The 72,089-nt window shown below is 36.1% G+C and overlaps 4 protein-coding genes across 7 annotated transcripts in view; 2 read left to right on the forward strand and 2 right to left on the reverse strand.

Annotated features, from left to right (window-relative positions):
- Positions 1-3,968: 3,968 nt before the first annotated feature.
- LOC18441943 (uncharacterized) lies at positions 3,969-15,100 on the reverse strand. Its single transcript, XM_006852168.4, has 2 exons — positions 12,394-15,100; positions 3,969-5,004 (listed from the first exon to the last, which is right to left on the reverse strand). The coding sequence occupies exon 1, from the start codon at positions 14,619-14,621 to the stop codon at positions 12,642-12,644; it is 1,980 nt and encodes a 659-aa protein (XP_006852230.1). The 5' UTR covers positions 14,622-15,100; the 3' UTR covers positions 3,969-5,004; positions 12,394-12,641.
- A 4,204-nt stretch (positions 15,101-19,304) lies between these two features.
- On the forward strand, positions 19,305-34,325 carry LOC18441942 (Ku70-binding family protein). Of its 3 annotated transcripts, none has more exons than XR_016057017.1 (5): positions 19,305-19,645; positions 19,727-19,848; positions 23,232-23,369; positions 23,587-23,660; positions 33,817-34,325. XR_016057017.1 is itself a non-coding variant. In XM_006852167.4 (5 exons), exons 1-5 carry the CDS (start codon positions 19,531-19,533, stop codon positions 33,949-33,951), a joined length of 594 nt encoding a protein of 197 aa, XP_006852229.3. In that variant the 5' UTR covers positions 19,305-19,530; the 3' UTR covers positions 33,952-34,325. The 3 variants fall into 3 exon arrangements, 2 of the variants coding, with proteins under 2 accessions (XP_006852229.3, XP_088725040.1); XM_006852167.4 differs by having other exon boundaries at positions 23,577-23,660; XM_088868914.1 differs by lacking the exon at positions 23,232-23,369 and having other exon boundaries at positions 23,577-23,660.
- Positions 34,326-37,704: 3,379 nt separating this feature from the next.
- On the reverse strand, positions 37,705-56,590 carry DIS1 (Actin-like ATPase superfamily protein). Its single transcript, XM_006852166.4, has 10 exons — positions 55,692-56,590; positions 53,466-53,700; positions 53,023-53,247; positions 52,228-52,374; positions 49,500-49,592; positions 45,895-46,014; positions 40,399-40,509; positions 40,142-40,267; positions 39,889-39,987; positions 37,705-38,342 (listed from the first exon to the last, which is right to left on the reverse strand). The coding sequence occupies exons 1-10, from the start codon at positions 55,736-55,738 to the stop codon at positions 38,262-38,264; spliced, it is 1,284 nt and encodes a 427-aa protein (XP_006852228.1). The 5' UTR covers positions 55,739-56,590; the 3' UTR covers positions 37,705-38,261.
- Positions 56,591-64,734: 8,144 nt separating this feature from the next.
- Positions 64,735-72,089, forward strand: part of LOC18441940 (nucleoporin protein Ndc1-Nup protein) — a 20,179-nt gene continuing 12,824 nt past the window's right edge. For both annotated transcript variants that reach the window (XM_020672110.2, XM_011627928.3), the window contains exon 1: positions 64,735-65,765. In XM_020672110.2, the coding sequence (XP_020527769.2) occupies positions 65,232-65,765 (534 nt within the window). In that variant the 5' untranslated portion in view covers positions 64,735-65,231. The remainder of the gene's footprint in view (positions 65,766-72,089) is intronic.

Below are 72,089 nucleotides of genomic sequence, written 5' to 3' on the forward strand. Positions count from 1 at the left end.
CTAAATTTACCCTTATCCTAATTATATCCCTCAAACTAACCCAATCCATACAAGATAAAACAATATAAACTCTAAAGTCTCCCTGCTAATTATCCATATACACTCCTTAAATAAAAGAATAATTAAAATAATCCTAATAAATAATCCTAATAATTTATCCTTATTATGTCATTATCTTTTATTTTCCTTTTGGGTTCTGCCACCCATCTTTGGCCCAGTCAAAGAACGTCAGTACTATTTCTTTCCCTCTTGGATTTTGCGACCCTTCTTTGGCCCAATCAAAAAAGGAGCGTGGCTTCATCAGGAACTAAACACAATGTCAATAGCCTAAAACTATCCACAATGTCGTCTATACAAATATCTGCAAGAACTATACACAATGTCAATAGCCTATAACTCTATTGACTATCGAAATCGTTTGACTTGCACCTAGGGCATCAGCCTTATCGTTGCTTTCACCGTAGCAATGTGTTAGGGGTGGCAATGGGTCGGCTCAGGTCAATCCCAACCCAGACCTGACGCATCCAGGCTCTGCTTGGACTTGAATCCAACCTGGATAGGATCGGGTCCTAATGATTTGAACTAAAACCCAAGCTGGACTGGGTTGGGCCCAAGTCATTTGGACCCAAACTTGACTCAAACCAAGGTCCACAAATTTTAAATTTTAAAATATTATTTTTATATTATAAAATATATATATTTTATGTATTATGTACCGGGTCGGGTCGGGTCAACCCCAACCTGGGCTGGACACCCAGATCAAGTTCAAATCATTTGAACCCAAACTCGGTTCGGGTCAACGGGTCGACCCAACCCATTTGGCCTACAATGTGTAACTCTGTGCCCCAATCATGTAATAAGTTAATGATTTGGTCCAAATTTGGCCAAAGTCTTCATTAACATCCATAAAAAATTTTTATATATTCTTATATCTCTATGTATAACGCACATATATCCACTAACGGTGGGACTGGAGTTGAGGTGATGATGGTAGTACCATTTAAGTGTTAGCTACCGGTCTAAATTTTCATTCTCACTAATATAGGAAATTTAGATACCCAAGAATCGGACTGGAGTTGAGGTGATGATGGTAGTACCATTTAAGTGTTAGCTACCGGTCTAAATTTTCATTCTCACTAATATAGGAAATTTAGATACCCAAGAATCTTCTTAAGTGTTAGCTACCGGTCTAAGTTTTCATTCCCACTAATATAGTACCCAGGAATCTTCTAATCGAGCTTTGAAGATATGCTCATTACCAGGCACACTACCAATGCCCTGAGGAGAGCCTAGTGACTACTCCTATAATAATATTTATACCTTGATATCGATTGAACCTTACCCAAACTACTGAACCTTACCCAAAAAAAAGACGTGGAGATATTTAATAGGATAATTTTCTAGCTTCAAAATACTCCTGTCTACAGTATGTTTGTGGTAAACCTTGCTTCTATAATACACGGTTGCAATCATATAAAAACCTTTTTGTTTTTTAGATTAGATGAAAAGTTTCTCTTAAATAAACTGTAAATCCATGAAAATGTGCACAACCTACTCGTTGATCAACAAATAACAGCTCGATCAAGAAATATATTGCCCCCACCTCATCCAAATATGGCATTTTGTCAAAAATCCGAAACATTTTCGTTGTCAAAAAATAAAAGATGATTTTCGAACATTGAAATCTATATATATTAAAAGCTAAATGATGAAATATCTATTTTAGATAGGGCCAAACCCTTTAAACCTAACAAAATCATGTATTAAAATTACAAAACATAGCATTATTTCAAAAGAAAATAATTTATATAGAGCCGAAGTACTAAACGAACAAATTAGAGCCCACTCAAATATTTCACTGGAATATTTCACTAGACGAGGTGGTTTGGATACTCAAATATTATCTCAACATCAAGATGCATGGGCATGAAAACAAAATGGATGGTACATCTTAAAATGCATTTTTGGACCATTAATTTTTAATACTTTCTAAATTTTATAGACCTACACGATCTACACTAGTTTTAAAGCTTTAAATTTTATAATTAAAGATGAAAATACATTTTAAGTCTATCACACAGATTTATGTATTGAAACCACATTTCTCGACACCATTTGAAGGTGTAATTCACTTTGATTGTTTAGAGCCTCAGCTATATACAAACCGCAACCTTTCAAAAAACCCCAACTATTTTGATTAAAAAAAAACCATGAAAAATCGAAATATATTATGTGAAACGATCTCAACATGTTTTAGATTGTGGCTAAAACAGGTCTCAGAAATCCCTAAAGAAATTGTGGGCCAAAATTCAAAAACATACAACAAAAACCATAATTCTGATTTCTTGATTTCATCAAACAAGTATTTCGATCCAAAATATATATATTTACAAAACTTATAGGAGGCCCAAAACAAATAATTCAGCACAAATTTGATAGAAAATAGATGAGTAAATGAGTGATAGGAACAAGTTTCATAGAAAATAGAGAGAGAAATTTCATAGAAATTCGAGGGAGTGAGTGAGCAAGTGACTTGGATAAGTGACCGAGTGTTAGGGATAAATTTCATAGAAAATGAGGGAGGGAGGAAAGATACCATGCACTACAAAATTAGATCAGGCACATTTTTGCATCTCTCTTCTTTTCTTTCTAGTCTACCTTAAAAGCCCAAATTCATGCCACAAAACCATCAACTTCAATCAAATCAGCCTCCGATGCGTAACAGTAAGAAGCAACAGAGCAATCTAATTGCAACGCATAACACCAATGTAGAGCAACAAATATCACGAGAACTTCACAAACCAATATACAAAACTTGTAAAGTAATTACATACTCAAATGGCTCTACTCAAGAAATCTAAGGAAAAACCAATACACTGCCCCCCCTCAGCACTTCAATTAACAAAAGACAGCAGCTTGCGTGAAACATCGCTTACATTAGCTTCATACAATCAAATGCATAATTCAAAACTAGTCCAAAAACAAATCCAGGCACAAATGACCGAAGTACACACTTGTAAAGTAATTACATACTCAAATGGCTCTACACAAGAAATCTAAGGAGAAACCAATACACTGCCCCTCATCACTTCAATTAACAAATGACAGCAGCTTGTGTGCAGCATCGCTTACATTAGCTTCGTACAATCATATGCGTCATTCAATACTCAAATCCAAAAACAAATCCAGGCTCAAATGACCGAAGAACACACTGGAATTTCTTGACAACATTGTAGAGGATACATGGTAAAACCAGCAGACTCAAACCCAATAAAAAGAATCAGACGCCCGTTACATCAAACTCAGGAAACCAATGATCAACACTGAACCCCAATCACAAGGCTATTCAGCGCTCAAAGCATCAGGATAACATGGATGATTGCATTAATAAATATCTTCCCATCTTGATAAATATCCTCACACTAGATGCATCCAGCATACAGTTGCTGATGATTACAAGTTCAACCCTAATTTAAATGTAGGATCCACATAACAAAAATGATTACATGGAGATTTTGCTTTCCATGATACATGTCAGAATACCACATATATGTTGTACAATTGACGATTACAACACAACCCTAATCTGGGATCAATATAACAAAGATGGATACATGGAGAAATCTCATCCCTCTACTCCTTAATACATGTTAGGATACAACATATCATTAACAAACAACCGCTTATGGTTGAGACTCTAACCCCAATCTAGGATGCACATCACAAAGACTTTCACATGAACAGATTCCCTTCCCTTTGATACATTCAGAATACCCGATACATCAGCATGCAATTGCATGTGGTTCAACTCAAAAAGCCCAATCCATGATATAAACAAACAAAAATGATTTACATAAAGAGATCACCTCCCATCCCCTTTATACATGTCTGAATACTGCATACATTAGCATACAACTGCATATGGTTTAAGTCTCAAATCCCAAATCTTGAATGTACACAACAAAGACTTTTGTTTGAATAGATCCCTTCCTCTTAATAAATGTCAGAATACCGGATACATCAAGCATGCAATTGCATGTGGCTTACACTCCAAAACCCCAATCAAGGATGCAAACAAACAAAAATGATACCACATAAAAGAGGTCCCCTCCATCTCCTTGATACATGTCAGAATGGTCCATTTATCAGGATACAACTACACATGGCCAAAACTAAAATCCCCAATCTAGGATCTTCATAACAAGGACTTTTTACATTAAAAGATTCACTTCTCCTATATACATATCAGAATACTGGATACATCAGCATGGAAGTGCATGTGATGTAACTCAAAATCCCAATCCAGGATGTAAACAAACAAAAATAATTTACATAACAAGATCCCCTTCCATCTCCATGATAAATGTCAGAATATTGCATACATTAGTATACATTTTTGCACATGGTTACAAGACTCAACTCATGACCCTAAATATTACAACTTGAACCCTAGTTTCCCACTGTAGATTACTACAACTTTAAAACCTAATTCTTCAAACATTGCTTGCAGGAATGTCTCCACGTGGAACAGTATCTCATACAATAGAAGGTTACAAAACTATTCTCTTAAAGAACAGAAGATTATAACCTTGTTACACAACTCATACTGGAATGGCTCCAGAAAAAATCAACCTAGATAAACTGAGACCTGCCCATACAGCTTTTCATGAATACACCGGCCAGTTAGAACAATTTGTTACAGCAACTAGAATCATAAGCCAAAAACTAAGGCCCTAGTTACACAGCTCAATAACCCAACAATACCACATCAACATCTTAACCCAAGTAACATTGAAGATACAAATCTTCCATGCAATGCAGACGGGAAACTGCTTCAATTGGCCATTTTCAAATAACCCAAATTCTGAAATGATACGATCTTTCCTTATGTTGGAAGATATGGAAAGGGAAGCTATAGCATCTGGCTAGAACAAAGCAACCTGCTTGATGAAAGCCCCCACTCCAACCAATGCTAGCAGGGCAAGCATGCACAAAGCTTGCATCCTAAAACGATAATGGGATGAGTTAGGCACATAGATAGGGCACACCACAAGAACCTATACCAAAGGACCTCAATAAACAGCAAGAAAGAAAAAATGAAGCACATTCCATCATTGAGGTTTCATGCAATAGGGACTCATTAGCTCAGATCCTTTTCTATAATCAAGTATAGTGTGACTTATTAAAAAAAAAAAAAAAAGGCACAAAAAGTGCCCATAAGAAAACAACAAAAAAGGATAAGCCAATTACATAAACAATCCAATGTTAATGTCATTATAAGAACATTAGAATCAGCATCTGGGCATCCAAGTACCACGTAGCATTAGATTCACAATAGAAAAGTAACTGACACAGATGTCTCAAAAGTCAACAGCAAATTTCTTGAGGGACATGGTTTCTATGCGGTAAGTCCACATATTGTAGAAATGCAGCCTTGGCAATAAATATATTTTTTAAATATAATTTGATCCTAATTTTTAGAGAATATATAATCTTTAACACGGAGATCATGAATATAAAAAAAAAAAAAAATTTGAAAACTAGAAATAATAATTATATTAAGAAAACAATTGGACTGTTAGTTACAATTGTTTTAAGATGGACCACCTATTTGCATCTATCTTTAAGATGGATGCTTTATAGCTTTGGACTGCATATTGTAGAAATGCGATCTAGCCTGCATGAAACAATTTTCCTTTCTTGAGATATAAAGTTTCAGAATCATAAGAACCATGGTTTACTACATCAAATAGAAGTCAGATAGCTATGATGAAAGTGACCCAATATTGTAGTAGAATCTTAAGCCTAAGATGGAATATTGTAATTTCCAGATGCAAAACTAGATAAGGAAACGCATTCCCTTCAAAACAAGGCAGAATTCCAACTCAGGATAGGTGGCAAATATATGGATCAAACTATGATGAAGAGAATCTCCACATATGGCATTTAAGTCTCACAAAATAAGGAACTGGAAAAAGGTATAAAGCCACACACGGTGTGGAAACACCAAAAAGAGTAAGAACTATGCTTAACTAGTTAGGGACAAAGTGGATGGAATTTGAAAACTGAGCATCCAAGAACCACAAGCTATGTCAAAGATAGGCGTTCAATATATGGTTAAAATATGATGATTAAAAGAACACCCACACAAGTACTTATGTCTCGCAAATAAGGAACTGGAAAAAACTACCAAGCCTCAAGAGGTTTGGAAACACCAAAAAGTGTAAGAACCATGCTTGAATTGATAGGCAATTGGTAGGTACAAGGTGCACAACAATTTGAAATTAAGCTTGTAAGAACCACAAGCCACATCTGAAATTTTGCCAATACTTTGAGAGAGAGTATGATAAAGATAATGCTTGTGAGACCAGACACGGCTCAGATTCAGAGTGTTTCATGCATCTTCACAAAAAAAAGAGGATTGCTAACAAACTTAATAAAATTAAGGTCCTAAACTATGAGAAAAAATAACAAAACCCTACGATAAGGTTATAGGAACCTTTTTAAAAAAAAGGAGAAAAGCTTCGCATCAAAAAAAAAAAAAAGAGGAGAAAACCCACTTTTGTTTTCAGCATGGTAAACCTAGAAGATTTATCTAACACGTTGAGCTTTTAAAGAGTTTGTGAGTTAACTGAAAACAATTTGTTTTGCTCAACATGAACCCTGAACGAACCAAGCTGAATCAACATGGGGAAGTCGTGAGTCCCAAAACTGATTCACAGATTGAGGTTACATAGTTTTTACATCTTACACCAAGCACTCATCATAACTTCATAAGCATTTCAATTAGCAACATGAGGGGAAAATATTAAGTGGATTTGAATTCCTACAGGTGATATTATATTCGCTTTGCTTCAGCCCAAAAAGCCTAAGACTTCAGCTTAGGCCTCCAAGCATAAGATGTAGCTATAAAGTCGAAGCATGGTAAAAAGTCATCAATTTTAAGAGGGGGGGAATTTATTAAAAAGTCACAAGCCTTCGAAAGCGTTAGAAATTTTTCAAAAGACTCTAGGAGTTTTTATGAGAACTTGCAAATTTTAAAGGATATCTATTGAGTTTTCTATGGTGCAGCCGTTCTTTGGGAGATTAGGATCTTTTTTTATTGGTCTTAGAGATTAACATCAATCTTTAGGATTCTGCGCAATTAGAGAAAACATTCTAGTTGAAAACAAATTTTAGGGTTTAAATCAACCTATTTACAAGATATGAACCAATTATTTTGGGGTTTCTTTAATTTATAAAATAAATTACAAGAATGGAGCTCTGAGCTTTCAATGCACATGTAGGTTACTTAAAAGAGAGAATTACTATTAGGGACAAGTCATAGATGACTATTGAAGATTCGAGGAAATTTCTGTTCATCCCTCCAATTTTGAGATTGACAATTTATATAAAAGGTTAAAATACATAATACATATTGATATTTAAAACCAAAATTACATAACTAATGTGTGTGCACTAATCTTGAGTCATGAGCATAACTGCATAGCATATACACACAGTTTCACAACCAATCGCCTCAATAGTGACTTTTTTAAATAATATTTCAGATTGCAATTACAAAAAAAAAATTTGAAGGAAAGGTTAACAGGATTGCAATTACAAAATTAACAACATAACACAAAGTTCAATGGAAAATAGCAAGCAGCCAACCTATTTAGGCCAGAAAACCTCCTTCTCTATAATTGACTTCCTATACTTCTATATTTTCTAACAAACTTTTCCGTTCTTGGCTTGACTAAGCTGATTTATTATGACCAACATTAAACGTGTATAAAGGCCACAAAAAAAATTTTCTAGTGAGATTAAATAGATTGAGGGGCTTATTTAAAGCATGGTTCAAGGCGGACTCTGAAGTGGCCGTAGACAAACACATTGTGGAATACTTTGCTGACTAGTTTGTTATAAAAAGTAGAATTAAATGCATTTGGTGTCCGGATAAACAGGCCCTAAAAGAATACCAAAAGACTTCCCTGGTTAGGACTAAGCAATAAACACTTCATTTCCAGCCAAACTGAAGAAGCCTCTGAAGTGATTCTAACACACTGACACCCCAATCAACTCCTCTAAGACCGCCCCCTCCATTTCTGAGGAACTAATGGACATATGGATGTCCCAGTGAACCATACTCTTTTTTTTTTAATGGGTCATCGTAGTACACATTACAAACTGATCCTGGCAATGACTCACGAGTATAGAGTAATAAAGATCATCAACAACTATTGAGTATTGTCTACAAACATTTTCTTTCCACCTATGGGCCTCAACTATTAGAGATCGAGATGAGTGTCACTAGAACACTCCCCAAGTAGTCAATAAGAGCTGCTTCTGCTTTGCAATAAATCCATGTTGCCTGGAATCTATGCATGTTGGTTTCAGACATTCACAAGATGTCATTCAACATGCCATAAGAAAAAATATTAGGTGACACAGACCTGCACACGTGTGTGCAAGCATGTCTGTGTGGACACACATAAGCACAGAAACACACATACGTACGTACATACAGACATGCAAACAAACATACATACATACACAATAGTCTTCTCTCTACCCCCTTTTTTTTTGGAAATTGTCTGCTGCCCACACATTGTGATGGCAATCCTAAGAGAAAAGCACATTTTGAGAGGAAATTCCTTTAAATTTGAAATTCTTTGAATGCATCCAATAGTTTGATACCCATAAATGCAGCAATAGATATTGCCAGAACTAGGTATCCTCCAAAATTCAAAATTCCTTAATAAATCTAAATCAGATCTATTTGTTCACATCTATGATGAACCTAATCAAGTAAAATCTGTCAAATACAAATAATAAATGGCTTTGATTAAATAAAAAAATATCATGAGGCCATAAATGCTAGATTACAACAAAAGAAAAGAACATCTTTGATAGGCTTAGATGCTTGGTACATATCAATAATATATTTTTTGAAATCTAGCATTCTTTTTTAAAACAACAATCATTCATAACTGAAAACTTCAAAATTTAGGAAAGTTTCATATTCATTGAGCATGTTGGGACAGACAACTTACTTCTAGAAACTATGCAGTAGAGATTAGCCTTTAAAAATTAAGGGTTGGTATTGCATGTGGACGCTTACAAAGTGCACAAGCACCTTTTAATAGTTCAGATTGCACTAGCCACATCCAAGGGTTCAAAATTGAATTTCGTTTTTTATTTTTATTTTTATTTAAAAATGATGTTAATATGAAATTTAGTCATTTTATATTTAAATTATTTTTAATCATTTTTATTTAGTTATATTAAAAAAAATACACCTACACCCCAAATATCTTGTTTAAAATAAAAAAATAAAATATGAGACTAATTTTGGGCCGTTGGATATGGCCTTGTGAAATCTCAACCATGTGGAAGGGTGCTAGTGCACCTGCCAGACGTCCACATGATGTGGACGGCTACCTTTCCAAAAAATAATCATACCTTAATTTCCATCAAAATATGAATACATGCTCGGTTTCATAGTAAATGTGTCCACTCAATCAAAAAGGAAGATTCATGTCTCTGACTGTGTCTATGTCTATGTCTATGACAAGGCAATTCCTCTACGAACCAAGACTCCATAAGATCCATGTCTAACACTAGCCTGGTGGCCATATAGAAGGACCCAAACAATATCGCATAATTGCCCTCGAATTTGAACCTTATCCAGTGCTAATGACGCTGCATATTCAAAAACAGCCAAGACTCTTGGAGATGCCATCGACTCACTCCATCAAACAGTATAATAAAAATACCTCAGCGAGTCCTTCATACGTTTATATGATAAGTTAAAATAGGTATGTTTGAATTATGGGAATGAACCAAGCTCGTCAACCAATTATACCACAATGATTCCAAATTAGATGCGATCAATTTTTTTTTTTTAGATGCAATCATTTATTGGTCAGGTAACAAGAAAAATTAGATACATGAAGTACTTTGGCACATTCATAGTATTTCATTTTAGAACTCACCCATTGGAAAAATCAAGTTGACTCAGTGGTTATCTTGAACCAAAACAAGTTCTACATATAGGAAAAGAACTTTGATGCAAGGAAATGTGCTTGGGTCAAGACGGTAGAGGCTAGGTTTTAAGTCCTGATTGGTGCAAGTAAACTCAGTGGTTATTCACTAGAATTTAGCTTCAAGTCCTGATTGGTGCCTTTCTCACCCACACCTTTGGTGTGGAGCGCATTATTCCACTAAATGACATCGTCCTCCACTATTGAACAAAATAATTGAACATGATTCCATATAAAAACCTCAACTAATTCCCATGATTGTGGAGGTCCCAATTGTTTGCTTGTGCAACCCATTGCTGATACTCACACTTTGAAGATTCTACTATTGCTCTACCAACAAGTCCCCCGAATGACTACTTGCAATCACATGTTCAAGACATTATGCCTTACCATGAAAGTTGCCGCCATTCTGTCAGCATGAACCCATAAATGCATGAATTACATCTACATAACGCTCCAGAATCCCAGATGTTTTTCCGAAGTTACAACATACAAGGCAATGATTGAATGCTTGGATCCCTGTGTTAGGGATGACCTCCAAACAATCTCTAGACTGTCAATATATCACAGGTGGTCAGAATCCTTGGCACCAGGAGAAAGGCCAAAAAAACCCACCCAAAAAGTATTAGGTAAATGATATGACTAAGAAAACCTCTATCCTGTTCCCAGATCCTCCTAACAAACCCAACCCTTGGAATAAAAAGGACAGAGTACAAACGCAAAGTGCCCCTCACAGAGGGAAAGGTTGTCCAGAGTGATGAACTCAATGACCCAACAAAAAACTCCAGGAAATAAACACTAACGATTTATCTATCAGGAATAAATTCATCCAAAGGCCAAATTATGAGATAAAACTGCGAATGAAAGGAACAAAAAAAGGTGCATAGCATTGAAGAAATTGAGCCGCTGCCCTCTAAGCCCTTTAAGAAAGGGAAGAACCTCCAATCAAAATGAAGAAACAAGTAACTTTAAACCTGACTATCAAATCGATTAACCAGTTAGCCCCTTGGAGAACATGAAAGAAAGGGACCAACATGGACTCACAAACTCAAATGCCTCCAGCCATTCCTCATTCTTTGATTAAACGTTTCCTTAAATAACATTATGAAACCCATAATAATTAAACCAACTTCTTTTTCAGCCGCATGGTTATATCTTTCAAACCCAACAGCGTAAATCAGGATTCTCTATTTCTCAATAAGCTATAGTGCCATTTGACAGCTATAACCCTTACTGAGTAAGGTTCTATGGAAAATAAAAACAAGCTTCATCCTATTGGATTAGTGGTTAGAACATAGGGGAAGTAAAACTACGGTCTCGGTTCAAATTCCAGCACACCCGCCCAAAATAATATAAATAAGAAAATAGTAATATAAGACAAAGGCCTAATTATGCAGCTCATAACCACAAAAGTATCTACTGATCAAAACCCAAAAAAGGTACTTCATAGGTGACAGTGACATATCATAAAGAGGAAGTACTGAGTTAACCAGAAAGGGAACATGTATGCTCCTCAACAAAAATACATTAGCTAATGCAAATCTAACACAATAAACAAATAGGAGTATTCAGGGAAAAAGGAAATAACAGCTCACTAGCAAGTTCCAAAAGAGACCTCTCAATAAGAAAAAGCTCAGGGTGAGTCCAGAGGAGAAAAGTGGGATTACACTTCAGAGCATTAACTCAATACTAGCCACAAATCCCCCTGGCTTTAGCAGGCAAAACGACACATATTATGGACGGTACAAAGGTACGTAATACTATGCCAAAATGCATCATATTTTATAGACTCACATAAGACATGGTGGTACTGGTTACTGTGCTTAAAAACAACCCTACGTGATAAAATCCTCCTAATGACACAATCAGGCATAGTCATATCATCTATGAGTTAACATAAGTCCCTATGCAAGGCAAGATGGTCAAAGAAACTTAAATGGCAACACCATAATCTATCAAACTCAGAATTATCTAACATAAACTTTCTATTAGAAACAAGATGTTAGTCATGCGGATTTGAACAATTTTTTAAAACAGAAGTCACCACAAATATATATAGCAATATACACACAACAATGCATCACAATAGACCTAGGATACAGTAATTAATTTAGTCAACAGTATGTCAAAACTATAACAAACCTCAGCAAATGTATTCTATGAAACAAAAAAGTAAAAAGAGAATGCATCCCCATGGATCATATCAGTTACTACTAAAAGCTAACAAGTTTCTTAACCAAAGTGTCAACGTCATAGTTAATGAAATTCAGAAAAGGAAAAAAAGGAAAAAAAAAGAAAGAAAGAAAATAAAAGCAAATATAGGGAGAGACGGCAACCATCTCTCTTATGCCACACAATAGAAACTTACTTCGGTGTCATGAAGCCAAACTCATGTCTGCACCCTAAAAGGATACCAACAAGAGAAATGGTTCTTATGGCAGCGACAGCAAGGCCATGCTATAAGACTGATTGATAATCAGTCAGCACGACACTCCAAAGATTGTCCAGCCATCTAATCCTGCCAAATCCAACACCATAAATCCTGATCAAATTATGATGGCACCATCGTTCTATGTCAAAACACTTGCTCGAAATCAAAACACCGAATTCATAATATCACTCTGATGGGACCCGCCGCCTCTTCCCATAATCCACATCCTTTGACCGTGACCTCTGATCCTCCTCCTGCATCATACGCGACTTGCTCCTAGACCTCGACGATGTCCTCCCCCTGTCCCAATCATCTTCATTATCCCAGTCTCTCTCCCTCTGCCTATGGTCTGAATACCCATCCTTTTCATCCTTGTAACGCGGATCCCTATCCCAATCTGAATCCCTATCATCCCTATGCCTCCTCTCAGGACCACTGGACCAATCACGCTCTGACCCCCTATCCTTCTCTCTCCCTGGATTCGACCTTCCCCCTCCTCTCTCATGACCACCATCACCATACCCATAGTCTGATGCCCCATCGTCCCCATAACTTGATTCTCGAGTTCTACGTCCATGCTCCTCGTTCCCCCAACCAACCCCACCACCCATGCTTGAATCACCCCACATGCCCCCATGATGCCCATCCATGGCCCCGCTTCCCATCATACCCATCCCATTTGCTGAGACACCGCGTCCAAAAAATGCAGGGTTGACATGGGGGGCAACTCCAGGTAACCCCACGGTGCCCATAGGCGAGAAGGATGGCAACATGCCTGGAAAATGGGGGCCTGAAAAACCACCATAGCCACTTCCTCTACCCAAGTGGGCACCATATGTGGGGTCAAAACCTGAACCCATCATTCCTTGTGGGTGTAGAAGCCCACCAGGTGGCCCCCCAAGAGGTGGGGCTGAAAGAGCTTGACCGTATGGATTTGCCCCACTTGGTCCTCCAACCATTGCTTTACCAGTAAGTCCGCCAGGCCTTCCCCTGAGCCCAGCGGGCCCTTGGCCCCGGTTTGGTACTCCTTGGTTTCCTCGACCCCAACCCATCTTGTTCCCATAGTTCCTATCGCCACCCTGATAAGAAGGCCCACCGGCTCGACCACCCCCATCATTCATGGGCCTCCTACCTTGGGATTGGGCTTGGGCTTGCGCCTGGGTTTTGTTCAAATAGTTTGTAGTCAACTGCTTTAGAGTATGTTGAGAAGCAAAGGCCACAACACAGGCTCTACCATTGAATACATGACCATTCATGCTCTCTTTGCAAGCAGCTGCAGCAGCTGGATCATAGAATTCGACTTGGCAATAGCCTTTCGATTTGCCACTTGCCCTTTCATCAAAGAATTTGAGGTCTTTTACCCGACCATACTGAGAAAGCACACTCTCAAGCTCTGCATCAGTGGTCCACCATTGGAGCTCACCGACAAAGAGCATCGTATTGCCACTTTCCCCTCCTCCATGGCTCAACCTGTTCGAATTTTCGGAACCGAACCTTGCCGAGGTATCGATAACTGCCCCTGCTTGGTTTGGACCTGGGCCCATCATTCTGTTCATGTTGGCATTAGGCCCTGCCCCAATCCCAGGACCAGGGCCAGGCCCAACTCTGGGCACAGCATTGGAGGAAGTTTGCGCTAATTGTTTATTGGCATCCATAGCACCAGCTGTATTGAATCCAGACCCCTTGGCAGGAGGTGCAGGCGCATTTCGAAACCCCGAAGCCTGTGGTTGAGGCTCCGAAACTGGTTCTGAAACCCTGATCTTCAGACCACTCGAAGCCCCAGCCAGTTGATTTGAGGCCTGCTCCTGAAAAGCCTTCTTCTGGTCCAGATCTGAGAAACCAGAGAGCTTAGCGTCCTTTTCCCCCTTCTCTTCATGGCCAACACCAGGTATATTCACTGGTGGTGTGGAAATGGGTTCTTCTTTTGGAGCTTGGACGCCATTGCCCATTGATTCATACTGGACTGGCTCTTGATGCTGTAGAGATTGCATGAAACCATCGCCAACATTAACATCATTATAGAGATCATCGTATTCATCGTCTTCTCCCATGAGTTCCTCATCTGCCAAAGCAGAAATGGCTCCTCCTGTTTGAAACGGCATCTTCTGGTTCGCTCCATAGTCCTCATCCTCGTAGTCTAATTGTTCTTCAGCCATTGGATCCATTAAACTCTAATCTCGAGCAGGTATAACAGAGAGAGAAAGCAGAGGAACAAACTTACAAATCAGATTAGGGTCTTCAGGGAACAATAACCATACCTCCAGGTGAAGGCCGAGGTGGATCCATGAAACCCCGATTTCAAGAGCAGGAGAGGAAAGAAGGAAACAAGGAACAACACATAGAGGTTAAAAAAATCACGGTTCCACCTTCTGGAGACACAGGGAAAAACAGATTAGGGCTATGAAAACTGAAACAAATTAGGGTTAGGGTTAGGGTTAGGATTAGGGTTCGATGGATTTGCAAACACGTCTATAGAAGAAGAAAAACAGCGCTTTGATTGGTCTTGCAGAGGATAAGGATAGTTTACTAATGGCTAAAAGGCCTCCATTTTTAGGGTTTCTTCTCTCTCCGGCTCCTCTGCTCTCTGGTACAGTGTCTCTAGCCGCCTTGTCCACCTGATGCGTGAACCATTTCCACGAGAAATAAGAGTATTTTACAGTTGGAAAATGGTTTGGTAGGGTGCAGCCTTATAATAATAAATATAGCCTCACTCATAGCTTGTTGAAAATTACAATTTAAGCATTAAAAAACTTTTACATCAATTATTTTGACTAGAAAACTTTTATATCAATTATTTTGACTAGAACATTATGATTGAAAAAACAAAATAGAATTTTAAACTCTAAAAACGATGTATAACAAATTATTTAGATAATTTATTTCACCCTAAAAATAAATGTTCATATATCTACAAGATTTGCATTAATTATTAGTTTAAGATTTCATTGTCAATATTAAAAATTAATTTTAAAGCTATCGTAAGCATTCGGAAAGTGTTTTTTCGGATGAAGATTTAATTTGAGGCTTGATTTTGTTTTCATAAAGCCTAGACCTTGTAGTAACCTCATCCTCTACTGTTTCCTATCTAGAGTGATAACCCATAATCTAGATTAATCATTTTGGAAAATGACACTTTACCCATGGCTTTTCTCTTAAAGATAATTTCATCCTTTATTAAACCAGAGAGAATCCATGGAGTTAGCAAAATAAATGGTTTGGATTAAATAAGGCTATATGTAACGGCTGAAATATAATTTTGATTAATATTTTAAATAAATAATATTAAAAATGCTTCTAAATATATTTTGGTCAATGTTTTTTAAGGGAAATTAATTTTTATGTTTATTTAGTTCACCTTGATTAATTTATCTCCTAAATTTAAGAAATATACTTTTTAAATAAATTAAAAATAAAATTAAAATTATTTTGTAGTCCTTCAATGAGGTTAAGTTCGATATGAACGGTTGAAAGGTACTTGTGTTCACAGATAGTACTACCCCTTAACAAAATGTACTTGATGTTTCAACAATTTATCCGCCTATCTATCCGCCTATCTTTTTTCAGCTATTCCATAACTTTGCATATTTTGATGGGTATGTTAAAATTAAATTAAAATATATCCATAAAATGTTGAACAGCTGATCTATCAAGTGTATTTTAATAAATTTTATGTCAAATAAAGGTATGTTGTGCTCCATATGACCATATGAAATCTATGGTCATATGTTTGCATTGCTGCCTGATGACTAGATCATAGATGGATGGCGATTTAAAAATTAGTGTGACCTCTATAAACTTTTCGTTACATCATTGTCACATTGGGCGATTGCCCTTATGAAGGTAGGTTTTTCATGTTCATATGGATCATAGAATACATTATTGGGAACCCATAAATGCATGTAGCATGGTATGTTTACCTTGATTTTAGATCTCTACTGTGTAGTCCTCTTCAACTAATTGATATTTATATTCCGCTTCAACTAATTGATATTCATCTATGTCGCCCACCATTTAAAATTTATTCATTCCTGTAAGTTTGGAATCTAGATTCCATAAAGCGTGATTGTAACAAGTAGGAATCTCAATTCATATTGAATTGGAGCACAATACTAATAGTATGAATATTACCTCATGTGATATGCATTGTACGGATGGTGATTCCTACTATAGAAATCATCAGTCCGTTTGCGATATTGCTATAACAATTCCTTAAATGATTCAGAACTACAAGTCATGGCGAGTCGTATTTTCCAAGTGCATAACTAATCCATATTAAAGTTGGAATTTCTTCATGGGTATAAGTGTTTGTGGACTTGTTTATGACCTTAAACTCTCCCTTAACTCGTCCTATGATTGGGTAAAAAGGTTGGGTTATGTAGGCAGCCAACATAAAATTTTACCAAAACTCATCATGAATCCTAAAACTACAGTATTTGTTTATGATAATGATAAATTATGTCGCCCGTTATTATGTCTCGGTTGTGGCTTTTAAAATCCAAACCAAAACTATTAAGAAAATAGATTAGAGATTGAAATTCCAAATCGGTTTAGATTTTGAGAATCTAACCTGATTTGAGTTTGGGACGAGGGATCGAGTGAGGAAGGGGGTTCAAAATTTGAAATTCGGAGACCCAAACTCAATAAATCAGCTTGGAATTTCAAAATCCGAATCGGTTGTTGCTAAAAAACCCAATTCAGAAATTCAATTTATGAACCATTTTACCAATAGGTTCAATTTGTATTTTGAAATTTTGAATTAATGGTGTTTTGGGAAAAAAATAATACTAACCAAAAATATGGTGATGAATATAATGGGTATAGATTTTTTAAAAGAAATAGAGGATACTAGCAGAAATTTCCTTACGTAACAGTACTTGATCATTAAACTGTTATTTTGAATTTCAATTATGTTTATAACATTACTTGATCATTAAACTGTTATTGTGAATTTCAATTATGTTTATAATATTACTTGATCATTAAACTGTTATTGTGAATTTCAATTATGTTTAGTTATTTATGGCTAAAAACTTATGATTTTTAAATAGCTTTTATGAAAGATAAATTTATACGCTAAACTACCTACGAGCTTAAATTAAATAATTTTATAAACAACACTTCTAAGCAACAAATATTCATTACAAACAAGGTTTAGAAACATGGCTCAATGACTCGAATCGCTAGTCCGAAAACCTGGTTTGAATCAATGGATGGCAATCCGGTTAAGAGAACCGAGCCAACGAATTTTAAAATGAAAAAACAAAAAATGAAAAAAAAATGAAAAAAGAAGGGTGGGGCTAGATCTGCTAGTTCCTTAACAGAACTGGAAACCAGTTAGTTTCTCAATAGATGTTGGATACCAAACCGGTTCCATCGATTCCCAAGTCAAATAAAATGATTTTAACTCGACCTGACGGTTTTTAAACCTTGAAAAAGATGATTGGTATATTAAAGCAGCGGATTATTAGTGACATTCAGTACACACAAACAAGCCCAACACGTACTACTTACAGCGCAATTTTGAGAGATTTTCAAGTGAAAATCCCCTTTGACACTATAAACTCCTTAATTGGAAATAGTAGATGAGTTGCAGGAATCGATCGGATTATGATCTAAGAGTTGATTTATACCCATGAACAAATCTCCTTTTATATCATCGGTAGGGCCGATATGACTTATGCACTAAAATACGTAAGGAAATGCAATTAATTTAAGATCTAACTAAGAAAACTGAAAATGGGGAAAAGATAAACTTACCTGCCCAGGCCAGTTGGTCGGGACACCCGAAGCTTGAAGCTTTGCCCGTATCAGGACCGCGGCTTCACTTTACATCGTTTGTCCTCTTCTTTCTTTTCATAAATGACCAAGCCGTAACATTGGTTGAAATAAGATTACTAAGTTTCCTAATCAAGGTTTTTCAGATCTACCATTTGGAGGCTGAAATATGGGTCTTCATGATGGAGTTCATGGTTATTACATCTCCTAAATTTTATCAAGTGGCTCACTTCACTCATTGAATGGCTAAACTAAATGGAGTCTAAGCAATTTTTTTTGTGTCCAAGCATCAATAGCTTGGACTTAGGTCCTTTTATAGACCTCTGAGTGGTTGGGAAGAGGTCGGCCGATTTGGGGGAAGACTTGAGACTTTTTTTTCAAAAAAAAATAATCTATATATATATATATAAATTAGATAGTTATATATAAATATTTTAAAAATAATAATTTTTTTATATAAATATTTATTTGCTTAGGATGAAGAGGCTGAAGTACACTTGAATCTAATCAAAGTTGTTCGAATATGATCGAAGCGGCAATATCAGGTTTTGTTTCACTTCGGTCTAGGCCTAAAATCCAAAGTCTTTGGCCGAAGCAAAGTGAATTTGACAACACTGTTTTAGAACGTGCAATTGCGTAAAAATATAAGAAATTTTTTTTAATAGCATTGCAACCCTATAAAAATAAGTCAAAATTCACCAAAAATTACAATTATAACATAAAAAAACCTTCAAATCGATCATCTCAGCCTCAACGTATTATGGTCAGTGAAAAAACTTAGAATTTCAAATCATAAAAACAATATACCATGTAAACATAAGTGCGTATGGATTGAAACGATCAATACATTTTTTTTAGCTTCAAATTTCAAATTTCATTGCAATGTTGAAAATTGATTTTAAAACTAGCGTATGTATTTTTGAGACCCAAGTCCCAAAAGTACTTTTCGAGCTAGGATTCAAGTTGAGAGTGTATTTTATTTTCGTGAAGCCTAGGTCTACATAGGAAAAAGAAAACCAACCGTTGAACTTGGGACTTCCAATGTATATGACGAGAGAGCGTATAAGGAGGTCGTGTTAGAGAGAAACGATGGAAGCTTAGACAGAGAGGGGTGAAATTTTGGACAGAGAATTGAGCTCAAATGGGCAATGTCGCGGCCTGCAAATCCCTTTAAGCGCTTGTAGATTTGCTGCCATTATTCTCTGAGCTTTTCGATTTTTTCTCTCATTTTACTCATTCTCTCTCTAAGCTTTCGAAGCAGTGACAAATAAAGTTAATAGCCTTCATCTCTGAGCTAAAATGGCGGAAGCGACTGAAACAGTGAATAAGACGCCTCGTCAATTCTCTTCACTATATCCTGACAGAGGGAAAACAATTGAAGAATGCCAAGACATGATCCGTAGAAGTTTCAGAAGTAAGCCTTTTCCATTTTTCCTTCCCTGATCTCTGTTCTTTTTCGATTTCGAGAGGTTGCTTACAAGATCTCTCTCTGTAGGCCCCACTGTGAAATTCCTAAAGGAGAACTTGGAGAAAGCGGGTTGCCGAATTGGTGAGGATTTTGTGAAGGCTGTCGAGTGCGATAAGCAGATAAGTGGTGGCTATGTTCGTGGAGATGGGGTGTGTATTTCCGTTACTTTCCATACTCAAATGTTATTTGAATACGATCAAGATACTTGCTTGGGCATAGAGTTCTTAGATATATGAGTTGCTGCAGCGTTAATTTTTTAATTAGTTATTTGATATGATAAAAGGAAAAACTTTTCACTTGATGATTTCTTTCGAGAAAAAATGTGGGGTTATGATTTTCAGGCTTATTGTTTTTTGAAGGAATTGGGTTTCAGTATATTTGGAGCTGGCAACGACAGTGCGTAACTAGGCCTAAGGAATTGCGCTTTTATTGTGAGAAATCAGGGGAAATGAAAAGTTAAGGAGTTTTTTTCATAATGAGAGATTATCATACGTTTTGTGGGATGAGTTACTGATGCTACTACGTGTGGATACTTTTGCTTTGATGGGGAATTTGATGATTTTTATTGAGACCCATTTGTCATTGTAAAAATGGACTTGCTCAATGTGATTAGTTGGTGGTGAGAGCATTCTTACTCCTTTTGGTTGGATTCTACTCTACCTGTTCAAACTATAGAGTCACTAAGACGTTCTGAATTTTGTTGCGTCTTGATTTGTGAGAGGAATGCCCTCATTCTTTTTTGAAAAAGGTTGACTGGAGGAATGCCTTCATTAGCAAGGAGAAATTCCTGGAGTGTATTTAATAAGGGTATAAAGATACCATTTACCTTTTCTATAAGGAGGTCATAATCATTCTTGTCCCTTAGATTTCAAACGGGGTGGTTGTAAGAGTGTCATTGATTGGACATCTCGGACTTTGTGACTCATCCCAAGCCATCCAATTTGACATTTGATGAGTGAAAATAGTTGTGACCTTTTTGTACAAAAGATAAATGGTCTCTTTATAGACAATTCCCATTTAATAATTACTTACCAAAGTCTAGAAACCAATGTTATCAGAACTGGACCAGCCACCAAATAGGTGGGGTTTGGTCGAGTCAAAATCGGTTCGACAGCCAGTTGGACTAGATTTTAAGAAAATAAAGAAACATAAGAAATTTAAATTAAAAATGTGGAATATATTAAAAAAAGTTTCCAAACTTGTTTAGCCGGTCTAGCTGTTCCAAACTACCCTATCAACTAGTTAAAATAGGTCAAATATTAGTTTTGACTAGTTTTTGCCAAACACAGTTTTTGCTTTGGCTCAGACTGGCCAAGGCACCGATTGGATTGGATCGGCTGGTTCATTCTGATATTGATAACACTGATAGATACATTAGGGAAAATGAGTGTAGAGCATAGTCAAAGCCTGTGTCCTAGGCCATTTCATAGAAACCTTCTATGGATGATGGTTTAGCTCTAAGGATAGAAAGTTGTTATTTATCTTAGCTTGCAAAGTATTAAATTGCTGTGTCACCTTAACTCAGGAAATGAGATAGCTTTATATCACATGTAAATTGATTACTAACATAAATTGCACTTGCTACATTGTTACCTCCCTTGTAGTGAAAATGAGCATTGTCTTTCTTTGAATGCCGACAATGACCAGTGTTTTAAACTAGTTTTTCTCTACTTTGTGCATATGATAATAGGGCTAATATGTTTTATACATTGCAATATTGTACTATTTGAATTGATATGCATCTCTCTTCCCTGGAAGGTAGCAGATCGAAACAAGTACATCTAGACACTTGGAATTCAATGTTATTTGCCTGCTCATTTCTTAGTTTTGCAAATGACTCAGATTCCAACAAAATATGGGGAGGTTTTTTACTCCATTTAATTAACAATGCAACTAGGGGTTTGACAATGGGATAGATCATATCCATGTGCAAATTTAAGTCCTACTGCTGAACTATCCATATATATAACAGTCAGGCTTGGGCTTGATTGGTTGTTGACAGTGCAACATTACGTCCCAAGTTTGAATCCTAGCACTGAACTACCTAAAAGAGTAATGAGATAGATCACAGGCTTCATAAAGACTTCAGTATGGTGCTTTCGTTTAATAAACCCCATGGAACTTGGGAAAAGAACATACAATTGAAGTTTATGTCACGTCCAAGTTTACTTTCAGCAACTTCATTTAGTTGTGGAGTGCGAGGATATACTTGCTCAAGTGTTTTCTCATTGCAATTAGAGAAAGCTGTAGCCTGTAAAAACTATGAGCAGGTACTTCACATTTTTACGGGAGCTAACAACGAGGCAGATGCTTTGAGAAATAAGGATGATGAAATACTGCCCTGTAGAAGAGTGAGAGCTTCAATGGATGTCATTTAGATGTTACTTTGTCATCCTCTTTCTTATTCTCTTCGTGTTTCTTGTGTAGGATTGTCTACAAAGAAACCATTTACCTTTTGTACAAGGAATTCGCAATTATTCTTGTCCCTTCGATTTCAAAATGGGTGTTTGTAAGAGTGTCATTAATTAGACACAAAGTTCCAAAAAAAAAATTCTCAAACTCCATGTCTTACCCCAACAATCAAATTTTCTAAAAAAAAACTAAAAAAAAACTAAAAAAAAACTAAGAGCCGTGTATTTTTTTGTACAATGCAGTAATCCTACCATCTTGTTTTAGCAGTATTTTTATTGCTAAATGAAACTTTGCCCTAAAGGAAATTGAAAGTTGCATGGATATGCACACTTTCATGGAAGATTATGATGATATGACAGACATCAGAGTTTGATTGCGAAAGATATGTTGTGCAAGGAAGATAACATAAGGTCATATTACCAAAAATTGGCCTTAAGTGGAGCAAATGGTCCCCATGCACCTAAATGAACATATTATTGGGAATAAAAGATCCAAGGATCTAGGGTTTCTTGGTTCTAAAGTTCTTAGAACTGCAAACAAAATTTTGACCTCGGGGCACTCTAGAACCTCTTGGAATCACATGCTAATGGGTTTGCAAGAGATGATTCGGAATTCCTAGTTACTTCAATCAGATTTCTTGACTGGAATGATACTTTTGTTTGGATGTAGACTGCCTGAATCCTCTGTCACTATTAATCTCTTGCATTTATCTTATTTAGGGTAATCACCGTCAGGAAAAGTCCATTGCACAAAAGTAATGCTCTTGTGTAATTTTGGTTCTTCTTTACCTGCATGAAATCACATTATTCATGGATGACGAATTCTTGCATTTTCCTGTTTGTTGATTCAATGCAAATGGAGCTCTCTTTGCTCTAGGATTTCCCTGTGGTTGATTGTATATTTGAACTAATCTGTAAGAAGAAAATCGGGCTCACTGTTTCTCAATTTACTGGTTCTTGTAGTTTTATAAATTTCAATGCGTCATTAAAAATGAATGCTCAAAAGTTTAATCCTGCTTTTGTCAGTGTCAATATACCACATCCTGTTTTAACCTTTGCAATATATTTCAAAAATCATTTAGTGATGACACTGATTTATGAGTTCCTTACTTTTGTACCAGATTTTGGTTTGTAGTAATCATATGAACATGCAAGATGAAGTAGACCAAGTTGTTATCCATGAACTAATACATGCATATGATGACTGTCGGGCTGCAAACTTGGACTGGGCAAATTGCGCACATCATGCCTGCAGTGAGGTAACGTAATAAACTTAAACTGTATACTGAGTGTTGAACTTTCCATTAGCTTGGTTGATTTCAACTTCACCTTTCCTGATATTGTTTTGTATAATTTGTTTTAGTTTACTTCAAATAATGTGCATTACTTTTCTCCTTTGGTGGTTGGTTTCATCTTGAAAATCTTGTAATTTCATCTTTTTATGATGGCTTATATTTTGGTATCAGATTCGTGCAGGTCATCTGAGCGGTGATTGCCACTACAAACGTGAACTACTACGGGGACATCTAAGAATCAGAGGTCATGAGCAAGTAAGATACCCTATTTCACCAGAGTACAGTTATCTTTAATGCTTCATCTACTGTTTCGTGTTTCAAAAATGCCGATTTAGACAAGATCATTCATAATGAAAAACTTCATCACACTCTATGTAGATGTTGCGGATGTTATTTGGCGTAGAACTCCACCCTATTCACATGTGTTGAATCATATATTGGATTATTGACGTAATAGTTTTTCCTTTTTTTTTTTTTAGACATGCCCAATAATTTTAACTTGCTTGATCACCTGGGTTATAGGACTTTAAAAGGAAAATGCTTATATGTAGCTGTGGTAGTGGCCGCATGCACTGGCAGCCGTTTTTGCCCTCTGCTATCAGAAGGTGCAAGATGCACAAACACTGACTTGGTATAAGCGCATCTCTGCCATCAGTTTTTATAGGACGGCATAGGGGCCTGAGGCTGCATTAAAACCACCCTATGAAAAATACCATGAACCACTTCCCACTACATGCATCTCGTTTTTTCTTCTGGTGTATTTTTCAAGTGTCTTTATATTGCTTGACATGTATTATGGGTTTTAACTAAATAAAGGGCAATTAGTTATGAAAATTTGCAGAAACAATGCTGTTGCGCATTAGAACAGTGGCCGTCATTATGGCAAGTAACCTGATGACATGTTAGTTTAGCCTATCTTGTAGAACCAAACAAAAATAGAACTTGAAATTCAACAACTATTTCACAATGCTAAGACATTTTATTGTCATAACAGCCTTTTTAAGAGAAACTTCCTTAGGATACAAAAGAAATAATTCAATCTGCAAGTAAAAGATCAGGAAGAAAGTGATGTACTCCTAACTCTTTTAGAATTGTTCATTTTTTACTGGACATGTCTCACTTTTCTAGCTTTTCTAAATTTTTTTCCGCCTGTTTCAAATATGCAAAAAATAAATCTCAATATTGCATTCATTGAAATACATACCATGATTTAGACCTTGGCACCCTGCAACATGTATTAGTACAAGATAATATACAATATCCCCTATAATTTAATGAACAATAATATCAATTTTAGTTAAGTAACATCTTTAAAAATCATGCGAACCTTAACAGATTTAGAGTCATCGAATCCATTCATTGTTAGCTCTTTTTTTTTTCGTTAAAAGTGATCAGGATTAGCCTAGTCAAATCGATTCTGTTGAGTCTTGAATCCAAAGCATGAAGTCTTCAAACATTAGTTTGGAGACTTGAGAAGCTGTGAAATTCTTCGCATTGAGGAAACGTAGATCTAGACCCACGAAACCAGATTTGAACCGTATAAGGGTTTCTAAAGATTGTCTATAGTTTTGAATCAAGGAAGGTTGAATTATGGATTCAAAATCCGAGTTGGGGCACATAGGATCAGCATGTAAACACATGTGAACTTTGATCAAGAAGGAACCTTGGGGCTTTTGTTCTCCTTGATGCCATGAGTCTTCTTGGTATTGATCAGTGTTTCAAAATTGCCGATCCGGATTGAGAATCGCCGATCTGAACTAGGAATCGATGGCGACCGACCCGGTTCCTAGTTAGAAACATGAATTGGTCCAATTCCCATAGACTTGCTTGGTTCAAGCGAGTCTGTCAAAGAACCGAGTGATCTAGACCACCCAATTGCCTGGTCTCCCCATTTTATTTTATTATTGCTTTTCAGTTATTTATTTCAAAAATTAAATTTGTTATTTATTTGTTTATTTTTGTTTTCGTTTGGGACCGATTCTCACATCTGAGAATCGGTTTGATTTGCCAACCCGAGATCCCAATTGGATTTCTAGAAGGCTGGTTCGCCTAGCCTGTCTGGTTTTTGAAGTAGGATATTTCCCTTAATTGATTTCTCAATCCAAGGGATTTGGACAAGAAACACCAAGGGGTTGAGAAGCCTAGGGTGGTCTAGATTCTAGAATAGAGGTAGACCACAATTTCCAGCAGTTCACGCCAAACCAGTGGTTTAAAAAACGGATCGGTGACCCTGATCAGGCATCCCAAAGACCGATCCAGATCGGCGAATGGCGATCCGGATCGGGAATCAGGTTGAATCGCTCGGATTAAGCCTTAAAAAAATTCAAAAAAATTATGAAAATTCATTATAAATGTTGTTTTTTAGGAATCCAATAAGAAATAGGGGTACTACATTATTACCTTTCATTGTTTTCATCAATTTATGAATATTGAGATGTTCTTTCCCTGTATGGACTTATGTTGACCATTAAATTTACATCACACAAAAGAAATCATAGAATTATCATGGATTAATTATATAATCATATATGGACTACAATAAATAGTTGACTAAATCGATGAAAATTTGGCCCCTAAAATCTCGAATTGGCGGAAAACCCTAATTCGCTAAAAAACCCAAATTATTACAACCTAACTAACTATAATATTATATACCAACAATATTTTATAATTATTTTATTATATAAATAATAACAAATCCCAAATATTTTATAATATCATCTAATTTAAAATGTATTATTGACAATTGTAAGAAAAATACTACACTACATGATTTATAATACAAAAATTAATAAATAAAATAAAAGATTTGGTTATTAATGTAGAAATTATTAGAATGCGTAGCAATTTTCTTTAATTATTTAGGTTTCTAGAATAAATTAGTAGAAAAGATTGTTAGCAGAAAGAGAAATTTCAAATGGCCTCATTGTATGAATCCTATCTTTAAATTAATAGTACTAAATTTATGTTAAAGACCATCATGTTATGAAAATAAAAAATATAATTAGACCATTTATTCCTAGGTTGTATTAAGAAATACCTTTTATTTTTTTGACAAGAAATACTTATTGTGTTATCTTTTATTTATTTTTACAAGAAAAATATGGTACTTGTTGATTATCTTCTTTTTTTTTTTTGACAAAAGAAGAAGACGTTGTACTACATTTGTTTTTTGCTTGTTGTAATTACTTTTTATTTTTTTTTACAAGAAAAAAAAAAAATGATGATGCCAAAGTACATTTTTTTTTTTATGCCTTTTGTTTTATTTTTTTGCAAGAAATACTTGTTATATTACCTTGTAATTTTTTTACAAGAAAAATAAAAAAATGTTGTAGTATATTTTTTATCTTTATCTTGAAAAGCCTTTTATTTTTTATTTTTTCTAATTTTTTACAAGAGTATTTTCTGCCTTTGTTTATTTTTGTTGTCAAAAATTTTTTTTATGCCTTTTGTTTTATTTTTTTGCAAGAAATACTTTTTATATTACCTTGTATTTTTTTTACAAAAAAAATAAAAAAATGTTGTATTATATTTTTTATCTTTATCTTGAAAAGCTTTTTATTTTTTATTTTTTAAGCTTTTTTTACAACAAGAAAATATTTTTATTTTTTCTATTTTATTTCAAGTTTTTTATTCATTATCTTTAAAAGCTTTTTATTTTTTATCTTTATCTCTATTTTTTATCTTTATCTTAAAAAAATTGTTGTATTATAAACGACGACGCGCAGGGTTCAAACTCAAGACGCCCGCCCGAAAATTCAAGGTTGTCAACCAACACCACCACATCGCTTGATGTGTTTCATTAGCAACTACAATTCAATACATATTAAATCATCTTACTTGAATGGCTTTTTGTGGGAATTATCCCACATCGAAGGATGAGAGACCCTTTGTTCTCTATAAAGTGCTATGTACTAGTCATTCAGTCGCGTGTAGAAAAGCGAGGGGGGCATACGAGCGAGGTGAATTGCCATGCGTGGAGGGTTTGTAGGTGCCACGTGTCGCTCTCGTGAGGCAGCCAAGTGTGAATCCAAAAATTTTCGGTGAGACGCGTGATTTTACTATTGGGAATCGCCCGGTTCTCTCTGAAAACGGACGATTCCCGATTTTTTCGTGGAACCGGCTCGGTAGCCGACGATTCCCTAGTCGAACCGGGCGATTCCGGCTCGACTCGGCGAGTTTTCAAACACTGCGCCAAACAGACATACAAACATATCAACATAAATAATTATCAAGCATGTTGGATGGAGGTATCCTGTTTACTAATACACTAAAACTTAAATATATTTGCTTAAAAATTAGTGGGAAGATGTACCTAAACTGATGTTTTCCTTAGAAAGGTTAAACCTAAACATGCTAAGATTTCTTTTGTCTTGTTAGTTTAAGGCGAGTACCTCACATCGATATTTTTCTGTTATGAATTACATACACTTCTTAATTTGCTCCCTGCTTTTATGGACCATTTGGATCCTACTCGCAAAACCTGGTTCTGTGTATCCAGGATTTGGACGGTGAAATGTTGTTTGCTCATATGTGGCTGCCCATAACCAGCTTTTACTTATCGTAAAAAGACTCATATCTATACTTATTACACAAAATAGTTGAATTTGGCCCATGACAAATGTGCCAATCCACGACGGGCTATGTGCCCGTTAACCCCTCTTTTTCAACTGCTTTCTCCTCTTTATTATTTTTGGTTCATCTCTCCCTCTCTCTCTCTCTCTACCCACTCCATTTCTCCAATACCTGGTTCTTACCCTCTCTGTTTTGCCTCTTTCTTTCACCGAAGTAGAGCTCCTTCCCTCTCATTTCGTCCACCATATTTTTTACCAGCTCTGCCAAATTTGGCTGCAATTTCCTTCTGGTTCAGGCAATTGCCCAGAATGGGCTCTCTACTAAACCTGAAGATCCCCTCACAAAGCTGAGAAGGACCCAACAATGGAGGAGGGGGCCTGCCTTCCTGAAACTTGAGTACAACCACGGAACCCATGAATTTCCAGCCAATTTCTGGCAAAACTCATGAGAAAACCTCATTTTTCAGGCGATGAATGGCTGAACATCAAGAACCTAGAGAGGAAAAGAAACCGGGAATGGGTGGCAGGAAAATAGCAAAATAGTTCTTTATGGTGAAATAGAGGAAAAGAAGAATAGTGAACACACACATATATATATATATATATATATATATATATATATAGAGAGAGAGAGAGAGAGAGAGAGAGAGAAACTAGTATTGGAGTGGCTGGAAACTAGCAAAACTTGTAGTTTTTGGTAAATTATAGACAATCAGAGGCCAAAGTTAAATTGGATCAATCCCAGTAATGAGGTGGTTATAAACTTTGGTGCACAGAAAAAGATAATAGTAGAAATGACGTAGGCATAATAATATTAGACAGCGATTTAAAAGATAAAGTAGTTAATGTCAAGAGAGTAGGTGATAAGTTGATATTAATTGAACTTGTATTAAGGGAAGAGATAGTTAACATAATTAATGCTTATGCACCACAAGTAGACTAGAGGATAGAATTAAGAGATAATGTTGGGAGGACATGGATTGGTGCAAGACATGCCAAATGGAAAGAGGACCTTTTTATAAGGGGACTTAAATGGACATATAGGAAAGGATAGTAGAGGATATGAGTGGCTACATGGGGGATATGAGTTTGGTGAAAGAAATAGATGGGTGAGGCTATTTTAGATTTTGCTTTGGCCGACAACCTAGCCATAGCAAATACTTACTTTAAAAAGTGAGATGAGCATTTAATACCATATAAAAGTGGATCACATAAAAGCTAGATAGACTTCTTCCTAGTTAAGAAGATAGATCGATCAGCATGTAAAGACTGGAAGGTTATTTTTGGAGAGAGTTTGACTACTCAACATAGGCTCGTAGTTATGGATGTCTGCATAAAAACATGAAAGAGAAAGGGTGAAATTAATAGGTATCCAAGAACTAGGTGGTGAAATTTTAAAAAAATAAAATAGTCTTATTTAAGGATAAATTAGTTAAAGGCAAATGGTACCCTGAACATGAGATCAATATTATGTGGAATGAGATGGCTGATTGTATTTAGAAAGTGACAAAAGAAGTTTTAAGAGAATCTAGAGGGAAAAGAAATTCCGATAAGGAAATGTGGTGGTGGAGTGATGACGTTCAGAAAGCCATTAGCAAAAAAAGATCATATTAAACACTTTACAATGTAGTAAAAATGATCAAAACATAGAAGAATATAAAACGACTACGAAAAATGCTAAAACGATAGTAAGTAAGGCTAAATTTAAGGCATATGATAGTCTATACAGTAAATTGGGAAAAAGAGAAGGTGAAAAAATGTTTTCAAATTAGCAAAAATGAGAGAGAAAAAGTGTAGGGATTTAGGCTGTATTAAATACATTAAAAATGAAATTCAGAGGGTTCGGGTGAAGGATGAAGAGAGGTCAACGAAAGGCGGAGAGTTTACTTTCAAAAATTATTAAATGACAAACACAATGGGAACATAACAGTAGAAGGAACCATTGGCATAAATGACGGTGGGGGTCATAGATACATTCGTAGGATTAGGATATCAAAAGTGAAAGAAGTTTTGAAGAGGATGAAGATAAGAAAGGCTTTAGGACCAGATGGTATTCAGATAGAGATTTGGAAGTGTATGGGGGAGATTGGCATTGATTGCCTAACCAAGTTGTTCAACAAGGTTTGAGAACAAAGAGAATGCCAGGCAAATTGAGGAAAAATATCGTGGTACCTATCTACAAGAACAAATGAGACATACAAAATTGTGCAAACTATCGAGAGATCAAACTTATGAGCCACACTAAAAAGTTGTCTGAGAGAGTGATTGAGCAACGACTAAGGTATGAAACGAGCGTATCAGAAGAGCAATTCGGTTTTATACCAGGGAGGTCAACAACCGAAACTATTTTCCTGCTTATGCAACTGATTGAGAAGTTTAGAGCGAAGGGAAAAAACTTCCACATGGTCTTTATTGATCTAGAGAAAGCTTATGATAGAGTACCTAGAAATTTTATTTAGTGGGTGTTGGAAAGAAAGGAGTCTTCAGACACTACATCGATGTGGTGAGAGATATGTACCAGAGAGCGCTAACTAGTGTACGAACAATTAGTGGAGAGACGAGTGAGTTTTCAGTGACAATAGGTCTGCATCAGGGGTCAATATTGAGCCCATACCTCTTTGTCTTAGTTATGGATGACTTAACTAGGCACTGATGCAAAAGGAGTCCGGAAAATTAAATTCGGTCTTCTTTCGATCTTAAACAATAAAAAATTCAACAATACTGGAGGAGAAAAATATGGCTGAAAATCAAGACATGGATAAGAAGAAGCTATCTTTCTTCATTCATAAATAAACTCTCTGTAAAAATATTCAAGTAAGTCTCTATGGGGATGTCCTCTCATTTAATACAAACTTCAAAAAAAAAAAAAAAACTAAATAAAAAAAAGGATAACTCTCTCTCTCCCTCTCTCTCCACCACATGAATTTCTCTCTCTCCCTCTCTCTCCACCATGTGAACCTCTATTCCCCTCTCTCTTGATATCCTTGACTCATCCCATAACTCCATCCCAAGAATATAAGGATATCTTCCCCCTTATGTTAACCACTTTCCTTAAATCCTCGTTTTTAGGATCTCTTTTCCCATCTTTATCCCATGTCTTAGATCCACAATTCTAGGATCCTTCTTTCAAGCTCAAGTACCTCCTTTCCTTATCCGATATCTTTCTTAAGATCTTCCAATCCCATAGGAATAGGAATCTCCTTTTGATTCACGCCTTCCTTAACCTCACGTATTATCCCCATAAAATAGCAACTATCCTTTTTTCTCGCCTAGATCCTCTTTTGTGGCATTTTCTCTCACTTGTGCACATCCCATACAAGACCCAACGTCCTACCCACCCTTATTTCCCATGTAACCCATTTGATTTCCTCAATGAAAATAGGACCCCATAGAATCCAATGTGATCTACTACCATATACAGGTTCACCACAAAATAGGAAACTAACTAATAAAGAAATTTAAAAATTTAAGTTAATCCTAATAAATAAAAATTGAACACCCACCCTAAATACTAATAAATAAATCTACCCAAATCCTTGAAAACTAATTTCTAAATAAATAAACGTGTCAGATGCGATTCGCGTCAGGCACCTACAAGGTGAGGTACTATGGTGCATGTTGTTCGCGGATGACATAGTTTTGATCGATGAGACTTGCAACGATGTCAACGAAAAGTTAAAACTTTGGAGGGATACTTTAGAATCTAAAGGTTTTAAAATTAGCCGCACGATCAAAGTATATGGAATCCAAGTTTAGTAACAATAAGAGTAGATACGGGGAACTAGTTAAGATAGATAGCAAAGAAATATCAAAAAGAGCACACTTTTGATATCTTGGGTTGATAGTCTGGAAATTGGAGAGATTGAGGAAGATGTCACACATAGAACGAAGCTAGGTGGATGACATGAAGATGTGCAACTGGAGTTTTATGTGATCGTCTCATAACAATGAAGCTGAAGAGTAAGTTCTATAGGACAATTGTGAGACTAGCTTTATTTTATGAGGTAAAATGTTGGGCGGTCAAAAAACGATATACATATAAAATGAGTGTAGCAAAGATAAGAATGTTGAGATGGATGAGTGGTAAGACAAGAAGGGATAGAATTCGAAATGAATGCATTTCGGATAATTTAGGTGTGGCACCAATAGGCGATAAGATGAGAGAAAGTAAACATAGGTCGGCTGGCCGTGTGGCTGATGGAGGGCAAAATTATTCTAATTTTTGTTTTATTCAACTTTAAAGGATATATATTATAGTTGTTGTTTTAGGGTTATTTCTAGGGGTTTTTAAATTTTTAGGGATTCTAGGGTGTTTATTTTTTTTTATTTCGTAAGTAGTAAGTACTATTCATGAGTAATGTTCACAGCGGTAAAACTATCATTATGAATTTTAATTTAGATTAGGATATATAGGTCAATGTATTATTTGTTTGGACAAGTTTTGTACGTGAAACATGAAATTATAATATATAAGAGATGTGTGGGGTCTTGAGGGGGCCAATTCCACATGATTTTTAGAAATTGAAAAAGAGAAAGCTTATGCTTTTAGAGCCTTAGCTTGGGGTATGGAGAAGAAACCCTAGGTTTTTTTAAATTGTGATTATGTTTGGCTTTGTTTCTTGTCGATTTTACTGCTTCTTCAAATTTCCCTGCATCAGTTTGCCTTTAACCACCTTCCAAACCTCTTCCTTGGAATGATCGATATGAGACAAATTATTTTCTCCCTGCACCATCGACATGATTTTGAGGGAGCTTTTCTACAGAGTTCCCCCTTAAGGATCCAAGGTCTTGCATTTCTCACAGACAACTGTAATGAACTCGTGGATCATCGCATTTCTTCCAAACCTCATTTACAGTGAACCAAATTTCCTCTAAACAAATCGAACTAATGTCAATGGCAACACAGATTCTTGGTTCGGGCCTAGATCTTTGATGACTAGGTATGTCCCTAAAGATGGGATTGCCAATAACCGATACAATACGATAAAGGATCTCCGGCTCCCAAAAAACTAGTCGGCAGGTTATGCAGCTTGACCCGTATTACGATTCCATCTCTATAAAGAATTCATGAAAAGTTTTGGCAAAGTTTGACGTTGGCTGACTACTTGACACAACCCACCTCCTTTACCCGGATCCCACTTCTGTAAAACTAAACACTTTTTATTGATAAACCAAGGACCTCTAGTCATGGCCATGAGCATTTCATCCTCGGAATTAAAGCTGAGTATGTCATCCTCAGAATTCAAGCTGAAGAGCAATAACCCGTACTTCAAAGAAAATATCTCTAAATCTATCTCAATCACCCACATTTCCTAAGCATGCTCTTCATATAGTTGCAATCGGGCTTGCTTCCCAAAAAGGATCCAACCAAAGTACTCCCAGCGGTTAGCACATTTTTCATAGATTTCTGGCTCAATAACAGCATAGGTCTTACCGTCTATCTTCTTTTGGGGCAAAACCTCCATGACTTCTAAGCAGAAGACCCCCATTTGGACACCCCCCCTAGATTCAAATAGTACAATGAGGGGGCATTCTTATTCCAGCAGTTAAAAGGACCTACCTTTCTGCCGTGATGCTTGGTAGTGCAGTTAGTCACAAGAGGGGGAAAGCTCTCTTCTGGTAAAAGTCTATTGTCATGAGCAACAGGGAGGCTAAAGGGTGAAGCCACAGGAAACTCAACAGAGGCTAAAGGGTGAAGCCACAGGAGTGTACAAAGTGTCCTGCGTGCATGCCCAGGTTTAGCATAGATATAAGACCTTGTTTTTTCATCTTTACCTGTTTGATAAATATGCAACCTTTGTGCTCATCATACAATAATATTCTTTTCATGGAAACAGGAGTGTGTGAGGAGACGAGTCCTAAAGTCTGTCATGGCGAATCCATACTGCTCAGAATCAGCTGCAAGGGATGCCATGGATGCCGTTTGGGATGTCTGTTACAGCGATACAAAGCCCTTTGACAGGGCTCCTTAGGGAGCTTCCTCTTTTTTGGTTGCATGCTCCCAAAATCATCAGTTTCTTTTCTTTCACAGAAATTCATATTTATAAATCAAATTCATCTTCATTCATTCTTATGAGGTTGGAACTGAATTGCCATGGAATGGCCCATGGTAGTGGATATTTTCCTGTTTCGGTTATTTATCATGGACTTGTAGGGAAGCCATTCATTCAGAGAGAAAATGTGTATGCTTATGATTTTTGGATCATTCATGATTTTCTTGTAACCCCTTACGGTCGAAATGGTGCAGAAAAGATCAACAACTTGAAGAAATAACCATTGCAATGTATTTGTTCACGCACATTTCATTGTGGAAGTAGATGGACTATTATAAGCATGTTTTTTTTAATATGACTGTTATGAGCATGTTGATACAGAGAGTGTGTGCACGCTCAGGTATGTGTGTGATAGAGATCTAGTGGCTTTCTTAGGGTCCAGTCCCTGGCACTATAACATGGATTCTACGGGAGCCACCATTTCCAGAGAAATTTTTTGCCCCAAGGGCACAAAAATCGCACCCATTGAAGAAGCGTGCACCTTAGTTCTTTAACGGTATTCGTGTTTGGTGTGACTTATAACTGGTCACAGCACAGCAAACTGCTGTGCATGGCATAAATAGGCCTCGTGCCTACCACATGATAGAGGAGGAAGTGTTGTAGGTATTGGCCTCAAACCAAACATCCTATTTGCGACGTAGTTGCCCTTCTTCAACCTTAGTTGCCCTACTTTTAGCTAGGCTTGTGAACCGGGCTGACTGGCCTGTGGGCTTCCAGGTCAGGCTGGGGCAGCCTTATTAGGCCTGTGAGCTGGGCTTGGGACTGGCATGGCTTATGGCTTGCCACATCTCGTTCAAGTCCCATCCAACCCAAACCCAGCCTATCGGATGCTGGTTGGGCCAAGCAAGTTTGTGGACTTCCATGTCAGCAGACCCACTCTTGCGTTGTGGCTGGGCCTGGCAGAGTTAAAGAATTGGACCCCATCCTGGCCTGGCCTAGGTTTCCTCAATCGAAGTTTAGCATTGATCGACAAGATATCCAAACCTATGCTCTTTCCATTGAAAATATTGGGAAAAGATAAGAAGATTATTTCTCTTTTCGAGTAATGATCCTATAGGACGCTCCCCCATGTATGTATGTAAGACTTCAAAGGATCACCATTAAAGTTGGTACGAATTTTTAGAAAAGTTATCACATGTGTGTAAAACTTCAAAATATCACCATTAAAGTTGGTATGGATTTTTAGAAAAGTTATCACATGGGTCCAACACACATGGGTGGAAAAAAGTCCTATAGGATCATTTCTCTTTTCTTAAATGACTAGGACTAGGAAGATCCCCAAACCTGTGCCTTTTTCATTCTATTGAAAATATTGGGAAAAGTCTGACAAAATTATTTTTGCTACAGGATTTATCTTATCATGGATACATTATCTGCTAATCATTTCAGTTTTTTTTACCGAACTTTTTTAAAGGACAATGTCATAATGTACATAGAAAGTCCTTAGATGAATAAATTCTCAACTTAAAATTATTTATGAAAAACTTTACGTCCTCGTTGGAACTTCAAATCTATTTTTTCACTTTTATCATCTTTGCATTCCATTTGGATAAGCTTCCGACAGATTTCCCAAGTTCTTGAGAAACACCATGATTTCACAATATCTTTAAAAAGTACGTCGTTGAAAGTTTGACCAAAGAACAAGATCTACTAGGCTCCAAAGCTAGAAATTTAACATATCAAAAAAACTAGACATTTAACATATTAAAAGAAAGAATATGTACCATAGGACTATTTATCTTTCTTACAACGAGGTTACAATTACTCCTAACCATTAGATGTCAAATTGAATAGCTTGGTATGTGTCTCCAAGTTTGATAAATTCTTTTGGAAACTTTGAGTTCAGTCAATAACATACTCACACCCACCCGATTTGAGATACTAAGGATAAGAGTAATTATAACCTTTTGCTAAAAGTAAATGCTCTCTTTATATAATTATTATTACATGGAGAATGTCTATCTCTTTCACACACACATATATATATATAGGAAAATCTTCCTATTAGCCCAAGGGCTAATTGGAAGATATGAACCTAACGGCCCAGATTGAATGGGGGCTGATCTGACGATCACAGATGTCTGATAGTGTTTGAATTTTAATATTTTTTCTACAAATCCAAATCATTTGAAATTTTAAACATGTGTTCATTAAAAATAAGTGAATCTTCAAAAAATATAAAAAAATTATTTTACATGAAAAAAATTGACCAAAATATCCCCATAAAGTTTCAAAAATATTTTTATCACTTTTATTTTTACAGATTATTTTTTTTATATTTTTATTAAGTGCGACTTAATGAGAAGAACACATGCTTAAAATTTCAAGTGATTTAGATTTGTAAAAAAAACAAAATTAAAATTCAAACACAAAATAAAGTCGTGACCTTTAGATCGGGCTCAGATTCAATCTGAACCATCGAACCCATATCTTCTATATATATATATATATATATATATATATATATATATATATATATATATAGAAAAAAAAAAAGAAAAAGACGAGATTAGCCCACTAGTTCATATGAAAATATATACCCAACAACCCAAATTGAATCTGAACTGATAAGACGGTCACAACCTCATTTCGCATTTGAATTTTAATTTTTTTTTTACAAATCTAAATCACTTCAAATTTTAAACGTGTGTTCTTCTCATCAAGGCATACCTAATAAAAATATAAAACAAATTATTTGTAAAAAATAAAATGACCAAAATACCCCCAAAATGTTTTGGAGGTATTTGGTGAATTTATTTCATGTAAAATATTTTTTTGATATTTTTCGAAAATTCAACTATTGTTTATAAACACACTCTTAAAATTTTAAACGATTTGGATTTGTAAAAAAATAAAATAAAATTCAAATATTACCGAACATCCATAATCATCAGATCGACTCAGATTCAATCTGACCTGTTGAACTCATATATTCATATGAGCTAGTAGGCTAATCTCAGCTTTTTCCATATATATATATATATATATATATATATATATATATATATATATACAAAACGTTATAAACATAATTAAATTGCCCAAAGGTCAAAATGTTCCGCGTTGTGATGTAATTCACACAGTAAACTACATGTTACATCAATCATCCGCTGTTGACAATGAATGGTTGATCCGAACCATTCCTCTGTTCACTGTCTGCATTCGAGGAGGAACATTCATCTCAACCATTCCGGTGAGGTGACATGTCCGCATGTAGTTCCCTGTTTGTAAACTCCATATTCTGATAGGGTTTCTACATCTTGGCTGAAAAATGCTTTATCTACAAGTTTCTTTCTCTACCCATAAAAAGACTTTTCAAAAATAATAATGCAACTTCAAACTAGCATTCGATTAACAGGCCAAATATGTACCAGTTTAAGATATTCTTCACCAGTGTGTTGTCACTTTCGACATTTACCAGAAAAGGTGTGTCCCGAAGGGAATTGTTCACATAAAATCCAAACCAAAAGAACAATAAATGCTTAAATACGAATCATTTAGAGCTGAGTAATCAAAACAAGTTTAGAAATAGGAGCCGAAACAAATCAAACCAACGATCAAACAAATCAAACCATTAATCCAACAAATCAAACGAAAAACAAATGGTATAAAAATGAGAAAGTTGGAGCTATACAACCACATCAAATTTATAACAAGGAATAAAGAAATGGATAAACCAATAGAAAAATGGCTCTTTATATTGTGAGACTATTGAGTGCAATAGAAATTTATGTGACAATGAAAGGTACCCAACTGGGGATTGATTTCCTCTGACCCCAAACAATATTTCCACTGCCAATATATATGGATCAAATATTGCAGAAACGCCATACCCAACTAAGCTGAAAGTTAAAATGACATCCAGCCTAGGCTGTACAAGCCAGTCAAAGACTGCTCTTCTACATACAGGTATCACAAAACATACAACATCTACTTTTATGATGGCTGGAAATCTGATGAGATTTATTTCTAAAAAAGAATAGGAATGTAATGGGAGTACCAAAATTCATAGCTCACCTAACTATCACATCTATTGTACAGCTCTCAGGGTCCGGTTTTCCAGTAATGGAGCTCATGCTACCTGCTATAACCACCAGCAAGGGCCCCTGAAACACTCCAAGGTTGGAACCTTGAAATGTAAAGGAATTGGTGTATCTTCATTTTACAACTGGATTTTCTCCCGCTAGATTGATGAAGAACTTGACCTACACTTTTGACCTGTTTCTACGTTAGTACATGCCTTTGAATACGGGATTTGTTCGGCAAACACTCGCACCATACTCCTCGTACTCTGCTTTTGTATGGCAAGCCTGCAAGGAAAAAACCCATGTTAGCTCAGAACTTGGCAAACCCTTGTTCGAGGAGACGTTTGAATCACTCAATAGGAGATTGGGTGAATCCAGCATGTCTACGGTAAATGCACAACTAAATGGTGAACCTATATATCATTCCAGCACTTGAAACAATTTGTGTGTATGTCCGGTGGGTGCATATGTGGGGGGGGGGAGAGAGAGGTCAGGAGAAAGAGAACTTTTGCAACTTGCTAGCATGAGAGACAAGGTTGGGTCCGAATAAACATAGAAGGCAAACTTTTCACGAAACTTGGGAGCGGAGCAGGTTCTGTAAACTTTAAAGTGGTTCTACAATCAAAGTGGCCTTCATGGTAAATCTCCCTTAAAACCAACCAAAGGCCTTATGGTACAATATAATGAAGGGTGTGTGTGTGTGTGTGATCATAATACCTTTGCATTTGCAGGACACTTCGCAACAAATTTGCAACTATGATTAAGAGAGACATAGGGATTGGGTGTGATGCTAGGAGACAGGACGATAGTATCTTGAGTTAGGGTCCACGTATAGAATGAGAGGTGGTACAGGAGAGGTAGACAAGTAGGTAAGAAATGTGGAGAGCATATTGCCAAAGGTTCTTTTGGAAACAAAATGGTAATACTCGTTCGTTGATGCACTTAGTATTTCCCACATGGATTTTGGACAAGATTCAGAGCCCAAGGACTAACACCGAGCGCTGTGCGGGAGGAGTACTCTTAGATGAAGTGTTACATGAAGTATAGGAGATGATTTCTTGTTCTTTATTACTTCTCATTTAAGATGAATCTAAAATGGCCTCCATCCAGAGTCTTAAATGGGAATCACTTCCTGAGACCGTTGGTTGTGACAAAGATTCCCTCAGTGTCAAAAACAAGTCCATAAATGGCACTAAATGGCTACTTAGGATGACCCCTCCTAGAAATTTTGACTGGCATTTTCAGTAAGGGAGTTCTCTATGAGTTTCTTGGCCTATCATCAGATAAGACATATGAGACAAAAGTGCCATGCAAGTTAATAGATGCTTTGGAGGACATTTTTTATACCATTTTTTTTGGGTAAGTAAGGTGGCAAGTCAATGGGGATTTGGGCCCCTACCCTTTGGTGAAAATGGAGCTAAAGTGGTAAATCAGAGGGGACTTGGGCCCCTACCCTATGGTGAGAATGGAATCAGAGACTTCACCATGGGGCTCGGCAATACTACCGCCAAGGCCCCAAGCAATTCTCTAGGTACTTATCATGGAGAAGAAGAGTATAAATATGCATTGTATTTTGGGGTTCATGACTAACATTATGCTTATCAAGACAAATATTGGCTGCTGTTCTCATCCATATTTTTATTATTTACACCCATGTTTTGGGTAAAATAGATGAATCTTAAAATGATGGGATGAATAGTATCACTACCCATATTTTTGGGTCACACAAAGGTGCCCTCATAAAGTATGAGATTCAGATTTGCATGAAGGAATTGCTATGAAGATTATAAATAGACGCCTTCTTGCAAAACATTCTTAGGACGGAAAATACCGCATAAAATTCTGGTGTTGATGCAAGCACCGAACCCCCAAACCAAACTGCAAATCGCTGGATGGGATGGCTAACAACGTTGACTTCAATTGGCTGAGACTGTTGAGTTGCAAACATATTATAACAGTCAGTAGACTAGACTACGCAAAAAGGTGCAAAAACTTTTTGAAGTATACTTTTATATGGGAAAAAAAAAACTATATTTTTTTTTGAAAAAAATAAAAAAAGAACGTCAAAAAAGATAAGCTATCACTTTTGTGTCTCCACCAAGTCGAGCATCAGATGCCGCAACGCGAGCATCAACAATCTTCTTTATATCTCGCTGCAACCTTCTATGGAAGTCTTTAAACATCGTAGACCCTCCAGATAATACTATGTTCTGAAAATAAATCATAATCACAATTAACACAATTGATATAAAAAATTTGCCTGGCAGCATAAACACTGAAAGAAAAACTACAGAGAAATAAGTTAAAGTGAGAGATCTAATCATAGGAGACAATATACAACCTTGTATAAAGCCCGCCTTGTATCAATGGGAGATGATTGGATGCACTTGTCTATAACAGAGGGTAAAGGGGTGATGAAATCACTGCTATAGATCTCAGGGCTAAAAAATACCTGCATACAGATATCATAGTGATCGAAAATTATAACCCAATTCTAAGTCAAAGAATAAGTAACTTAATGTACTATTTATGCATTGAGCTAGATATAGGAAATGTTAAAACCAAGAGCCACTCACTATGCACAATCTAGGTAGGCTAAGACCTACTAATAAGAGCACATGATCCAACTAAACTTGCCATGTGAATAACTAGCAAAAGGTGACATGGTTTTTTATTTCTATCGCTGCAAAACAAATCCCTTCTCAGATGGAACTATAAGACTTTGACTTTATCCCCAAGTGTCAATGAATGCCCAAATGCAATAGTAAATGTGATCCAGCAAAGGATGTCTTTAAGTACTTGACTAATTATTTTCTTAAGATAAACAACTCCCTTAATTGTAATTATATTCTTAGGATCTCAACAAAGCCGCATACCAATGAAGCTGAAGGGTAAGTTCTATAGGACAACTGTGAGACCAACTTTAATTTATGGGGCGAAATTTTGAACAGTCAACAAAAGATGAGTGTAGCTGAGATGAGGATGTTGAGATGGATGGGTAGTAAGAAAGAAGAGATAGAATTTGAAATGAATATATTCGGGAGAACTTAAGTGTGGCTCCAATATGCGATAAGATGAGAGAAAGTAGACTTAGGTCGGCTGGCCACGTGCAGTGCAGATCCAGTACAACACCTGTTAGGATGTGCGAGTTAATTCAAGTGGAAGGCTCAAAAAGGGCAAGGGGTAGACCCAAAAGGACATGGCGGGAAGTAGTGCGAAAAGATATGGGACTTGTGGCCTCACTAAGGATATGGCCTTAACAGAGCAAAGTAGCGGACCGAGATTCATGTAGCTGACCCCAAATAATTAGGAAAGGTTCTGATGATGATGATGACTTCAACAAAGCCCTTTTGGATGGCCTTCGAAATACTATCATGCTAAATGAAAGTAATATACGGCATGCCCTCTCTACCATCTCTACTATGGTTGAAAATACCAACAGTGTTGACATCACTCATATTATGACATGCATTCTCCCAATTGGGGAGATGCTAAGGTGACCCACCCTCCAAGTGCAATGAGGGCAAGTCAACAGCACTCAAATTAGCATCTAAAAACATGTTTCACCAATGTTTGGTGGGAGGCTGCAGATGTAAAATATCAGAGCTGCTACAATACTCAATCTCACTAGGAGAGAGTTCCTTGTTTCTGATTAAAATACTCCTGCAAAAGTGAATTTTCTTGAGCACATCTTTCATCCAAAGGATAATGCCACTTCTATGGTTGTCTCCCGATTGGTTAAAAATTGCAACGTTGGCACTCTTCTATGAAAGCAATTCGATGAATTCCAACAAATTATTCCTGATTGCGTAGATAACCGGTGTCTCATTTGTATAAAGGGAATGTCCATAATTCCCTTAGGTGTATCAGGTTTTTAAAAAGCAAGTGTCGGCATGATTTCCAACGTGTCGACTTTATAGACATAACATATAAACCACTTTAAAGCAGGCTTATCTTTTTTATCAAATTAAACAACCTTTGTAAAAAATTTCAATTGTCACTCCTTTTTTTCTTTTGGGGCAGGTCAGCAGTGGGATTCAAACATGGGTTGTAGTGTTGCAAGTGTCAACACTGTAATCAATGAAGCCCAGGACAATTCTAAAAAAATTTTACGGGACAAACAACAAGGGTCAAATCCTTGACCTCCTACTTGCAAAACAGGGGTGCCACAAGCAAGGGATAGCCCTCTCTTTCCTTAGAAGTCCCGAGCAAGGGAGGACTGATTAACTGGAAAGGGAAGGAAGGGTGAGAACGGTAGGACAGGAGAGTAATCACCTAACTAAAAGCAAACCCTAATAATTTACATGTAAATGAACATCTGATGTGAAGGAAGTTAAAGAAGAATGTTGACATACACGTCACCTGAAGTGTATCACTCAACTCAAAGAAAAATTAAGTAGAAGACATGCATAGGAGCATTTAAAGTTAAGAATGTTACCATATATGTTATCTCCAAAAGAGGACAATGCCACTAGTACATTATTTCCTTTTTTTTTTAAAAAAAGGAGCAATAATCAGTAGGGGGCTATTATTTAGACCCAATGTTTTGCTAACTGCAGTCACTTTGCCAGCTCACTTTCAATATATCAATCACTGATTATTTGGTAAAAGAAGTCCCGTAATTGGACCTTAATAAAGCAAAGATCCTACCTTAAAGAAAAGGCAAATTTTCAATCAAGATGACCTTGAGTTTATTGTTAACAAAAATTTGAACCATTTCTCGATTAAGGCCTGACATCCGTGCTCATGGGCCATGCTATCTTCATTTTAGGTGCCTATCAATCGATATCACTATGGGTCATGCTCTCTTAGTTTTCTCTCTCTCGTGAATACGCCAGAACATTATCAAGACTTATTGCAAAACCTTGCTAAGACCCTACATGGGGCCATCAACCAACACCCTCGCATGAACCTCATTTTATAGAGTTTGCTACAACCTCGAATACTGAAGACTCTCATGTATTCATGCTGATTGCCTTCCAATCCAGGGACCTCAAGACTGTCCCCATATGCTTTAACATTGCACTCAAAAAGAATATGGAATGATCTGTTCACAAGCTCTGGAAGTTCATATCAAGAAGGTTCTGTTGAGCTGAATCCATTGTTGATATGCATCCAAAAAAATCTATGGATATTTTTTTATTTGATTTTCATTGTTCATTCCATAATCAATTTCATAGAATGATCACTGGTTGATTCGTCTTTGTGAATGGATATCACTGAGATGAAAAACTTGATTTTCATCCATTCAGCCTTCATCTTATCTGTACATAGTACCATGGTTATCACAAACTAATTCATGCAAACAGGCAAAAAGATGTTAGACTTGGGCAAGTTCCCTGCAAATCAAGCTTCTGGAAATTAAGGATGATTTATGTAAAGATAGAGGAGGAAATTCGGATTTTGGACACAATAGAGAAAAAGAGAGAGAAACAGAACAGGAGACTATGTCAGTTTCATATGCTTATAAACTTATAGTTTTTGTGTAAGTATATATTCTTAAACTCTTACCCCAAAAAATAAAATCTTAAATTAGAAGGCTCAATAGTGGGACAATTAACCAAATCAACCAGTGAAGTGACAGATGAACCTGCATCGTGGGTCCAGTTGCTAAAAAGTAGGTGTAGAAACTCGCCCCCAATTTTAATTCATTTACCTAATTTTTTTATTTTATTAAAACATGATTGCAAATTCTTGTTTCCAAATTCTATATTTTTGTCCATAATAATTATTATACATTAGAGCTATTTATTTGTGAGAGTCATACGTTTCTTTCTCTCTATTAAATCAAAAGGTCCAAAACTATCATACACTTTCTTTTTTTTTCACTATAAATTTTGAATTAGAGAGATCCATTTTATTGCAATTAGTTGCATTTTAAATTTCATTTTGACTTTAAAATAAATGTAGTAGGTGGATAACAAACACTCAGACATGAGCCAAGTTCTCATTTTTATTTATTTTCAGTAAAACAGTAAAAACATATAATGCAATACCACTATTTTTTGAAAACGTAAAAAAATAGTCTGCTAAGAAAAAAATTTAGTGATTTTTTGAAATTTTTAAAGCCTGATCTTGGCTATCCAGCCGATCCTCCAATCCAAACCGTCGATCCACCAATCCGACCCGGTTTTCGGATGGGTGATCCGGGTCACCAATCCGTTTTTTCAAACCTTGGTTAGTATCGAAGAGATGGAATTTATTAGTTTTATGTCTATGTACCTATATCAACATTTGGAAGAGCATTACGCTTCTAAGTACCTACTCCAAGTAACAGCTAATATGTGCATATGCAACCATTTAACAAACTTTAGGGTACGTTTGGTTCGCGCATAAATATTCCCCGAGGAATATTGACATATGTAAATTGCATTTCACACATTTGGTTCGTTCCAAATGCATATGCAAATATTTTACCATGGTAAAATACTTTACCATGAAAAGGCCAACACAAGGTAAAATGAAACCACACCTCATGAGGTGTGGTATGGTAATATCTCCCATGCTTCCGTCAAATACTGTGGACCCGAAATTTTTTATCAATCCACTTAAATCCAAAAGCCCCCATGAACCTCGTCTCTCTCTCTCTAAAAAGCCCCATCGCAGGGCAAACCAGAGCCCTCTCTCTCCCCCATGACTCTCGTCTCTCTCTCTCAAAAAGCCTATCCCTATATGAGAAAACCAAAGCCCTCTCTCTCTCCTGTGACCCTCTGTCTCTCTCTCTATCTAAAAGCCCCATCCCTCTACAAGAGAACCACAGCCCTCTCTCTCTCCTGTGGCCCTTGTCTCTCTCTCTCTCTAAAAGCCCCATCCCTCTGCTGCGAGAAAACCAGAGGCCTCTCTCTCGTGTGTCCCTTGTCTCTCTTTCTCTCTACCTAAAAGCCCCATCCCTAGGCAAGAAAACCAGTGCCCTAATTGCTAACCTCTTCTGGAATGTGCCAGAAATTTACTTGGTTTGAGATAGGCAACTCTTGGTTAAATAGTTTGAAAGACGAACAAAAACACTGCTAAGCTCATCAAACCATCAGAGTAGTTCGTAGTTCAAAATGGAAGATGAAACTAATGCAATTCAACCCAATCATGAATCTAATTTTTTAGTAGAAGGCCTCAACTTTGACTGTTTTCAGTGCAAATCAGTTCATAATGGCTGAAATTTAAGTTTGGCCAAGTTGGTTCCATTTGGTATTCATGAAAAAAATAAATTAGGGAGAAATGGGGGTTGCAATACCCTCCCAAGGTCTTCCCTGCCTTTATGTGGAGGAAAAAAACAATATGCCAATGGCCTCATGGCATTTCGCTGCTGAAAAATGCCTGCCTTGGGCAGTTCATATCTCGGTTAGCTTCTGATGGTAATTTAGCAGTTGGCTGCTGCCAAATGCCTGCCTTGGGCAATTCATATCTTGTCTAGCTTCTGATGGTAATCCTGCTATTTACTTGCTTTTTCCAACAGGAACAAGTATCTCTTGGCGTTTTGTGTAAATATTTTCACACCAACCAAATACTACCAAAGTACCAATCATATGTAACTGTTTACACAATGCCTTTTAAATGTGCTACCAAACATGGTAAAAAGAATGCATATGCAAATATTTACACAGGTAAAGTATTTGCATATGTAAATATTTCACGCGAACCAAATATACCCTTAGGGAAAGGCAGATTAACTATGCTCTTGAACTTATCAATCACATATAAACAGAAAATTTTCTACACTATATCAACTCAAAGCCGTCTATTCATCATTTCAATCATAAATTAATTTATCTTGAACAAAGGCAAATTCTGAGTATGCTAAAAAATTCTAAAATTTAAAAGAAGGCAAAATATGTTTCCAAACCTCAGGACCCAAAAAACGTTCATAGCCAATGTCGCATGAGTATGGTGCTCCAGTCTTTGCTTTGATTCCAGTCCAATGCTTAATGTACTTTGATGGTTCTCTGTCATGCTTGCCAAACTCCTGAATCACATAAAGAGGATTCAACCACCTTACAATATGCCCATAATACTCTACAAGTGCAAATCAAAGTCTATATATGACCCCATGTATCAAGATAATAGATGAACACCACCTCAACCAAGGTTTTAAAAATCGGCTTTCCAAGTGGGAATCGGCCGATCCGACCAGGGAAGCAGCTAGGCTGTGCCAGTTCCCTGTAAATATCAGGAAACAACTGGTCCTAGAGAGAACTGTATGGTTCTCGGACACCAGCCGGTTCGCTGGTTCTCTCAACGAACCAGATTGTTCTGTTTGGAACTGGACAGCTCTATTATGAACCGGCCACCTTTTTCTAAAAAAAATTGAAAATTTTTTTTATTGAAGAGAGAGGTGGTGGTGGGGCCCACCCTCCTTTGTCCTTATCTAGTTTCTTAAACTTTGAATCCAATTTTTTTTTTGAAGGCGGGTGGCCACCCCTCGGCCTATAGGAACACGTGTCCTACCTCCACGATGGGATCTTCCCCATCTTCACTAGAGTTTACGTCAGTATGGAGCCCTTTTATAAGGCCCATGCCCCCACTTAACCCTTACAAGTCCCCGACGTGGGACTATAAGGGTGTCGAAACATTCAAAAGGAAAAACAAAAGGGTGTTCAACTTTTCGAGATGTAAAGAGAGAAAATCATGCTCTTGTAACAAGTTCAATGAGAAACTTCCGAGAGGTAAAGAGAGAAAAAATCTTGAGAGAGAAAATCATGCTCTTGTAACAAGTTTAACGAGAAATAATTTTTGGTTTATTACGGCTTTTTAAACTGCTGTAGTTGAAACAATTACTGAAATGTTGGGCCACGAAAACAATTCTTCTCTCTCTAGAATAAGAAAGACTTTTTTTTAAAATACCATCAAAATTGATGCCAAAATCATCCAATTTTAGTCACAATTTTAAGCTATGATTAGAAGTTCCTAAAAAGAAAGAGTGGGCAAATGTTGTTTGCTCAGTATTTTTTCTTCTTTCCAGATCAGACAATTTCTTTTTAGTTGTTTTTTTGTTGATGCATGAGAGAGAGAGTAGTCCAAAATGTTTATGCGAGGGAGAAATAGATGTCCAATGCATTTAGTGTGTATATGGGTATAAGAGAGAAAAGGCTATGATGATGATGATCATAAAGATGCGTGAGAGAGAGAAAGGCCCAACATGTGTGTGTGTGAGAGAGAAAGATCCAATGTTTGTTTGTCAAAAAAAAAAGAGAGAGATCCAATGTGTTTGTTTTTGTGTGTGCATGTTTGTGAGAGAGAGAGAGAGAGGGAGAGATGTTCAATATGTGTGGCATGAGAAAGAGATGTTCAATTTGTGTTTGGGTGTGTGCAAGAGAGAGAGAGACGTCCTAGGATTAGTGGCTGCCCTTATCTTCTCAATGGGAATTTGAGAGTTTGAAAACCATAAAATATTCAATGGTAGATGGACATTCAAATAGGTAACGACATATCAATATTCACGTATTTTTGCAAAGACAATGAAAATTCCTATTGCACTACCTGCATTTTTATTGAAAATCCAAAAAACATCATTTATAACGATCTTTAATACTTTTTGAAATTTCTTTAAGGCCAGAAAGGGCTGATTCAGCTGATCCACCGATCCGGCCTGCCAATTCAGGATGAAGGTCAGCAATCCATTTTTTGAACATTGACCTCAACTATACATGAAGCTCAAAGTAAGATGAGTTTGACTGTTTGAGATATTTTGCTGACTATTCTAACATTAGATGGCCACCTAATATTGTGCAACTCGTAAACAGAACAAATTGCTTGTGTACATTTCTCTCTGTCTGAGGCTCCAGATTCCAGAATTATCAGCAGATTGAGAAGAATATCAATCAAAAACTAATAAACAGATCAAGCTTATGCTTAAATGTTTAGCTATCTACATAGTACCATTTTTAAGTTAGTGACTCCATGTATTTAACAAGAATTCACATATCTACTCCATTCCTTTCCAGCAAAGTTAAAGCTCAACATCTTGAACATTATTTGTGATGGTATCATACATGTGTACACAAGCATGTGGTTGTGGATCAGCTACAATTAAAATTACATAGACACTTCTTGCAAACAGAAAGCCACTTAGAAATATGTGACGCATCATAAACCATAAAGCTAAATTAATGAAGAACTACCAAATAGGTCAAACAACTATATATTTCATAAGGTCGAATTAATCGTGCTAAAAGACCACCAAGGTTCAATAAATAAAGAATCCAGCAAAAAGGTCAAACAACCCATATAAGGCCCAGTCTAAGTCACACATAAGTCAGATAATACTGCCGTGTGGTATGCTTATCTGAAGTGATTCGGTCAACTTTGTACATAAAACGAGAGTTATCAGGGATAAAACTTTATAATGCTGTTTTCCCCCATCCAGAAACCAGAATAAGACGGACTGTCTGCAAGTTACACACACCTACCAAACTCTACACACAAAAATCACCTAGTGGGTCACCATATCCAGATCTTGATGACAGTATTACATATAAAAGCATTGCTGTCCAATCTGACCTTTGTGCTTGGTCTAAATGCTACTTTTTTAGCATATAAAGACATGTCCTAATTGGTAATTGGTAATTGGTAATTGGTAATCGAAATCAGTCAGCGGTTGGAGGATGAATCAGAGAGATGGGCAAAATGGAGTCAAGAAGGGTCAACGAGGAGATTAGCTTGGAACTCAAATATTTGACGCATATCATCATATCATTAAAAAAGTAAAGCTGAAATTAAGTAAATTATAAATTGAACACGGCCTCTTTGATCTAATCACATCTTATTAAACTATTTGCTAATTTAAACCAATTGTTGTAGAAGACAAATATATATATATATAAATAGATAGATAGATATATATGGGAAAAGTTCATATAGAGCCGAGGCTCTAAAATATCAAATTAGAGCCTACCTCAAAAATTTCACTAGAAGAGGTTGTTTTGATACACAAATATCCTCAAATTGATCATCTCGACATCAAGATGCATGGACATGAGAAAAAAATGGATTCCAAATTTCGGAAATAGTGTATTTTGTAACGCATTTTTTGGACTGTCAATTATCAATATTTTCAAGTTTTCATAGATCTGTCAATCTACACTATTTTTGAAGCTTTGAACTTTATAAATAAAAATGAAAACATATTTTAAGGCTATCACAAAGATTTCCATTATTGAAACCACATTTCTTGACACTATTTAAGGTAGGCTCTAATTTGATTGTTTAGTGCCTAGGCTCTATACAAACAGCACCCCATATATATATATATATATGGCAAACCTAACATAAATGAGACAAATCCATCAAAACACTTCCCTCGAATATGCTTATGCAAAAAAAAAAAAATCCAATGACAATAAATAAATAGTCCGAAATGGATGCCTCATAGATAACATAGATAGCCAACAAGTACCATAGCAGAAAATCAACATTCCCATAATTAACTGGATTATTTGAGGGAATAAGTACCTTGACAATGTCAGAACAAGTATAACAGTACATCTCTTTAATCTTCCGTGCAACTTCCAAGGAATCTTCTGGTGGAATATGTTCTCCTCTTTCCTATATGAAATAATGTCAAAATGAAATTAACTGCAGGGGGCTATTCACAGAGCTTATGATGGTCACGAAGCATAAAGAATTCTTATAATAAATCAACCATGCCCTGTATTGCAACTGAAATAGTGAAATGCTTATTCCAGCTCCACCATTCGTCAGTGGGGCTTTTACTTCAAAAGTTAGATGTTTTAAACACTATGCATTACAAAGAAACCAAAAATAGTTAAATACCTACAGTCTAAACAGAATCCAAGGTCCTTCCACCAAACTAGAATTAATGCAGTAGACTCAAGTATACAATTTATCAAAAGCAGACATGCATCAGAATCAATCTGTATTATAGGTTATATGCTTCTCCGTATTGTCTACAGAAAATTTTAGAGCTCAACCTGCATTTTTCAGATGCAGCTTTGTTTGTTTCATGGTTACAAAAAATGTGGGGCAGCCCCAAGGCGGCTGGGGGGTCTAGGATGTCCACCACCGAGGTAGGTGCCTAGGCAGCCGCCTAGAACCTCAGGTGCCCTCAGGTTTTAGATATACACAAAGATGCATATATATGTTGTCCAAACGCACATACATGCAGATACATGTGTCAAATATGTATATGTATGCATTTATATGTTTGAGCGCATATACTATGCTCCCTAGGGAGGATATTGCGCATCTCCTACCTTGCTCAAAACACCTATTTAGGAGAATTTTTTTGGTTTAAAATTTTGGGGAACATAGTAACTATAAGATGATTATTTTTAAAAGAAAAAATTTGAATCTTAAGTTTTGTGACACTTAGATCTAGCCCTAAAAAAATTGGACAGTCTCAACTCAATCTCGAGGCATAAGTTTTTTCTAGTACATAGAGTTTATTTCGGGGTTTTTTTGCCGAAATTATTCTATGGGTTCTAAAAATTACATCCCCAAAATTGAGATCTAGAAAGTATCCATAGCATGTGTTTTGCCCGAGGGAGGAAATGGATAAATTCCTCCCTAGGGAGGAGGAAATCTTTTTACTATATGTATTCTAATCAACTTTTTTATACAAATATATGCACATGAATGTTGAAACACATTCAAATCACTGAAAATTTTGATTCTTTGAATAATTGAAAAAGTGAAAAACAAAACCAAGTCCATAATGTATTAGTGAGTTAGTGTCCTTAAACACACTATTTAGTCCATACTTCATGCAATCATACTCATGGACTCCCAAGTATCCAATAAGACCAAATGACCAATACAAAAGAAAAGAAAGAGGTGATATTCAATTCTTCATATCAATTCACATTTCAAAATCACCCCAAAAGTCTTAAAATAGTCTCAGTTGAACCTAAAAATGATTTCAATAAGATATGGTAAAGCTTCAGATGATTCTACAAACTTTTCAAAATTTCTTGATTTAAAAAAGAATCACAAAATCAATTGATTTTGGGTGTTTCTAGGGAATATGAAAAGTGCTTTTAATTTGGGGGATTAGAATATCCCCCGTTTCCTTTTTGAATGGGTCAAAATGACCCAGAATGCCCCCCCAAAAGAGTTTTTATTTTTTCTGTCATTTTTATGGCGGTTCTTGGGCACCTACCCAGGACTAGGCATTTGCGCGGGTGGGCACCCAAGAACTTCCGCCTAGAACTAGGCGGCCTATGGCCTCTTGGGTGCCTAGGCACTAGGCGGGCCATTGCTTGAAACCTTGAATAAATTAGATATGTCATGGTTAATCCCCTTTATTCCTCAAAAACAGATCATTCAAAATAAATAAATGCTCAAAGACAACATTCCAGCAAACATTCATTTTGGCATGCATAAGATGAAAAAACCCTCAAGATTTCTATTCTGCCTCACCATATTTAAGGAATGACAGTCAAAAAATTTTTGTGACAGTTTATCTCTATGACAATGATGTGTTTCATGGTTTCATATAATATTCACAGTTAGTTGTCTTTCAATACAATTTATGGGAGGCAAAGAAAAGCTGAAATTCTATTGAAGAGATACAAAACCTGCAGCTTTACCTCAAAATTCATGAGAACAACATAAAAACAACACGCACCACCATTTCCAGAATGCAACATTAGAAGAAAATAACACGTCTTGAACCATTTACAGAATTTTTAATAGGGCAAGATTGTGGATAAAAGGAACCAGGGAAGAATTTCAAATCCTTAGTGTAGAGAGAGAGAGAGAGAGAGAGAGAGAGAGAGAGATGCAAAATGACAGAAAGGAATCATCACTTTGGCATCTGACTACAAAAGAGGCAATCTGAGGGGAAGGTTTTGGGAGGATCTCCCAAAGGTCTCTCTCTCTTATCTTTTCTTCTTTTTTTTTGGGGGGGGGTGGGTGGTGGTGGTGGTGGTTGCAGAGAGAGCATGTTGTCAAACCAAATCCATAGCCATGACTTCACAAGTCAACTACCATTCTCACAAGGCTGATATTGGCAATAATACCGTACTGATATTTTAATATAAAAGCCATTTGTAATCCAGTTAAACAAAATAATTATCTTTTTCAGGAAATTGCAACAGAAAATATTGAATATTGTGATAGACTTATGGGTTAAATGCTGAAAACTTTAAGTGGTCTATCCCAGAAACCAAGTTGGTCATAAATGATTGCGATCTTCCCCTAATAAGCCTAAATGTCTTACCCGCAAGAGTTGCTGAATGAAGAGAGTAACATCCTTCCCAGCAATTGGGATAGATTTGATGCTGCTCCCTATCACATAACCATCTGCCACCGGTACTACATGCGTAGCCCCATCCCCAACATCCACCACCACTCCTGTCATTTCACACTGAAGAAAATAAACTTTATAAGACACCATGGGGAAACCCGGGGAGGGGGAGTGAGATAGATGAAAGTCTGTATTATTGATTACAAAATTAGAGAATAAGAACTAGCACTATCATTTAAACATAAAAATATAGATTCACATAATCAGGATAGAACAGACAATCATGAACCACAGCAAAGACCGGTACAAAGGAGATTTGAGCTGTGTGGAGAACATAATACTGTTATGGAGTCATCAGATACTTGATATCAAGTTGTGAAGCACAACATGACCAGCAATTAGTAAAACTGTAAATAATTTAAATTCACACATAAAACAATACTAATTTGAAATAGGTTATCAAAAAAAACAATACTAATTTGAAATATTTGCAGCTTTTTGCATCATTATCTAGCACATCAGGATCTGGAGAATACATAAAGAAGCCTAAGAAGCACTAGCACCCTGGATTTTATGAAAAAACAATGAAATCCTGGAAGAGTTATGAGCTGCTAACACCAGAGAAAATAAGGATCTCATGCGCTTCTTATTACCGAAATAGAACATGATACAAATCTGCCAGTCCCATAAATATCCCATGTGGACTGGTTATTCAGGAAAGGGCCAGTAACTAGAGGCTGACAAAGATGGCTACTGATCAATACCAACCTTGGAAGTAGTGTATCCAGCAGCAAGGGCAAGGACAGGTTGCACTGCTATATAAAGCCCAGGGACATTGAAGGTTTCAAACATAATTTCTCCTGTGTATTCACGATTCTCAGGAGCAGTTAGAGGGCTCTCTGTTAAAAGGAAATAGTGATCCTCCGGGTCACATCGCAAGTAATTGAATATGCATTGCTGCCAAAATCTCTCCATAGTATCCCAATTCTCCACCTGCAATAAAAAAATAAGGATAATCAAAACTATTCTCCTATGAGAATGCGAAGTCATGAATATGAGTTTTGTGACAAAAGAGCAAATCCTAAGAGCTAACCTACCCAAGAAAGAAATAGACATATTTGTTAAACTGTCCAGAACAAGAAGCAACAAGATTCAAATTCATGTTAATTTGAAAAGAAGAAAGACAGAAAGAAAGAAGAAATAAATCTTACCTGCCCATGGTGGATGGGGTAGCTAAGATTGTAAGTGCTACTTGTGCGAGATCGGGATAGAGCCTCATCTCCAATAAAGAAATCCAGGTCTGCCATGACACCTGCACTGTGCTGTGCTAACCAACTTCCTTTACTTGACACCCTTGACTGATTCAGGAAAGATTCATTCACTGCCACCACTGTTGGGATAATAAAGCATGGCTCAACATTGCCTGCAAAACCCATCTTGGTGTACCTACAAGTAAAACCCTCACATAGGTCAAAGTCAAACGCCAATGGTTCCCTTAGTCAATGCTCACAAGAATGTATATATTTGAGGCCAAGAGAGAAAGCCCAGAAGATGTTTTCAATCAGATGCAACAGTGTTCAAGGTTCAGAAACTCAAAATATAACAGGGTGCAATATACAGATATCATATTCCATCAAAATTCCTCGAGAGTTCAGAGCACTATGTTGGTCATTAAAGTATAAGAAATACTAGTTAACAGTTCAATCAAAAAATGCAGAAAGAATTGTAGGTCTTGACTGTATAACTATAAAATCAAGAAAGAAGTGTCGACAGATGGGCATCTGGTCTCTATAAATATCTTCAAATCATTCTTTTATATAATCAGAAGTGTTAAATTGTATACTGAAAGGTACAGTCGAAGAAGGAAGAACATAAAACCCATCAGCCATAAATAAGTCTTAGGTACTCTTTAATCTTAATTATGGGTTTTGGACCCCATAATAATCAAAAGCATGTAATAGAATGCCAGACAATGTCAAATGCAACAGCTAGGCCATAGGACTAACAAATGTAATGATTTATTTGCAAATATATATTTAGTCAGCAGTCTCATGTATAATTGATTTAATCAACAACTAAACATTCATGTATTATTTATTCCTCCCAACCATCAGCAAGCAAACTCAAAATAAGAGCAGAAAAATGTTTCATTTTTTTGTAGCATTTGGCAAGGGCACATAGGTGACATTGCTCTTTTCTTACTCACCAATCTACACATGAGACTATCCAATGACACCACTTTTATATATATATAAGGGCAACTTCCATAGGACAGCTGTGAGACCAGCTTTGCTTTATAGGCAGAATATTGGACGGTCAAAAAACAATATACCCATAGAATGAGTGTAGCGGAGATGAGGAAGTTGAGATGGATGAGTGGCAAGACAATAAGGGATAGAATTCAAAATGAATACATTTGTAAAAATTTTGGTGTGACACCAATAGGTGATAAGATGAGAGAGAGTAGACTTAGGAGGGTTGGCCATGTGTGGTGCAAACCCAATACAGCACCTGTTAGGAGGTGTGAGTTAGTTCAATTGGAAGGCTAAAAAGGGGCAAGGGGCAGACCCAAAAGGACATAAGTTTGGAAGTAGTGAGAAAAGATATGAGGATGTATGGCCTCACTAAGGTTATGGCCCTTAATAGAGCAGAATTGCAGACCAGGATTCATGTAGGCTTTGACGAGGACGACGATGATGATGATGATAATATATATATATATATATATTAGCTCATATATAAAATCTCTCTCTCTCTCTCTCTCTCTCTCTCTACAGACACACATGCACACACACATATTCTCTCTTTCTACATACACACGCATAGAGAGAGATTAGAATTCGTACAAATAATGAAATTTTACAAGTAACTAACTAACTCCAGCATTATTTGGATTGAATATGGCCCAAGTTACTCAGCATTTAACAAATGAAGAAGACGATGTTGATGCATAACTAATCATTATACAGACTACCCAATCTACATGAACACCAACCCAAAAAAAGAATAAAGACGGTATTGATACGTAACCATTAGCTCTCCAATATGTTGGTTAAAACAGACTGTCCAGTATCTAAGCAAGGTAATAGAACAAATCCAGATACAATAAGTGGAGTAATACCTTGTTACCCAAAAAAATCAATATCACCGTAAATTTGCAGACAGAAAGAGTTCATCAGAAATGAATGAGTGAACGAAAATCATTCAGTTACAAATGAATTTATGCGTTTTTATTAACAGAATCGCGAAGCAAACAATACAGGACAGACGGGCAGACACTGTCTACCAATCATAACATTTGCAATGGCGCTTAGAGAATAAAAATCGGAGAAATAGGGCGAAACATTGGTCTAGAGAGAGACATGCAATTGCTATAGAGAAGACAAATGGTGGGAAATTCGGCTTAAAATGGTTAGAGAGAGAGTGGAGGAAAATACCCTGTTCCATTGTCGATGACAACAGCGGGCCGAGAAGTGGCATCCATTAAAAAGTAAAGAGAGAAACAAAAAGATTAAGCCCTGGATCTGATCACCAGATCCCAGTACTTAATCAAAACGCGAAACCCTATAAGTACATAGCAGCTATTTAGCCTCGTTTAATCGTGTTGTGAACTCCAAGCAACAGCAAACACCGTCTCTTTCTCTAAACACCATCGAGAATTGCATCCCTTTGCCTTTCCTCACCAAGCTCTCTCTCTCTAGAAAGACGAACTCTCTCTCTCTAGAAATACGAACTCTCTCTCTCTCTCTCTCTCTCTCTTCAAAGTAAGCGATCTCTGCAAAATAAATGGCTCGTCTCAGGTACATTTGCTTCAAAAGGGTGGAATTGAGTTGTTGGCACCCCTCTCTCGCAACGCGTTAGAGAGAGAATAAAAGCTTTCTTTTTTCAATCAACGACATGCCTTGTGCGCTATGTTTTGAATTGTTTGAATAAACAATATAAATTTAATAATAAATAATGAATGAAAACTTGAAAAGTATAAAATCCTATAAATAATAGGTGTACTGAGGAGCCCTGGGATATTGCAAAAATAATTGGTGATTATGGTTGTTGGGGGCTTCTCGAGAGAGAGAGAGAGCTCCCATTTCTTTCTATCATACCTGCTCCAATCTCTTTCTAATTTTCTTACTTTTTGCAACAGGTTCATAATGGGGCTCTCTCTCTCTCGTACAACATATTTGAATTGTATTTGGTTTCGGCATTTCTCATTGTTTATGTCAATTGGCTCGGGTCCATGATGAACTCGAGCCGAGATAGGGTCCAGACCCTTGAAATGGACCTTGTGGGTTAGGTCAGATGGAGTCCAACATGGGCAGTTCTGTTTTGGGATAGGTTTGGATCTAGGTTAACTGATCCGACCCCACATATATACATGTAATATATATAATTGTACGTCAATTAGTATTTTATAAAAAAGGTTATGGTAGGGTGCTCATGGGATAATCTTCGTGTACAAAACAATAGTATAGAAGAGTCCAAAATTGTTTAATACAATTATAAATTACTCCGTAGTATCAACACCCTAATATAACCCTTTATAAAAATATAGTGTTTTCTTTTTGGATGGCGTTTCTATAGGGCGTAGGCTTTATGAAAACAAAATAAAGCCTTACCTCAAATCTTCATCCAGAAAGCACATCTGAAATCGAAAATCTTCATGATGGCTCTAAAATTAATTTCTATAACCGACAACAAAAAATTGAAACTCATAAAATGGTACGAATCTTTGTGGATTTATGAATATTTATTTTTAGGGTGAAATGGATGGTCTGGATGATTTGTTGCAATATGCAGTAATTTGAGAATTTAAAATCCCATATTTCTTCTACTGCTATAATGTTCAAGTTGAGATAATCGATTTAAAGGTTTTTCAATACTTGAATTGCAATTTTTGATGAGTTATGTGGTGAAGTTTTACTTATTTTGATAGGGCTGCAGCCCTATCAAACCATTTTCGTTTCTTTTTATACCCTTGGCCCAGTAGATCAGGTTAGTGTCCAATTGACCTGGACCCAACAAGGTTGCAGCCTTATCAAGCCATTTTTCTTTCTTTCTATACCTTGGCCTAATAGATCGGGTTAGGGTCCAATTGATCTAGACCCAACAGTGATCCGGGATGGGTGCAAGTTGAACTTAGGCCCAATTGAGTCGACACAACATCTATTTACAGCCCTAACTATTGTGACCATCTTCTCAGTATGCATACTATGCTCTCGTGGGAGCATTCATCTCCTCCCTTGTTCAGAACATGAGAATTTTTTCAATCTAATTTTTTTTTTAGAAACACATAATAATTAGTAGATAAGTATTTTTAAAATAAAAAATTGAATTTTAAGTTATGTGACACTTAGATCTAGCCCATCAAACTCTATTCAATCTTGAGGCATAAGTTTTCTCTATCCAATGTTAAGGCATAAGTTTTTCCTAGTGCATAGCGAGCTTGTTTTGGGAATTTTTTTGCCAAGATTATTCTATGGTTATAAAGATTGCATCCCCAAATTTAAAAATACAAAAAGTATCCATAGCATATATTTTGCCCGAGGGAGGAAATGGATAGTATCCTCCCGTGGTAGGATGAAATATTTTGACATAAAAGATTAAGAAAGAGTAAACAAGTGTAACAATGATGCATTCAACAAATTATTGATAATTATAGTGGTAGTATCGTTCAACAAATTGTTGGTAATTATAGTGGTAGTATTGTTCTTAGTAAGTTTTGATCAAAGTATCTAATCATAATTAGAAATGAGAAACAAAGAAAACAAACCATCATGCGATATATATCTCCACATTTATTAGATTTTGTTAAGTAGACAATGCCTAAACACAAGTAGAATTATACTTAAGATCATGGATCCTTCGTTAAGGGGAGAGCTATGAACTGGATCTAGAGCTGGCAGTGGCCCGGGCTACTTCCAGCCTTGGGCCACATTTGACCACAACAGGGCTAACCTAGGACCAACACGGTGTGGACCTGGCTAGAGAGGCCGTGACCCATGCTTATGCCTAGTCCTACTAGGGCCAAGTGGCGCTATATAGAATAAATAAATAATAAAAAAAGACAAAAAATAAAGAAAATGATGACCAAATCGGGCTGCCCCTGTCATGGTCTCAGTCTAGGCCAGGCTCGACAAAGCTCTCGAGCCACATTCTGTGGTCCAACCACAAGTTTTTTAGGGCCAGGCCAGGCCAACCAGCCCATTGCCACCCATATCTAGGACTTCTTATTGCTGAGGCTCGGATCTTCCGTATAGAAGTTTATGCCCGTTTGGATTCCTTGATGGCGATGTCCCAACTTTATATTTGCCTGTTGGGGAACACTCTTGGAAATATGCACTCACCATTCCATATACGTGCTTTAGACAATATTATTGTCTTTTGTTGATAAAGTGTGTTTTCCTCTTCTTTTTTGTTTTAATCTTTAGCCACTTTTAGCAAAACTACTAAAACCCAAAAAATGGAGCCAACTAGAGCCAAAATAAAGGATTCGGGATATTAGTTCTCATGTGTTTATCTAGAGGAAAAAGTTTTGTATAAGGTATAACCTTATGTTTAGAAGTAAGGCGCACCTAAAAAATCCATCTGATCCAATGCTAAGAAAATCCCAAATTAATGACCTCTATCTCAGAATTATGAATGTGAAAATACAAGGCTTTCAAGTCATGAAAACAATGCATGTTGTATTATATTATCTGGCCAGTCCATTTTTAAGATTGTCGTGTATTTGTAGATCTGCTATATCTGTACTATTTTTGAAATTTAAAAATTTTCAAATATAGATAAAAATAGAATTTTCAGATCATTGCAAACTTTTGAAGCTTTGAAACTACATGTTTTGGCATGATTTGAAGATGCGTCTTACTTTGATTATTCAAGGTTGACACCTCGTACAAACTTCACCTGTAAATAATAAATAAAGAAGAGACAAGAAATTTACTCTGCAAGTGTTGAAAGGGAAGATGTGTTTCTATTAAGGTTGGGGTTCATCTAAATGCATGTCCGCTTTTTTTTACGATTTGAAGCCTTTTGGATCTTGTTGACCAAGAGGTGGGGAGTCTAAAAAGACCAATTAGGGGCCGTTTGGATATACTATCACTAATAACCAATTATTTTGATCAAAAATTTTTGTGATGACTAATTATCTCTTGTTTGGCAGTGTCCATCATAAAATTATTTTTGATTAATTTATAGGTGGTTTTTCATATGAGGCTTTTTTTTAAAAAAAAAACCTTTTACTTTATTCATAGTAATCCGCTAAACATCACATGTTTTTAGTCAGAATAACGGTTTCCATAAGGTTGTAACCTTAAACAATCCAATTAAGGTGTACCTTCAAATTTAATCATAGCATATAATTTTGATGTAAAATATTCTTAGGATTATCTCAAAATCTATTTCATACCTAATTATAAAATTTTAAATTTAAAAAATAGTTAAAATCAAGTAGATCTATAAACATATGAAAATCTTGAAAATAGACGGTTTAGATAATATGTTGTAAGGTGCACTATTTATTGCACTCAAAATCCATTTTTTCTTCATAGTCATACATCTCAATGTCGAGATAATCAACTAGAGAGTTTTTCAACATTAAAACAACATTTTCCAATGGATTTTTTTAGGTGTATCCGTAGTTCTATATTTTAAAGTTGCAACCTCATATAAACTTTTTCCTAACCAATAACAGTTGAAAATCACTATGGATATTAAATAACCAAATAATACTATATATAATATAATATTAGACGAAACATATTAATTTTAGATAAGATGGTATGGTCCAGACAATTAATTGTCACCCAAACACGCTTTTAGAGAACTAGCAATTTGGTAATGTATATATTATATATTGTGTAGATATTACGCCATAAATTAGGGGACGCTATTTGGTTATACCGCGTTACCACCCTCCATGCCTCTTTTTGGCATCTACTATTTACTTTGTTTTAACTTTCAATGTTTGGAAAAGTTTATATAAGGTTGGCACTTTTTTTTACTAAAGAACTAAGCTACACCTCAAAAGTCTTTCAAAAAAATGCTATTTTGGCGTTTAAAAACTATCAAATTTATCTTTTCAACATCGAGATATATGAATATGAAAAAAAAAAAAATTAAATCCCAAAAATGGTACACTTGCAATACATTATTGGTTCATTCTCAAGATTTTTGTGTTTATAGATCTTCTTTATTTGAATCATTTTTAAAGCTTAAGCTTTTATAATTAGGTATGAAAATAGATTATTGATCTGTCTTAAAATCTTTTGATGCCAAAATTGCATCTTACGACAAACTTTGGACCTTAAAAGGTACCGGAAGACTCCAAGCCATTATCACCGAGTAATCGAAGGTCCTTGGTGTGTCAGTGTAGAGGAGATGACCAGCAAACTGACTGAGAGCTCATCTGAAGGGATGTCTCAGATGACTTCATCCTTCTTACTTAGAACATAATACGTATCATAAATCACACCTATTATATTGCTCAATTAATCTCTGGCCAACATCCTTGTTTCACATAGTTTAGGGTTCCTTGGAGATTGATTCCTCTACCTTGATGAAATAAAATGTAGGATATCAAAAGATGGAGTACAAATAAATACAGCTGACCTTCTAGCAAAGATGGGACCGTAATGACCTAGTGGCTGATTGATTAATTTATTGATTTTTCTTTTTCTATATTGTAATTATTCCTCCTGTATATGATATCATTTAAATACAATATATGGTGTGGTTTGCATAAAGTTACAACCTTAAACAATTAAAGTAAGACACACCTCAAAATTGTCATAAGATGTAATTTTCGTGTCAAAATTTCTTAGGGTGACCCAAGAATCTTCATCTCTAATTATAAAATTGTATAGTACGAAAGTAGTTCAAATCAAGCGGACCTATAAGGGCATGAACATCTTGAAAATGGTCAATCCATATAATATGTTGCAAGATGTACTATTTTTTATGCTTAGAATATTTTTTTAATTTAATATATATACATCTCAAAGTCGAGATGATCAATTAGATGGTTTTTTATTGTCAAAACAACATTTTTCTAATGGATTATTGAGGTGCACCTTAATTTTATAATATAAGGTGTCAACCCTATACAACTTTTTTCTAATAGGTTATGGTTAAAAAATTAATATTGTTGTCGAAAATTGTCTATATGGAGACTATTTATCATTTGTACAATGAGGTCATAACTATTCTTACTTATTAAATATAAAAAAAAAAAAATGGCTTGGACTGAGTTATGAAGTCCAATCATTTTTTTTGGAACTTTATGTCGAATTAATAACACTCTTACAACCACTTATTTTAAATTTAAGAGACAATAATGATCATTGTATAAAAGGTAAATAGCCTCTTTGAAGGCAATCCTTTGTTTTCGAAACAATAGTAGCTGCCAATCTAAAAATTGCCATGGCTACACGATTTGATTACAACCCATTAAAATCGGATTGTCTATAATATATTGCTGAAGGGTTAGGTACTATAGCACCTCTCTGTATTCAAACAAAATTCTAAAGGTGACATAATATTTAATGATGATATTATATTGGAAGAAGTTTATATAAGGGCGAGGTCCTAAACAATTAATTTAATGCGCACCTTAAAATTTTAATTGGGAGAGGTTGTTTCAATGTCCAAAAATCCTCAAATTTATCATCTCCTCCTCAATACGCATGGATATGAGAAAAACCGGATTTCAAGTCTTAGAAACAGTGCATTTTGTAATACATTTTCGGACCATCAATTTTCAAGATTTTCAAGTGTTTATAGATTTGCTCAATCTACACTATTTTTTAAGCTTTAAATTTTTAAATTAGAGATGAAAATAAATATCATGGACATCACAAAGATTTCCAGCATTGAAACAATATCTTTCGACACTATTTATGCAATTTAACTAAATTGTTTATAGCCTCAGCCTTATACAAACCACACCCATTTATTTTTTGTCGCTAGCTGTCCCATGTAAAATTGGACTCTTGGTGTGCCATTGTTCACCAAATTAAAACTAAGGTTCTATTGTTTTTAGTAGACGATAGTATAGTGTCAACCACCTAATTTTACATCCAATAGCTTATAAAATGTGGGGAATTTTTTTTACATTAGTCAGTGGTACAAGTTCAACCTCTCAATTATGTATCCCCTATTTTTATGGTTAATGGCTAAATGTGATTGTGACAAAAAAAAAATCTTTGTGTAACTTCCCTTGCTCTTATTGATGTGGAATTGCTTGTCATATAACATGCAGTATTATGCTTTTTAAGGTGTAAGATGTAAAATAAAATCATATATTTATCATGGTTTAATTATGGTATTCTTTTGCCTCTTGAATTTCCATCACTTCCCTATAATTGTAGGAAAAAATTTATATAAGGTTGCAACTTTATTGAAGTAAGGTGCACTTAAAAAATATAGTAGAAAAGAGTGAACTAAAGTTAGAAAACCTTCAAATTGATCATTTCGACCTCGACATATATATAGATATAAAGAAAAAAAAAAAGAATATCAAGTCATAAAAATAATACATATTGTAACAAGTTATCTAAGCCGTCTCGTCTAGTTTCAATATTTTTTAGGCTTTAGAGATCAGTTCAAATTGGAACAGTTTTCAAAATGTTTAATTTCACATATAGGGTTAAACATATATTTTAAAGCCATCGTAAGGTGTTCGACACAAGGATTGCATCTTATAGCAAAATTTAAAAGTGCGCCTTACTTATACAAGGTTCGCAGAGTCGACCGGTCCAACTCGAAACCACCAGTCAAATCGAAACCACATTAATGGATCCGGATTTGGCTGGTTTAGGTGATATGGCAGGGTATTTAGAAAAATAAATAAAAAATATATACAAAACCCCAAAAAATATGGGATTTGTTTGTACAGTGCTTTGAATGTATTTTTATCATTTTGGTAAAGATTGTAAATTGTTTTTGCCTTAAATACTTATTTTTATATTTTTTCCATCTTTTTTGAAAAATATCAAAATACCCCTAAGCATAGATTAATTTCGTATTTTTTTTTTACTACTTTTCAACTTCATTTGGATGTGCTTTATTTAAATATGTTTTTCATGTTTTTAGGAATTTTTTTATTTTTACTTTTTACCACTTTTTTAACTGCCTCTAGCTAGTTTACCTGTTATTCAAATTCGGCCCATTGGGCAGTTTGATTTGTCGTGATCTCCCTTCATTTGGACTGTTATAGTTGATAAAGGTAGCTAGGTGATTCTTTCATAAGACCCTAGTTAACATTCCAAACAATATAAGAGATTGTATACAATCAGACCATTTACCTTTTAAACAAGGAAGTCACAATTACTAACTATCCGATGTAAAATCTTATAGCTTTGGATGTGTCACAAAGAGAAAAGTTAGTTTGAACTTTGAGTTTGTCAATACAATAAATGTAGCCACCAAATTTCACATCCAATAGTCAAGATTAATTATGACCATCTTGTATCAAAGACAAATAGTCTCACTCTATACTTTTTTTATATAAAATAGGAAAAATTACAAAAAACCCCTAAAACATACTTTCTATGCAACTTACCCTAACCTATCATTTTTTTCCCAAAATACAATATCTATGCAAATACCCCAACCAAATAAAAAATAAAAATAATGCCTAAACTACCTTCCTTTACTTTTACCTTACCCATGCCTCTCTCTCCTCTATCCTACCAAATTTCTGACCTTACCCATGCCTCTCTCTTTGATCCCACCAAAATAGGGGCGTAAGTGTGTTCGACAGTAGGGCTCCGTTTAAAGTGCGGTCCGGTAGTAGGGCTCCGGCACTACGTAAAATGCTGTCTGATAACAGGGCTTTGGCACTGTATAAAGTGCGGTTCGATAGTTGCAAAGGGCGGTTCAGCAGTTGTAATGTACCGTTAGTTGTAAAAGGCGGTTTGACACTCGATATTACCGAATTCCAGGACTTCGGCATTATGTAAAAAGCGGTCCAGTAGTTGTCTTAGGGCAGTCTGGCACTTGTGCTCTCCCGCAATGTAATGGTGCGCTCAAGCAATGTGCTACTAGGTCTAAAAGTCAACATCAAATTTAGCCAAAATGATCTTGCGCTACTAGTTCTAAAGTTATCGTCAAATTTGGTGATTTTTATATATATAGGAAAGACATTTTCATTTAAAAAAGTGAATTTTTTCTTTTGGGGGGTATTTTCATAAAAAGTTTATTTTGAAAAAAAAGTGAGAGATAAAATTAGGTTGGGGTATGTTGCATTGAAAGTAAGGTATTGGGATTTTTTTGTAATTTTTGTTCTAAAATATGCGGTAGGCATAGAGTACACCGGCTGTTTATGCTGACTCTTTATGAACCATAGATTATCGTCAACGGACGGTATACATTTGTCGATGAATCTAGGGGTGGAGCTATAGCTAATCTTCACCGTAGGTTGATGAGGATCGACGGGAAAGCTCCTCTGTACGTTGTTTTATTTGGCTTTTCATACTTAAATATGACGCAAGTAACAGTGTATTGTTGTCAGGTGTTAGAAGTCAGAGTTCGGTAGACCCCTGTGCAAAGGAACCCTCGTTCCCGCTTCCCTCTCTTCTTAAACCCAGTTCCCCTCTCTGTCTTAAACCCCATTCCTCGCGCTCTCTCTAGACCCTGCTCATCTCTCTCTCTAAACCCTGCAACTCGCCCATCTCTCTCTCTAAACCCTGCAACTCGCCCATCTCTCTCTCTAAAGCCTGCAACTCGCCCTACTCTCGCTCTAAAACCTTGTTTGCTCACTCTCCTTTGAAGTCCCAGCATCCTGTCTATATCTCTCTCTCTGAAGTCTAGACTCCTGTCATTCCCTTCTTTCCTCCTTAAACTCAGCTTCACTCTCTCTTCATCCCCACTCTCTCTTTTAAACTCAGCTTCCTGTCTCTTCTCTCTCTCTCTCTCTCTCTCTTCGTAAACGTAAATATCGTTCGCTCATTCTTCTTACAAGCACCATTCTCTATTTCTTCACTATGGAGCCAGAAATAGTGAAGAAGCGATGGCTAAGCCTCCTGCTATGGCAGCTCACATTCTCCACGATCATCTGGACCATCTGCAAAACCCTGGTTCTCTTCCCATTCACATCATGCCATCCATCCCCTTCTCTCTATGGTCTCCTTTCTTACATAACCTTTGAACTCTCTCTCTTCCTCTTCTTCCTTGCCCTAAAAATAATCACGTCACCTGTTGATGTTCCTGCCGCGTCTGCTGCTGAAATATCTGTAAACATGGCAAAAACACTGATTCAGGTTTTGATCACAGGGTATCCTCCTTCTTCTACTCTAGAATTGAGGCGAAGAGCTCAGGCATCAGCTGATCGCCTACTGGTTGCCCTAATTTGTGCGATCTCTGGTTGTGTTGCTATGATTTCAGTTTGTGGAGGATCAGCATTTGCGGATGCTCCGAATTTGGTGAACTTAGGGTTACGAGGATCGATTGCCGGTATTGTTTATGGTGTTCATTTTATATACATGAGGAGATGGGTGTTATCTTTTCCGGTTATTCAGGTGAGTTTATCCAGACACACGAGAGAGAGAGAGTTACTTTGCGTAATTAACTATGTCTTTGAGAGAGAAAATGTTGCGTACTTGGTTTACCATGTTGTTCTTTCTCCAAACTTTTTTTTTTTTTCTTTTTTACCCAGCTAAAAAAAGTTGCAGAGTGCATATGTTATCTGATGATTGAATTGATATTCTCCTCTACACCTGCAACCCCCGAAAATATGTTGTGAGTCTTACTTAATTGTAGCTGTTAACCCCATAACTGATTTACGTACACATTGGTCTGTTGTTTTATTTGAATTAGACAGAATTCAAAGTAGTTGGAGACTGGATATATTTCAATGGATTTTTAAGCGAATGGTGATATGAATATCTAGGCTGCAATATTCTCAAAAAAAAAATAAATATAGGCTGCAAATGCACGAATTGTGCTGTAAACAGTCGTGAGAGAAATATTTAATGTTTTATGGTGTATAGAGGAAAGGAAGCAAACTGTGAGTTTCCTCGAGCAGTTGACTTTTTCCAATGAGATAGAATATGAAGAGAAATTATAAGTAGTAGTTTTCTTGTCCTATAGTACTTCGTGATTTGTGTTCGTATTGTAAACATGTTTCTTCTGCTTGTCCAAATCTTCAATTTTGTTCATTTATCTTGCAATCAATTCTAATTGTCGAAATCCTAAACTTTGTTGCTGCTCTAACTTAATTGGTTTGAATTTATTTGCTCTAATTTGGCTTAATTGGTCGGAAAATTTGTTTTCGATGGGTTAGATTCTCAAGTTGTTCCCTTAAGTTTCATTGGAGGTTTTGAGCCCCCCTAATCAATAAGCAGACAGCTCAAGGCTGGTTGGAACTTGGAGCTTTGTTGGCCCCTCATGTCTCACCTATAATTGCCAAGTTTGTTGGTTCTTTGTTATGCCCTTGCTTTTTAGTATAATTTAATGATGGCCATTAAATGTTGCATGTGAGGTGTTGGCTAGCGGATCAATCTGTCCGATGCCCAATTCAAAGAATTAGTTTTAGGGCTAGGAATAATTATAGAGTCAGGTGTTGATGTATTCAACACTAAGTCTCAAGTTTGAAACGTATCTACCCAAAAAAGAGTCAGGTTTTGCTATGATATACGTATGAAGCTGGGTTTGTCTGGCATCTAATTTGGAGGTTGTAAGGGATTACCTGTATTTTTCGTAATTGGTTTGGTTTGGTTGTGTCCTTGATAGAGCAGAATGGTGGACTAGGATTCTATAGCTCGAATAGTTGGGAAAAGGTTATGATGATGATAATGGTTTGGTTTGGGTGTGGGTAGATTAGGTATGCGTTTGTTTTGAAAGCAGTAATTGATGGAGTTCTTTTGGAAGTGGGATAGCATGGGTAAGTTGTTGGTCAAGTCATTTTGTGTTGCTTTGCAGGAAAGCTGTTTAGTCTAGTGTGCACCTACTCCTACATGTATGTTAGTATCTGTTTGAATAGCTAGCGTCTGTAAGATCTTGGCATGGGGTCATCTTTGGCATCTGGCTTCTAATACTCAAATTTATGGTTCATGGATGAAGTGCTTGAATCGACAAGGGATCATCTTATGTACTGCCTACTTGAAGCAAAGTTTAGGAGCTTCTTTTTGGATCTCTTTGATGCCGTATGGGTGATGTCGGTGTCATTTGTTACTCTTTATGGGCTGGTGGTTATGAACTTATGATTTGTTCCTTGATAGAAGAATTCCATGTAATGGTTTTCCATTCTATCACCCCATGAGGTGTAGGAAATGAAAAAGCAACAACTATTTTATGTGTGAAAATATGAACAGAAAGATGGTGAGATGGTGTAATATGGCTTCATTTTGTAATCGGTTCTCATTTGCAAATAGTTCCGTGAATGAAAGAGGAAGACCTGATTCATCATTGGTGGACAGTGTTGCTTAGTGAAGATACCATATCTAACAGTGTTGCAGTGTAGCTCATAGAGGCCCCTTCTTATATGGTGGTAGCCTGTTTTTCAGGTCAATGGGGACCCCTTCTTATATGCTGATGGTCTGTTTTTTAGGTCATTTCTCTAAGTTGGTTCCTCTAGTCATTGGCTAATTGGTAATCTCATTCTGTTATGTCCTCATGGATGCCAACATGTAGGTTCCTTGTTTAGGGAGTGATTTGAGAGGATTTTCTCCAACAATGATCTCTATTGTTTTTGAAGACTCAGTTCGATGTGGAAACTGGAATTCCCGATAATGCTATCCCCTTAGGATTGTGCACTTAACTGGCTAGAAAAAATCGGCAAGTGTCAATCATAAAAGAGCATGAGAAATAAAACATAGAGGCGCACACACCACAAGGACACACAATATACATTGTTCAAACCCAAAGGGGCTACGTCCATGGGTATGGCACATTGAAGTCCACTATTGTGGCACGAGTAACTTCATGGATTTTGAGATACAAAAGGTATCTTACTAAACCTTGAGAATAACCCATCAAGCAATCCTTGAAACCACTTTCCTCACGAACATCACTTCCCTATCTTCCTTCTATTTACTTCTAGCAACTATTATTAAACACACCAGATGAAAATGTGAGAGCAACGAGAAACCAACTTTTTCTTTATGAAGGGATACCTTACCAAACCTTGAGAATAACCTAGCGAGCAACCCTTGAAACCATTCCCAACTGTCATCACCTATTGATCTTTCTTTTGTTCACTTCTAGCAACTATTACCAAATACATCAGGTAGGGATGCAAGAGCAATGGGAAACTCTCTCTTTACAAAGGGGATATCAACCAAATCTCCACGTGAATTGCTTCTTTGTGAGAAACAAGCCTTTCTCTCCATATGAGGCACATGCACATTGTTTCTCTCATAGAAGCTCACTTCTCCCTCTAGAGGCTCCTTTCAGACCCTTATCTATGTAGGAGGTCCTTACCTCTCTACAGAGGGAAGTCCACCTTTCCCATATGATGACTCCTGTAGGGCACACAGATCACATACATAAAGGTCCTATATAGACCAATGTTATCAAATTTGCTTCGCTTCGTCCGAAGCCTTCGGATTTTAAGCAACCGAAGAGAAGCGAAGCTTGGTGCTGCCGCTTCAGTCAGATTTGGGCCGCTTTGGGCTGCTTCGGTTAGATTCAGGTTTGCTTTGGGTGTGCGTTGGATCTGCTTCGGCCAACAAAGAAATAGCTATAGAAAAGTATTTTTTTATTTTTAAAATTTCCATTATTTGTATATATTTTATATATAAATATCTAATTTATTTATACTAAACTAAAAAAAAAGTTGGAAGTTTTCCCCAAATCGGCTGAAGCACCGAATTGCTTCATTTTTCTCGGCAAACTGAAGAAGACTCTGAAGCGAATCTGACAACATTGATATAGACTCTCTCAAAGAACCATGACTTAACCCTCGACTAACTTATAACAAGAGATATACCAAATCTTATAATTTCTTACATTTAATAAATTTTCATATGGAAAGATATTGCTGCCCTAAAATTAAGGATTCACATCACCATCAATATGGAAACCAAACCAATCATAACTTGCTTGGGATTCAAGACAAATCTTAACGAGTCTCCACCTTGGCTTGAATTCTATCAAGTCACCAAATGAGATATCCGTCGATCAATCTTCTTCACACAAGCCCTCATAGAGTGCACCGGCTTGCCATTTCATCCTCATAATATAGTTTTCTGGGTTTTCCCGTCTTTACCAATCAAACCCATTGTGAAATTTTCACAAGCAATTTACCTTCATATTTCTCTACCTCGAACTAAACACTTGCATATTGCACTAAACCTAGCCCCGTACTAAACCATAAGCTATGACACTACTTGTTAGGTTTTGAAGACCCACTTAGATGTGGAACCAGGATTCTAGATGCTAGAATCCCACAAGCATCATGTACATCATGCACTTAACTAGCTAAAAGGAAATCAATGAGTAGAAATCATAAAAGAACATGAAAAGTAAATCATATAGGCACACACAGCACAAGAACACACAATATAAGTGGTTTCTGTACTTTGAGATTTCGCTTTGTGGATAGCGTTTACTCCTTCTTTCCTTAATTAAAGGTTAACATCCTCAAAAAAAAACACAGAATATAAGTGGTTCACCCCCAAAAGGCTATCTCCACGGGCATTGCATGATTCACTATTTTGATGAGAGTTACTTCATAGATTTTGGGAATACAAAAAGTATCTTACTAACCCTCGAGAATGACCAATCGAGCAACCCTTAAAATTATTCTCCCAACCTGCATCCCTTGTCAATCGTCCTTCTCTAGATAGAGATGCGAGAGCAATGAGAAGTCGATTTTCTTTTCTTGTTACATAGGGGATATTGCTCAAAATCTCTTTGAGAACTGCTTCTCTACAAGAAATAAGCATCTTTGTACATACAAGACATGTACACTCTGTTTATCTCACTAGAAGCTTAATTCTCTCTAAGGGAAATCCCAATGTTGTCAGATTCGCTTCAGAGCCTTTTTTAGTTTGATCAGAAAAATGAAGCAACTCGGTACTTCGGCCAATTTGGAGAAGACCTCTTCTTTTTTTTTTTTTAAATTCAATATAAATAAAGTATAGGTTTATATATAAAAATATATTACGGCCAATTTGGGAGAAGACTTCAGTTTTTTTTTTTGTTAATTCAATATAAATAAAGTATAGGTTTATATATATGGGAAAAGTTTATATAAGGTTGCAACCTTAAAATGTAGAATCACAGATGCACCTCAAAAATCTATCGGAAAGGCTGTTTTAATGTTGAAAAAACCCTCTAATTGATCATCTCGACATCGAGATGTATGAATATTAAAAAAAGAAGTTTGAGTCCCAAAAATAGTGCATCTTGCAACACATTATCTAGACCGTCCATTTTCAAGATTTTCATATGTTTATAGATCTACTTGATTTTAACCATTTTTGAGCTTAAAATTTTCCAATTAGATATGAAAATAGTTTTTAAGGCAATCCTAAAAAATTTTTACAACAAAATTACATGTTATGATAAAATTTGGAGGTATGCCTTAATTGGATTGTCTAAGGTTGCAACCTTATAGAAACTGCACCCTCTATATATATACATATTAAAATACTAAAAAATAAAAATAAAAAATATCAAAATTTTGAAAAATAGAGAAAAAAAGATATTCAATTATTTTATCATGTGAGGGCATAACCACCCTTTCATATAATGAAGAGGCTAATTTTATTGTAATAAAAGTTAAGGATCGTTGTGGGATTTTATAAAACTAAAAGAGATGAGCAAGGTGGTACCTGCTGATGAGGGATGGTGTTATGGTGCCACGTAGGTAGTGAAGCATGTAACACGCCCCTCGGATTTGGGGCTTTGTGTTCTCTCTTTGCGCAGAGAGTTATTACGTGGCAATTTTGTTTTAAAGTTTGAATAGCGTTTTGAATGGCTTCACTTGAAGCGAAGCGAATATAACAACATTGGGAAATCCACCTTTCCCATATGGTGACCCCTCTAGGGCATGCACAGATCACCAATGTAATACCCTTATATAGACTCTCTTAAAGGACCAGAACTTAACCCCCAACTAGCCTGTCACAAGAGAACTCTCGACATATATATTCTTCTTAATAATGTCCATATGTATTTCTAGTATAGTAGATCATGATATATTCTCTTTCTCATGGCAGTAAATCAAAGTTAGATGTGTAAAAGATTTGAATTAATGATTACAAATTTTGCCTTTACATCTATGAAGCTTAGCATTGGTTTGGCATAAAAAAGTTTATAAATTTGATGAGTCCTTTTAAGATGGGGGACTTCATGCAAATAGGAAACTCTAGTATCATGTTATTAGGTATCGTGAGTTGCCACTCTCTGAGTGTGTTGCCTTCGTATAAATATGAAGGTATCGTTGGATTCTCATTTGAAGGATAATATTTGAATTCCATGAATATCTTGACATGGATAATGCTATGATAAAATATAGGGAAATTTATCCTTTCTCAAAAAAAATATATAGGGAAATTTATCAAAATACCCATCATAGATGAAGTACTAAAATTTTTGCCATTTTGCAATTATTCTGACTCAAGACCATGTGTTTTTTTATGGGTATTTTGAAATGAAATAAATAGATATTGATAAAGTGCTTAATTGTTCGTCTCTCAATTTCCTAAAATATATATACATCTATGTTATTGTGTAAGAAACCAGAATCAAACTGGAATATAATTGTCATTTTTATTTTTGTGATAGATGAAATTATTGAATTCCTTTCTTTTTGCTTTTTCTTTTTATATAAAATACTCATGACCTTGTCTAAAGATTTCCTTCTCTTCTTTCTACATATCTGAACGATACGTGCA

This window comes from Amborella trichopoda, chromosome 6, assembly GCF_054954075.1.
Source record: "Amborella trichopoda isolate Santa Cruz 75 chromosome 6, AtrichopodaSantaCruz75HAP2 v2.0, whole genome shotgun sequence".
NCBI lineage: Eukaryota > Viridiplantae > Streptophyta > Magnoliopsida > Amborellales > Amborellaceae > Amborella > Amborella trichopoda.

Excerpts from the sequence above, each read along its gene's own strand:
- LOC18441943 (XM_006852168.4), bottom strand. The coding sequence starts at position 14,621 with ATGGATCCAATGGCTGAAGAACAATTAGACTACGAGGATGAGGACTAT.
- DIS1 (XM_006852166.4), bottom strand. The coding sequence starts at position 55,738 with ATGGATGCCACTTCTCGGCCCGCTGTTGTCATCGACAATGGAACAGG. Across the intron at positions 52,375-53,022 it reads CTGGATACACTACTTCCAAG|TGTGAAATGACAGGAGTGGT; the intron begins GTTGGTATTGAT and ends TATTTTCTTCAG. Across the intron at positions 49,593-52,227 it reads TCATTCAGCAACTCTTGCGG|GAAAGAGGAGAACATATTCC; the intron begins GTAAGACATTTA and ends TATTTCATATAG.
- LOC18441942 (XM_006852167.4), top strand. The coding sequence starts at position 19,531 with ATGGCGGAAGCGACTGAAACAGTGAATAAGACGCCTCGTCAATTCTCT. Across the intron at positions 19,646-19,726 it reads GATCCGTAGAAGTTTCAGAA|GCCCCACTGTGAAATTCCTA; the intron begins GTAAGCCTTTTC and ends CTCTCTCTGTAG. Across the intron at positions 19,849-23,231 it reads GCTATGTTCGTGGAGATGGG|ATTTTGGTTTGTAGTAATCA; the intron begins GTGTGTATTTCC and ends CTTTTGTACCAG.